Source organism: Ranitomeya imitator, chromosome 3 (assembly GCF_032444005.1).
Source record: "Ranitomeya imitator isolate aRanImi1 chromosome 3, aRanImi1.pri, whole genome shotgun sequence".
Classification (NCBI taxonomy): Eukaryota; Metazoa; Chordata; class Amphibia; order Anura; family Dendrobatidae; genus Ranitomeya; species Ranitomeya imitator.
In genome coordinates this window covers 361,172,260-361,244,348 of record NC_091284.1, presented here as the reverse complement: position 1 = coordinate 361,244,348, position 72,089 = coordinate 361,172,260, and positions in this window count along the sequence as shown.

Sequence of the window (72,089 nt, the reverse complement as noted above, 5' to 3'; positions counted from 1 at the left end):
GGCTGTGTGGAGAAAGGGGTTTGTTAATGAGGGGCAGTGTGGAGAATTGAGTGAGTGATAAAAAGCCTCATGATGCTGCGGTGAATTCACTGGGAGAAATTTCTTCAAGTGAACTGCAGTGGACTCTCTGAGCTCAGCGCTGCACCTTAAGACTTTCTCACTGTGCTAGCGGGGATCTGAGGTCACTGCAGAACATCCCAGTGGGGAACGTATTCTCAGTGACTGGTGGTAATCTCATTGACTTGTTGACGTCACTGCTAGTTATTGATGCTGTGCTCCCACCAGCTCATTCTCCCAGTGGTTCTCAGCCTGGATGGTCGCATCTTGGCACTGTCCAGGTTGAAAACTGTTTATTCCCAGACATGGATTATGGCGTAGAGCAGAATAACTCGTTGCTTTGTCGGACATTATTTTCAACCAAATCAGAATATTTGAGGCAGGCTTCAACATGCAGTTGACGGCTTCTTTGAATCTGCCTTATATAGGCTTACATGAATGAAAATTATATCTAAAAGTGCACACAGTGACTTCATTTGCATCATTAAAGTCAGTTAACCGTTCAGCACATACACATGAATCCAGCTTTCAAGGATTTTGAATGTAAGCCCTGACTGAGCCATTTACAAGAGGGAAAAGAATATATATGGGGATGGTGGTGCTAAAATGGCCTATTATTGTTAATGGTGCGGGAATGTCGGACTTGGAATGTAGGCATTGAAGCGCAACACCAGACAGTATCAGTGGTATACCAAAGAACTTTGAAAGATAAAAACAAAAGGTTATGTTGCTTCACTGCCAACGACATTAGCAAGGATGGGGTAATTAAAATCAAATACCTTTTATTTAGGATTCAAATCACAAACTGGCTCTCGGCTCTGAAGCTGATGAGGACTCCGGTTCAGAGCCAAAAGCCGGTTTGTGATTTGAATCCTAAATAACAGGTATTTCATTTTAATTAACACATCCTCGTTAGCTTCATTGGCAGCGCACCAACATAACCTTTTGTTTTTATTTATGTGAGGGAAAAACAATGAGTGAACCCAGCCTTAGAAGGTGTAACCTATCCAAGGCAATGATCTGGTCAGATTTCACAGCAACTTGCATTTGCTTCAACGTTTACAATTGTCCACTTACTTGCGAAAAATCTATTTTCACGGGAGAGAGGTCACTGCTCATGTTCTCACCAACTAAAAGCAAAATCCGTCCAGTTCACCCCCTCCATTTGGCTTCTTGGTTTTCGCTTTCCATTCTTTCCATATAATCGATTCCTCTGCCCTGTATAATGTACTCGCTCTAACTATATATTTCTTGTCATTAATTTACTGTTGCCCTCTAAAGATCACATCTAGCGAGCTGTATGTTGTATTTGTTGTGATTAATGAACTCTAACCTCTAATATCAATGAGGAGGACAAGTTGAGGACAGATGAGTTGCTTGATTAATAGCAGTGAAATCCATTCGGATAGCACATTGAGTGTCAAATATCATTGGTCATTAAGTGAGGATCAATGTAGCCATTAATATAGATGGGAAGGCAATTATATACAATAGCAAACACTTCACAGTCTACTTAAACCAGTCATACATATCTTATGGTGGCAGCCTATTCACCTTCAAATTACTGTCAGATCTATCCAAATGTACGCTTAGTGCAATTGTGCCTTTTATTGTGAAAATAAATTGTGTTTTCCATTATAAAAAGACTGTTGAAGGTCTATTTTTATTTTGCTTCGGGCTGGCATTTCCATTTGCTGGAGAACCAATCCGAAATCACTGGGATTCTAAAGGAGAGGGCTTTGTATGAAGGATTTTGATTGGGTCTTCTAAACCCAAATCCCCCAACCATGAAAAAAGCAATTATTGTAGGACTGATAGTTTCATAAGAATATTGGTTTCTGGTACCCATGGGCACTTTATAAAGTAGACGTATGAAAAGTAATATAAAGGTAATTGTTAGTGACTTACTGTATATAATTTTCTATAAAGAAGTTAATGTGTTCTTACAATTTCATCAATATTTTGCCTTTTCGTTTAACTTTACACATCATCATGAGTGAATCATATGCGTTTTATTTAATCCTTTGTTACTGAGAATTAACTTTGTGATAATTTCTTAATTAATTCAACATTAATAATTTGCATTAGCTGATTCTTTTCCTGTGGGTTTTATCTAATTTGGCACTTGCATAATGAACTTTATTAACTCAGTTGTAAATATATTTAATAAAAGAAACTGTGTAATTTACAAATTGAGATGATTCACTGCACAAATGCAAACTACAAGTTTAGAACTACGCAATACATTTTCCTTATGTGTTTTTTTAAAGATTTAAATGGACCCTAGGTTTCTCTTGGAAGCAGAAGATTGTTCCTCCTGGCATTCCTAAAATTAGGTTTCTACATTTAAAGGTTCATGCAATACTATACAGGATACAGACATTTTCTGAAACCAGAAAGCCCTTTTCTTATCAATTAACCTGTGGAGCATTTCAGGCTATAAGTCATTGCATGGACAGCACTGGTTCTAGTGACTCCTTAAAAGAAATTCAGGAATTGCTGGTTTTTGTTCATTCTGCCTCCCAAAAATCTGCTCGAAAATGGTACCAATAAAAACGTCAACTCATCCTGCAAAAAAAAGACCTCACATGACTCTGTGGGCCAAAATATGGATAAATTATAGCTCTCAAAATGTGGTGATGCAAAAAACTATTTTTTGCAATAAAAAGCGTCTCTTAGCGTGTGACAGCTGCCCCCCCAAAAAAAAACCACTATAAAAACCCACTATAAATAGTAAATCAAACCCCACTTTATCACCCCCCTAGTTAGGGAAAAATAACAGAATTAAAAAAATGTATTTAATTCCATTTTCCCATTAGGGCTAGGGTTAGGGATTGGGCTAAAGTTAGGGTTAGAGCTGGGGCTAAAGTTAGGGTTAGGGTTGGGGCTAAAGTTAGGGTTAGGGTTGGGGCTAAAGTTAGGGTTAGGGTTGGGGCAAAAGTTAGGTTTGGAGCTAAAGTTAGGGTTAGGATTGTGGCTAAAGTTAGGATTAGGGCTGGAGCTAAAGCTAGGGTTAGGGTTGGGGCTAAAGTTAGGTTTAGGGTTGGGGCTAAAGTTAGGGTTTGGATTTTGTTTACGGTTGGGGTTAGGGTTGGGATTAGGGTTAGGGGTCTGTCAGGGTTAGGGGTGTGGTTAGAGTTATGGTTGAGGTTAGGGTTGGTGTTAGGGGTGTGTTGGGGTTAGGGGTGTGGTCAGGGTTATGGTTAGGGTTGGGATTAGGGTTAGTGGCGTGTTTGGGTTAGGGGTTTGGTTAGGGTTATTGTTGGGATTAGGGTTAGGGGTGCATTGGGTTTAGAGTTGGAGTTAGAATTGGGGGGGTTCCACTGTTTAGACACATCAGGGGCTCTCCAAACGTGACATGGCATCCGATGTCAATTCCATCCAATTCTGCATTGAAAAAGTAAAGCAGTGCTCCTTCCCTTCCGAGCTCTCCAAAACAGGGGTTTACCCCAACATATGGGGTATCAGCGTACTCAGGACAAGTTGGACAACATCTTTTGGGGTCCAATTTCTCCTGTTACCCTTGGGAAAATACAAAAACTGGGGGCTAAAATATAAGTTTTGTGGAAAAAAAGATTTTATATTTTCACTGCTCTGTATTATAAACTGTAGTGAAACACTTGGGGGTTCAAAGTTCTCACAACACATCTAGATAAGTTCCTTGGGGGTCTAGTTTCCAAAATGGGGTCACTTGCGGGGGGTTTCTACTGTTTAGGTACATCAGGGGCTCTGCAAATGCAACGTGATGCCTGCAGACCAATCCATCTAAGTCTGCATTCCAAATGGTGCTCCTTCCCTTCCAAGCTCTGCCGTGCGCCCAAACAGTGGTTCCCCACATATTTGGGGTATCAGCGTACTCAGGACAAATTGGACAACAACTTTTGGGGTCCAATTTCTCCTGTTACCCTTGGGAAAATAAAAATTTGGGGCTAAAATAATAATAATAATAATAATAATTTTTTTTTATTTTCATGGCTCTACATTCTAAACTTTAGTGAAACAATTGGGGGTTCAAAGTGCTCACCACACATCTAGATAAGTTCCGTATGGGGTCTTCTTTCAAAAGTGGGGTCACTTGTGGGAGGTTTCCACTGTTTAGGCACATCAGGGGCTCTCCAAACACGATATGGGTTCCGATCTAAATTCCAGCCAATTTTGCACTGAAAAGTCAAACGGCGCTCCTTCACTTCCGAGCTCTGCCATGCGCCCAAACAGTGGTTTACCTCCACATATGGGATATCGGCGTACTCAGGACCAATTGTACAATGACTTTTGTGGTCCAATTTCTTCTGTTACCCTTGGTAAAATAAAACAAATTGGATCTGAAGTAAAAATTTTGTGAAAAAAGATAAATTTTAATTTTTTTAAACATTCCAAAAATTCCTGTGAAGCACCTGAAGGGTTAATAAACTTTTTGAATGTGGCTTTTAGTACCTTAAGGGGTGCAGTTTTTAGAATGGTGTCCCTTTTGGGCATTTTCTGTCATATAGGCCCCTCAAAGTCACTTCAAGTGTAAGGTGGTCCCTAAAAAAAATGGTTTTGAAAATTCTGTGAGAAATCGCTGGTCAACTTTTAACCCTTACAACTTCCTAACAAAAAAAATTATGTTTCCAAAATTGTGCTAATGTAAAGCAGACATGTGGGTAATGTTATTTATTAACTATTTTGTATGATATGACTCTCTAATTTAAGGGTATGAAAACTAAAAGTTTAAAAATTGCAACATTTCAATTTCCATTTTTTTCACAAATAAATGCAGGTCAAATCGAAGAAATGTTACCACTATCATAAAGTACAATATGTCACGAGAAAACATTTTCAGAATGACCAGGATCCGTTGAAGCGTTTCAGAGTTATGACCTCATAAATTGACAGTGGTCAGAATTGAAAAAATGGCCTGGTCAGGAAGTTCAAAACAGGCTTCGGGTGAAATGGTTAAAGCAGAGGCGTAGCTAGGGTTTCAACTTAGGGGGGCGAAACATCTGAGTGGGCCCCTACCCAGCTAACCCTGATTACAGCTACGGTTGCGCACCCTAATTGTGAATATAGTGGAACCTCAGAATATGACCGCACTGTTATTGAAAATAAATCTATATACAAAAACGAACATTGACTTTACCGCCATATTGTGACCATATGCAACTTTGATGGTCACAATACTCTGAGTGCCCCTACAACAATGATGCTTAAGTGCCCACGTAACATTTAATAATGTCCCCTAAGTTCCCCCATGTACTGCTCCATTATACACAGTATGGTGAGCTTAAAGCTTCCTGCTGTGAATTCTGCTTTTGGGCTCCCTCCGGTGGTTGTAGGTGGTAATGCAGTTGTCCCTGGGCTGCAGTCTTGGACAGGTGTATCTGCTGATTGCAATTCTGACTGGGGTATTTAGGTTTGCAGGACTCATTAGTCCTTGCCAGTTGTCAATGTTTCTTGGGAAGTGTTGGATCACTTTCTGGCTTCTCCTGCTTAGCTGCCAATTCACCAAAGATAAGTGTCTGTTTCTTTTTCTATGGCACACAAGCTGTGTGCTTGTTTTTTGATTGTATCCCTGCTCTGTGAGTAGGAGTCTCTGGAGTTGCAGATATACGTTCCACGTCTTTAGTTAGATGGTGGAATTTTTTGTATAATCTGCTGTGGTTATTTTTGGAAGGGTTTTAATACTGACCGCACAGAACTCTGTCCTATCCTTTCCTATTTTAGCTAGAGTGGCCTCTTGTGCTAAATCCTGTTTTCTGCCTGTGTATGTCTTTCCTCTCCTACTCACAGCCAATATTTGTGGGGGGCTGCCTATCCTTTGGGGTTCTGCTCTGAGGCAAGGTAGTATTCCTATTTCCATCTATAGGGGTATTTAGTCCTCCGGCTGTGACGAGGTGTCTAGGATTTGTTAGGTACACCCCATGGCTACTTCTAGTTGCGGTGTTAAGATCAGGATTTGCGGTCAGAATAGTTACCACCTACTCCAGAGAAAGTTTTCATGCTGCTCCAAGGTCACCGGATCATAAAAGTACAACTGGCCAATAATGAGATAAATGCATCTCAGAAGAAGGGAAGAAGGGTGTTGAGCCATTTTTTTTTCTTCAGTCTGCTTTATCTTCTCTTCCCTCTTTATCTCTGGGTGGCTGAGGAGCCTTGTGCTAGCATGAATGTTCAGGAATTAGCTTCTCGTGTGGACCAGCTTGCTGCTAGGGTGCAGGGTATTTCTGATTATATTGTTCAGACTCCTGTTTTAGAGCTGAAGATTCCTACTCCTGATTTGTTTTTTGGTGACAGGTCCAAATTTTTGAGTTTTAAAAACAACTGTAAACTGTTTTTTGCTTTGAGACCTCAATCCTCCAGTGTTTCCATTCAGCAGGTTAAAATCGTCATCTCCCTGCTGCGTGGCGACCCGCAGGATTGGGCGTTTTCCCTGGAATCTGGGAATCCGGCTTTGCTTAATGTAGACTCCTTTTTTCAGGCTTTAGGATTATTATATGATGAACCCAATTCTGTGGATCAAGCTGTGAAGACCTTGTTGGCCCTGTCTCAGGGTCAAGAGGCGGCAGAATTTTATTGTCAGAAATTCAGAAAATGGTCTGTGTTGACTAAATGGAATAATGATGCTTTGGCGGCCGTTAAAGATGTTATGGTGGGGTTTCCCACGCCTTTCGGTCTGAGTGATTCTATGTCTCTGGCCATTCAGATTGACCGGCGCTTGCGGGAGCGCAAAACTGTGCGCGCTGTGGCGTTGTCCTCAGAGCAGATTCCTGAGCCAATGCAGTGTGATAGGATTCTGTCTAGAACGGAACGACAAGGATTCAGACCTCAGAATAGGTTGTGTTACTATTGTGGCGACGCTTCTCATGTCATTTCAGTCTGCCCTAAGCGGACAAAGAGGATCGCTAGTTCATTTACCATCAGCACTGTACAACCTAAATTCCTGTTATCTGTGTCCTTGATCTGCTCATTGTCATCATTTTCTGTCATGGCGTTTGTGGATTCAGGCGCCGCCTTGAACGTAATGGACTTTGAGTTTGCCAGGCGTTGTGGTTTTCCCTTGCAGCCTTTGCAGAACGCTATTCCTTTAAGGGGCATTGATGCTACACCCTTGGCTAAAAATAAGCCCCAGTTTTTTACACAGGTGACCATGCGCATGGCGCCAGCCCATCAGGAAGATTGTCGATTTCTAGTGTTGCATAATTTGCATGATGCTATCGTGCTGGGTTTTCCGTGGTTGCAGGTACATAATCCTGTGTTGGATTGAAAGTCCATGTCTGTGACTAGTTGGGGTTGTCAGGGGGTTCATAATGATGTTCCTTTGATGTCAATCTCCTCTTCTTCCTCTTCTGAAATTCCAGAGTTTTTGTCTGATTTTCAGGATGTATTCGATGAGCCCAAGTCCTGATTCCTTCCACCGCACAGGGACTGCGATTGTGCTATTAACTTGATTCCAGGCTGTAAGTTTCCTAAGGGTCGACTTTTCAACCTGTCTGTGCCTGAACATACCGCCATGCGGAGCTATATTAAGGAGTCTTTGGAGAAAGGGCATATTCGGCCATCTTCTTCACCGTTGGGAGCGGGGTACTTTTTTGTTGCTAAAAAAGATGGTTCCTTGAGACAATGTATTGATTATCGCCTCTTGAATAAAATCACGGTCAAGTTTCAATACCCTTTACCTTTGCTTACCGATTTGTTAGCTAGGATTAAGGGAGCTAGTTGGTTTACGAAGATTGACCTTCGGGGGGCATATAATCTTGTTCGTATTAAGCATGGTGATGAATGGAAAACTGCATTTAACATGCCCGAAGGCAATTTTGAATACCTTGTGATGCCATTCGGGCTCACTAATGCTCCATCTGTTTTTCAGTCCTTCATGCATGATATTTTCCGGACTTATATTGATAAGTTCTTAATTGTATATTTGGATGATATTTTGATTTTTTCCGATGATTGGGAGTCTCATGTGGAACAGGTTAGGATGGTATTTCAGATCCTTCGTGATAATGCCCTGTTTGTGAAAGGGTCTAAGTGTCTCTTTGGGGTGCAGAAGGTTTCTTTTTTGGGGTTTATTTTTTCTCCCTCGTCTATAGAGATGGATCCGGTTAAGGTTCAGGCCATTCATGATTGGATTCAGCCCACATCCGTGAAGAGCCTTCAGAAATTTTTAGGTTTTGCAAATTTTTATCGCCATTTCATTGCTAATTTTTCCAGCGTGGTTAAACCCTTGACCGATTTGACGAAGAAAGGCGCTGATGTGGTGAATTGGTCCTCTGCGGCTGTCTCTGCCTTTCAGTATCATAAACGTCGATTTACTTCTGCTCCGGTGTTGCGCCAACCGGATGTTTCTCTTCCGTTTCAAGTTGAGGTTGACGCTTCTGAGATTGGGGCAGGGGCCGTTTTGTCTCAGAGGGATCCTGTTGGTTCCGTAATGAAACCGTGTGCCTTCTTTTCCCGTAAGTTTTCGCCTGCTGAACGCAATTATGATGTCGGCAATCGGGAGTTGTTGGCTATGAAGTGGGCGTTTGAGGAGTGGCGACATTGGCTTGAGGGAGCTAAGCACCGTATTGTGGTCTTGACCGATCATAAGAATTTGATTTACCTCGAGTCTGCCAAACGGCTGAATCCTAGACAGGCTCGATGGTCTTTGTTTTTTTCCCGTTTTGATTTCGTGGTATCGTACCTTCCGGGTTCTAAGAACATTAAGGCTGATGCCCTCTCTAGGAGTTTTTTGCCTGATTCTCCTGAGGTCTTAGAACCGGTCGGTATTCTGAAAGAAGGGGTGGTCCTTTCTGCCATTTCCCCTGATTTACGACGGGTTCTTCAAGAATTTCAGGCTGACAAACCTGACCGCTGTCCTGTGGGGAAACTGTATGTTCCTGACAGATGGACTAGTAGAGTTATTTCTGAGGTTCACTGTTCCATGTTGGCTGGTCATCCTGGCATTTTTGGTACCAGAGACTTGGTTGGTAGGTCCTTTTGGTGGCCTTCTTTGTCGCGTGATGTGCGTTCTTTTGTGCAGTCCTGTGGGACTTGTGCGCGGGCCAAGCCTTGTTGTTTCCGTGCTAGTGGGTTGCTTTTGCCATTGCCGGTCCCTGAGAGGCCCTGGACGCATATTTCTATGTATTTTATTTCCGATCTTCCGGTTTCCCAGAGGATGTCGGTTATCTGGGTTGTTTGTGACCGGTTCTCTAAGATGGTTCATTTGGTGCCTTTGCCTAAATTGCCTTCCTCTTCGGATTTGGTTCCGTTGTTTTTTCAGCATGTGGTCCGTTTGCATGGTATTCTGGAGAATATTGTGTCCGACTGAGGTTCCCAGTTTGTTTCTAGGTTTTAGAAATAGCAAAGGCGTGCACTCTGGTCAATGTAGATGGGTGCAGGCTGAACCAGAGTAACTTCACAAATAAGTAAAAAACAGCCGCACTCGAGTTTTTGTTTTTTTCATAAGCAAAGGAGTAATTTATTATATTCACCACAGTGATATTGCGAAGCTGGGGCAACCACAATAGTATAAAGGTACTGAGGTAACGTTTCGGCCCTGCTGTGGGCCTTTGTCAAACCTCACTTGTTGTAGACGAAAAGAAGTGTGGAAGATACCCCGAAATTGCGAGACAGATAGTAGCATAAGGTAGGCTCCAGGGAAAACGTTTGGCGTATATGCATAGAAAATGTAGGTCAGGGAAGGGGAAAAAAAACTCCCAGTATGTGCTGCGGGTCCGGTGTGCTGGCGTCCCTGCGGTGATGTGTGCGGTGTGGCACTGCTGCAGTGCCGCTGCTCAAACTTATGAGCGCCGCTTCTGACTGGCCAGAAGTTAGAAGCTATGTCACAAGCGCTCAATGTAAGACTATGAGGCTATGTGCACTTGTTGAATTACCGTGGATTTCCTGTGTTTTTTGTGCAGATTTCACATGCATTTTTACACCTGCGGATTTCTATACAGGAGCAGGTGTAAATCCGCAAAAAGAATTGACATGCTACGGAAAATACGACGCAGCGTTTCCGCGTGGTATTTTCCGCACCATGGGCACAGCGGATTTGGTTTTCCATAGGTTTACATGGCACTGTAAACAAGATGGAAAACTGCTGCGAATCCGCAGTGGCTAATCCGCAACGTGTGCACATAGCCTGAGAGTGAGAAAGAGGCCATAACGAGGCTCCCACAGACTTACAGTACATTGATTAGTGACCTCTGCGCTGCTCCATGAAACACTGGAGCTGCGGACAGGCCACAAACTGCTGGAGACGGAGCTGAGCGGAGACAAAAACAGATGAAAATGCCAGAAGCTGAGTATCAGACAGAGGGCAGGGTACGTGGATTTTCAACACCGATCCAGCAATGAAATAAAAAATAATGCTGGAGTGGTGCTCTAAATGTGATGCAGCTCTTGGTTACTGTAGGCGGGCTTCTTATACTTAGGGTATGTTTCCATGTTCAGGAAACGCTGCGTGTATGACGTTGCGTTGAGCCGCAGCGTCATACACGCAGCGTCCAGATGTGACAGCATAGTGGAGGGGATTTCATGAAATCCCGTCTCCACTATGCATTAAAAGATACATGCGGCATACCCGCGGAAACGGACATGCGGTGCGTCTTTTAAGAATGCAGCATGTCCTTACATTGCAGAAACAACGCAAGGACAGCGCAGGTGACCTGCCAGTGACCTCAGGTGCAGATTTGGTCAGGATTTTACCTGCATAAAATCCTGACCAAATCCTGATGCAATCCAGAACGTGGACACATACCCTAATACTCATAAAAGACCCAGGTGGTATGTTTCAATAGCCCCCTAACCCACCCACCCCCAATCTCCAGCCTCCCCAGACAGCAAATATTACATGTGATGGAGTACATATAATATCATAACAAAACATTATAATAATCAGCCCCCAGTGTCCTGTCCCCCTCCCCCACTTCAGCCCCAATGCCCCCATCATCTCACATCCACCCCTCAGTGCCCTGTCCCACCTCACCCACTTTCTGCCCTCACAACCCCCAAATGGTCTCACATTCACTCCCCAGTACCTTGTCCCCCCTCACTCACTTTCAGCCCCCACAATACCCCAATGGTCTCACAGTGACATACCTGAATTTAATAAACCTAATAAGTTCCTTCCCCACTTACTGATAAAGTTTGCACTGCAGGCAGGACTAGGAAGTAAGTGAAATGAGGAGTGGGCACTAGGACCCAGCGTGCCTGAGACAATCCCAGCGTGCACAGACTGAAGAAAAACTGCAGCCAGGAAAAGCTTCATCATCAGGTCAGACAGGTGAAACCATTCACTGCAGGAGGGAGACTGCAGCCGGCCACTGTGCTAGTAGTGTGTGTCTCCGTTAGACCGGAGCAGACATTATACTGATCTGCTCCTATGCTGTGTTCTGGCTCGTCACAGAAGTGGCCCTGCCCTGGCTCCCGGTGGGCCCCTTCATATGATAGGGCCTGGGGCGACGGCCCCCTCTGCCCCCCCAGTAGGTACGCTACTAGGTTAAAGATGAGCTAGTTGGAATTTTTCACGTTGAAGATGGACTCAAAATCAATTCCCAAACCTACTGCCAGATATTAGAAGATACTTTCTTCAAGTAGTGATATAGGAAAAAAGTCTGCATTTTTCTAGAAAAACATGACTCTTATGTAGGACAATGTTCCATCGCATGCATTGACATCTCCACTGCTTGACTAGCCATAAAAGGCCTTAAAGATAAAAAAAATTGACATGGCCCATGTCCTCACCTGACCTAAACCATATTGAGTACTAGTGGGCCCTTCTTAAATGGGAAATTTACAGTGATGGAAAACAGTCACCCTCTGAACAGTGTCTGGGAGGCTATGGTTGGTGGTGCCCAAAATGTTGATCATCAACAGATTAAGAAACTGACTGACTGGATGGATGGAAGGGTTATGACTGTTATTAAAAAGAAGTGTGGTTATTTGTATATGTATTTTTTTATTTTGTATTTTTTAAAATTTCAAAAAAATGTTTTTGAACATTTGGAGTGGTTTGGTAAATAGTCTCACTTTAACAGATGAAAATAAATATTTACATTTTTCATTTAGTTGCCTAATAATATAATATTCTGCACACTAAAAGCTCACCTGTTTTGAATAGATGATATATATTTTCTCTTGGAGAATAGCTAAATGATTATAATTGATATATTTGGTGTCTAATGATTCTCCAGTTTAGTACAATTAGGCCAGCGTCACACTGGCGTTTTAAACGGCCGAGTGCAATGCTGTAAAAAATCGCATTGCACTCGGACCAATGTTAAGCTATGGGGCAGCTCCCACCAGCTGACTTTTTGTCGGCCGGATTGTTTCAGACCGAGGAAAACTCCTATGGGTGCAAGTGAGACAGCGCACACCACTTGGATAACATCCGAGTGATGTGCGCTATAAGCGGACCCCAGCAATGGAGGAGATGGAGAAATTCATTTCTCCGCCTCCTCCGCAGCTGTGCTCCGGTCCTCCCTGTGCGAGAGAATCGTAGCACAGACGCATGACACTCGGCTCCTGCTCTGCTGCGAGCAGGAGCCGAGTGTCATTAGCATATAATACGCCAGTGTGATGCCGGCCTTACAGTGCTACCCATCTTGTATAGATTAAAGTGGTGCAAAAAAAAAATCACAAATTAGTAATAGTAATAATTTGAATTTTTTTTTTTTTTTGCTTCTCTCGTCATTATCAGAGACTTAAAGATTTCACTTTTTCATCCATGGAGCTATTTGTGGGCATGATTTTTGCATGATGAGCAGAGGTTTCTATTGATGTTATTTTGAGGTAGAAATGACTTTTCATTTTCTATTGCAATTTTTTGCAGTTGTAATTCTTGTTTTGATATTTTTTTCTCATTTTGGCATTTACTGACCTGGTTAATTATTTTTGTATTTTGATAGACTAGACTAGGGCTGTGAGGTACTTGGAACCGAGTCGCGCAGCTCTTAACCCCTTTCTGACATCGGACGTACTATCCCGTCCATGTGGGGTGGGCCCCTATGACCATGGACGGGATAGTACGTCCAGCGCGATCGGCGGCGCTCACGGGGGGAGCGCCGCCGATCGCGGCCGGGTGTCAGCTGCCTATCGCAGCTGACATCCGGCACTATGTGCCAGGAGCGGTCACGGACCGCCCCCGGCACATTAACCCCCGGCACACCGCGATCAAAGATGATCGCGATGTGCCGGCGGTACAGGGAAGCTTCCCGCAGGGAGGGGGCTCCCTGCGGGCTTCCCTGAGCCCCCCGCAGCAACGCGATGTGATCGCGTTGCTGCGAGGGTCTCACCTCCCTCCCTGCTCCCTCCAGCCCCGGATCCAAGATGGCCGCGGATCCGGGTCCTGCAGGGAGGGAGGTGGATTCACAGAGCCTGCTTAGAGCAGGCACTGTGAAGGCTGCAGCGCTGCATGTCAGATCAGTGATCTGACAGAGTGCTGTGCAAACTGTCAGTTCACTGATCCGTGATGTCCCCCCCTGGGACAAAGTAAAAAAGTAAAAAAAAAAATTTTCAAATGTGTAAAAAAAAATAAAAAAAAATATTCCAAAATAATGAAAAAAAAATAAAAATATTATTCCCATAAATAAATTTCTTTATCTAAATAAAAAAAAAAAAAACAATAAAAGTACACATATTTAGTATCGCCGCGTCCGTAACGGCCCGACCTATAAAACTGGCCCACTAGTTAACCCCTTCAGTAAACACCGTAAGAAAAAAAAAAAAAAAACGAGGCAAAAAACAACGCTTTATTATCATACCGCCGAACAAAAAGTGGAATAACACGCGATCAAAAAGACAGATATAAATAACCGTGGTACCTCTGAAAACGTCATCTTGTCCCGCAAAAAACGAGCCACCATACAGCATCATCAGCAAAAAAATAAAAAAGTTATAGTCCTGAGTATAAAGCGATGCCAAAATAATTATTTTTTCTATAAAAGAGTTTTTATCGTATAAAAGCGCTAAAACATAAAAAAATGATATAAATGAGGTGTCGATGTAATCGTACTGACCCGAAGAATAAAACTGCTTTATCAATTTTACCAAACACGGAACGGTATAAACGCCTCCCCCAAAAGAAATTCATGAATAGCTGGTTTTTGGTCATTCTGCCTCACAAAAATCGGAATAAAAAGCGATCAAAAAATGTCACGTGCCCGAAAATGATACCAATAAAAACGTCAACTCGTCCCGCAAAAAACAAGACCTCACATGACTCTGTGGACCAAAATATAGAAAAATTATAGCTCTCAAAATGTGGTAACGCAAAAAATATTTTTTGCAATAAAAAGCGTCTTTCAGTGTGTGACGGCTGCCAATCATAAAAATCCGCTAAAAAACCCGCTATAAATGTAAATCAAACCCCCCTTCATCACCCCCTTAGTTAGGGAAAAATTAAAAAAATTTATTTATTTCCATTTTCCCATTAGGGCTAGTGTTAGAGTTAGGGCTAGGGTTAGGGTTAGGGCTAGGGCTAGGGTTAGGGTTAGGGTTAGGGCTAGGGTTAGGGTTAGGGTTAGGGCTAGGGTTAGGGCTAGGGTTAGGGTTAGGGCTAGGGTTAGGGTTAGGGCTAGGGCTAGGGTTAGGGCTAGGGCTAGGGTTAGGGCTAGGGTTAGGTTTAGGGCTAGGGTTAGGGCTAGGGCTAGGGTTAGGGCTAGGGTTAGGGCTAGGGTTAGGGCTAGGGTTAGGGCTAGGGTTAGGATTAGGATTAGGGTTAGGGCTAGGGTTAGGGCTAGGGCTACAGTTTGGGTTGGGGCTAAAGTTACAGTTAGGGTTTAGATTACATTTACGGTTGGGAATAGGGTTGGGATTAGGGTTAGGGGTGTGTCAGGGTTAGAGGTGTGGTTAGGGTTACTGTTGGGATTAGGGTTAGGGATGTGTTTGGATTAGGGTTTCAGTTATAATTGTGGGGTTTCCACTGTTTAGGCACATCAGGGGCTCTCCAAACGCGACATGGCGTCCGATCTCAATTCCAGCCAATTCTGCGTTGAAAAAGTAAAACAGTGCTACTTCCCTTCCGAGCTCTCCCGTGTGCCCAAACAGGGGTTTACCCCAACATATGGGGTATCAGCGTACTCAGGACAAATAGGACAACAACTTTTGGGGTCCAATTCCTCCTGTTACCCTTGGGAAATTACAAAACTCGGGGCTAAAACATATTTTTTGTGGGAAAAAAAAAGATTTTTTATTTTCACGGCTCTGCATTATAAACTGTAGTGAAACACTTGGGGGTTCAAAGTTCTCACAACACATCTAGATTAGTTCCCTGGGGGGTCTAGTTTCCAATATGGGGTCACTTGTGGGGGGTTTCTACTGTTTAGGTACATTAGGGGTTCTGCAAACGCAATGTGACGTCTGCAGACCATTCCATCTAAGTCTGCATTCCAAATGGCGCTCCTTCCCTTCCGAGCTCTGCCATGCGCTCAAACGGTGGTTTCCCCCAACATACGGGGTATCAGCGTACTCAGGACAAATTGGACAACAACTTTTGGGGTCGAATTTCTCCTCTTACCCTCGGGAAAATACAAAACTGGGGGCTAAAAAATAATTTTGGGGGGAAAGATTTTTTTTTTTAATTTTCACGGCTCTGCGTTACAAACTGTAGTGAAACACTTGGGGGTTCAAAGCTATCACAACACATCTAGATGAGTTCCTTAGGGGGTCTAGTTTCCAAAATGGTGTCACTTGTGGGAGGTTTCTACTGTTTAGGTACATTAGGGGCTCTGCAAATGCAATGTGACACCTGCAGACCATTCCATCTAAGTCCTCATTCCAAATGGAGCTCCTTCCTTTCCGAGCCCTGCCATGCGCCCAAACAGTGGTTCCCCCCCACATATGGGGTATCAGCGCACTCAGGACAAATTGGACAACAAATTGTGCGGTCGAATTTCTCCTGTTACCCTCGGGAAAATACAAAACTGGGGGCTAAAAAATAATTTTTGTGGGAAAAAATTTTTGTTTTATTTTTACGGCTCTCCATTATAAACTTCTGTGAAGCCCTTGGTGGGTCAAAGCGCTCAGCACACATCTAGATAAGTTCCTAAGGGGGTCTACTTTCCAAAATGGTGTCACTTGTGGGGGGTTTCTACTGTTTAGGTACATTAGGGGCTCTGCAAACGCAATGTGACACCTGCAGACCATTCCATCTAAGTCTGCATTCAAATGGCACTCCTTCCCTTCTGAGCCCTCCCATGTGCCCAAACAGTGGTTCCCCCCACATATGGTGTATCATCGCACTCAGGACAAATTGGGCAACAAATTTTGGGGTCCAATTTCTCCTGTTACCCTCAGGAAAATACAAAACTGGGGGCTAAAAAAAAAATTTTTGTGGGAAAAAAATTTTGTTTTATTTTTACGGCTCTGCATAATAAACTTCTGTGAAGCACTTGGTGGGTCAAAGTGCTCACCACACCTCTAGATAAGTTCCTTAGGGGGTCTACTTTCCAAAATGGTGTCATTTGTGGGGGGTTTCAATGTTTAGGCACATCAGTGGCTCTTCAAACGCAACATGGCGTCCCATCTCAATTCCTGTCAATTTTGCTTTGAAAAGTCAAACGGCGCTCCTTCCCTTCCGAGCTCTCCCATCCGCCCAAACAGTGGTTTACCCCCACATATGGGGTATCAGCGTACTCAGGACAAATTGTACAACAACTTTTGGGGTCCAATTTCTTCTCTTACCCTTGGGAAAATAAAAAATGGGGGGCAAAAAGATAATTTTTGTGAAAAAATATGATTTTTTATTTTTACGGTTCTACATTATAAACTTCTGTGAAGCACTTGGTGGGTCAAAGTGCTCACCACACCTCTAGATAAGTTCCTTAGGGGGTCTACTTTCCAAAATGGTGTCACTTGTGGGGGGTTTCAATGTTTAGGCACATCAGTGGCTCTTCAAACGCAACATGACGTCCCATCTCAATTCCTGTCAATTTTGCATTGCAAAGTCAAACGGCGCTCCTTCCCTTCCGAGCTCTCCCATCCGCCCAAACAGTGGTTTACCCCCACATATGGGCTATCAGCGTACTCAGGACAAATTGTACAACAACTTTTGGGGTCCAATTTCTTCTCTTACCCTTGGGAAAATAAAAAATTGGGGACGAAAAGATAATTTTTGTGAAAAAATATGATTTTTTATTTTTACGGTTCTACATTATAAACTTCTGTGAAGCACTTGGTGGGTCAAAGTGCTCACCACACCTCTAGATAAGTTCCTTAGGGGGTCTACTTTCCAAAATGGTGTCACTTGTGGGGGGTTTCAATGTTTAGCCACATCAGGGGCTCTCCAAACGAAACATGGCGTCCCATCTCAATTCCAGTCAATTTTGCATTGAAAAGTCAAATGGCACTCCTTCGCTTCCGAGCTCTGCCATGCGCCCAAACAGTGGTTTACCCCCACATGTTGGGTATTGGCATACTCAGGACAAAATGTACAACAATGCTTGGGGTCCATTTTCTCCTGTTACCCTTGGTAAAATAAAACAAATTGGAGCTGAATTAAATTTTTTGTGAAAAAAAGTTAAATGTTAATTTTTATTTAAACATTCAAAAAATTCCTGTGAAGCACCAGAAGGGTTAATAAACTTCTTGAATATGGTTTTGAGCACCTTGAGGGGTGTAGTTTTTAGAATGGTGTCACACTTGGGTATTTTCTATCATATAGACCCCTCAAAATGACTTCAAATGAGATGTGGTCCCTAAAATAAAATGGTGTTGTAGAAATGAGAAATTGCTGGTCAACTTTTAACCCTTATAACTCCCTAACAAAAAAAAATTTTGGTTCCAAAATTGTGCTGATGTAAAGTAGACATGTGGGAAATGTTACTTATTAAGTATTTTGTGTGACATATCTCTGTGATTTAATTGCATAAAAATTCAAAGTTGGAAAATTGCGAAATTTTCATAATTTTTGCCAAATTTCCGTTTTTTTCACAAATAAATGCAGGTACTATCAAATAATTTTTACCATTGTCATGAAGTACAATATGTCACGAGAAAACAATGTCAGAATCACCAGGATCCATTGAAGCGTTCCAGAGTTATAACCTCATAAAGGGACAGTGGTCAGAATTGTAAAAATTGGCCCGGTCATTAACGTGCAAACCACCCTTGGGGGTAAAGGGGTTAAAGGGGTTGTCACGGCAGCTGTGACCTGATCCTTGGCCCTGGGCGCGCAATAAAAATAAGAAAGGGGAAGTTCAAAAGGGATCGCACGTGACGCCACCTGTGGTGTTTGGCTATAAATGTCCGATGCTGCTTAAGGAGACCGCTGGGGCCGATGGTGATGCAGCTGGGATGGTTCTGCTCCCCACAGGTGGTTCGGGACCCCAGGGCTACCAGTGCAGTTTTGTAAGGGACTTGTGGACGTTGGGATGCAGGATTGAAGGTCCAGGTCTGAGGGTTCGGGAATAACTAGAGGACACAAGGGTTGCAATTTTCTTTACCTTTAATCCCAGGTTGAAGGTGCAGTCCGGGGCACAAGTCACAGCTTGTGCTGGAGATCCGGGCAACCTGAAAGCAATTCAGAGTCCACAAAGCCAGGTGGGGTTGGAGGCCTTCCTACTAGGCTGTTCTCTGGCAGCTTGGTGCTTTTAGTTCTCCTCAAGTCCCTCTCTCAGTCTGTCCACTAAGTGAAACACTACCTGCATGGCAGGCAGCTTGAGCCTGTTCAAGGTGTCACTCCCTCATGGTGACTCCAGGCTCTAGTATGCTGCTGTGCGTCCAGGTGTCAGCTGGGGCCAGGAGACTTGCAATCTCCTGCCCTCTGGTTTTAGTTGCTGGGCCTGCAGTTCCCATACAACCACAGACTTTGGTGTCTGCTCTTTGGCGCTTAGTCCTGGGGTGAGCTCAGTTGCAGCTCCTCTCTCTCCTCCCTTCTTGACTCTTCCTCCTTCACTGTCTGCTTGCTCACTGAAACTGACTAACTCTTCCTCCAGACAAGAACTTATAGGGAAGTTCCCCTGAAATCAGGTGTTAGAGCTCCTCCTTCTGGTCTGGAGTCAGGAAAGGTGTTTGATGGGGACATCAGCTGGTAAGGGGACCCCTCTTAGCTTCCAGGCATGGCATCACCCCCCTGGGGAAGGCAATGCCACTGTGGCAACCGGACTCCTGGGTTGCCACATAGGCATGGCAGCACCAAATACTTTATCTTTAAAGCTTTACTTTTTTTTAATGCTGGAAAAGAAAGGTGATTCAATGTTTTTCCTAACATTTTTTCTTATTGTTTACTTTATTTTTTAGTCACTTTAAAGGAATTGAAACTGAGATTGTGCCACAGTGTTGCAGTACACAGGGAAATTCAAAGTTTCTTATGAAAACCAACCACAGGCCCCTCTTCATAGTAGCACAATTTTGAAGTGGGCTTCAGCAGGCTTGTAGTTTCCAGGACATTCCAAGGCACCTTGCACTCATGGTGCTGGGGGCTGATAGGTCTCAAGGAATTCAGGTCAAGCACATTACATGACCCTGTCAGAGATTAACAGGATTGAACAGAATTTAACTCTGCTCTAGAGTTGAGCGACCTTGACCTTTTTAGAGTCGAGCCGGGTTTTGCGAAACCCGACTATGTCCAAAGTCGGGTCGAGTGAAATCGGCCGATTATGACGTAAAGTCGGGATCGACCGAAACACGAAACCCAATGCAAGTCAATGGGGCAGCATAGTCGGCAGTGAGTGGGAGCCAGGAAAACACCTAGAGTACACATTTTAATGTCAATACCATCCATTCTTCTTAATGAAGCTTGTCAAGCGTAATTTACCTTATAATAATTGGAAGGCATTTGAAATTGGGGGTCATTTGGCTAAAGTTGTGGGGGGTAGGGCTGGTTCAAGTAATTAGTGGGCCCAGGAAATCTGGACCACGTCACGGCAGTGGAGCAGGGAGAGGTAAGTATTTCAACTTTGCAAGTGCTGTGAACCTGAGCAAGCAGGGGGGGCCCACTCGTTGGCATTGGCACTGGCACAGGGCCCCTCAAAGTACAGCGGTGTGTTTGCACGGCGGGGGCGCCTCCCACCGGCAGCAACACTTTTGCGTACTATGAGAGGCCCTGTGCCAGTGACGTCGCCAACTAGTATTCCTCCCCCCACCTGATGAAGGAACCTGCACTTTCATCTGCACCTTCCTCTTTGTCCCCGTGTAAGGTGGTATGGTATGCGGGAAGAGCAACCTGACTTTCAGCAGGGTCACAATGTTGTTGTGTAGCGTGCACGGGGAATGTTGCGTTATGGGTCAATGTACCAGCAGACTCATCTATCACTGGCTGGGCAATGGGCACGATGAAGTGGAAACACAGATATAGGCCCAAAGAAGAAAGTGGGCTAAATGCAGTTCAAAATTGGTAACACAGGAATAACCAGGGGGCATTGCAGTGGAGGACAACTGGAATGAGAGGCTGATACAGAGAGTAGGGCCAAATCAGTAAGTAGTCGAAATGCAGTTCAAAATTGGCAACCGTAGTAAACAGGCGGCACAGCTTTGTTCAGTGGAGGAGAACAGCAAGGAGTGGCAGACACCGATAGTAGGCCCCAACCCAACTAGTAGGCCAAATGCAGTCTAACATTAACAACTACTTAACGAGAGCCTGAAAATGGAATTTCAGGACAGGAAACCAGGAGAACAGCAAGGAGTGGCAGACACCGATAGTAGGCCCCAAACCAACTAGTACGCCAAATGCAGTTGTTCCATTTAACCACAATTTAATGAGAGCCTGAAGATAGAAGCTCAGGAAAGGCAACCTGGGGAACACCTTGGAGTGTAACACACCATCTCTCTCCACCCCATACCCAATTTGTAGGCCTAATGCAGCCTACTTTCCGACACCTACTAAACGAGAGCATGAAGATCGAAGCTCAGGAAAGGCAACCTGGGGAACACCTTGGAGTGTAACACACCATCTCTCTCCACCCCATACCCATTTTTTAGGCCTAATGCAGTGTACTTTTCTACAACTACTAAACGAGAGTCGGAAGACCGAAGCAATGGCAAGGAAACCTGGGGAACACCTTGGAGTGTAACACACCATCTCTCTCCACCCCATTCCCCATTTTTTAGGCCTAATGCAGCCTACTTTCCGACACCTACTAAACGAGAGCATGAAGATCGAAGCTCAGGAAAGGCAACCTGGGGAACACCTTGGAGTGTAACACACCATCTCTCTCCACCCCATACCCATTTTGTAGGCCTAATGCAGCGTACTTTTCTACAACTACTAAACGAGAGCATGAAGATCGAAGCTCAGGAAAGGCAACCTGGTGAAAACCTTGGAGTGTAACACAACCTGTCTCTACACCCCATACCAAATTTGTAGGCCTAATGCAGCGTAGTTTCCACCAACTACTAAACGAGAGCCGGAAGATCGAAGCTCATGAAAGGCAACCCGGGGAACACCTTAGTGTAACACAACCTCTCTCTACACCACGAAAGGGCTGATTCTTAGGAAGGAAGGCTGTTGTAAATAAGCATTGCGCGTCCGAGGGTGATTATATTCTTATTCGGTATCTACTCACCCTCGGACGCGCCATGCTTCTTGATTTGTAATTAATGTTTATTTGCAATGTGCTTTTGACTTACTCAATTAATTTTTTAATTATTGATTTTATTAAATTAGTAGTTTAACATCTTATTGGAAATAATTTAAAGGAGACGCGACAGGACAACACTCGGTGGATGCCATATCTGTGTTAACAACTCCAAAAAACTTTCAGTTAACTTCTTGCAGGAGAAAGAAATTGTAGCTGTTGGACCTTTGTAGTACAGTTCCAGATATTTGTTGTGTGTTTGTTTTGATTGTTAAAATGTCTGCATTTGAGATCTCAACACGATCTTATTTTTTATAATCAAATTAATTTTTAAAATATTTTATTAGGTTGGTTCAAGGGGTACACGGGCCGCAGTAGACAGGTCAGTGGAGGCCTAGTGGAAGGAGGGACCGCAGATGCGCCACTGTTTCACCCATACACAATTAGTAGGCCTAATGCAGCGTAGTTTCCAACAGCTACTAAACGAGAGCCGGAAGATCGAAGCTCAGGAAAGGCAACCTGGGGAACACCTTGGAGTGTAACACAACCTCTCTCTACACCACGGAAGGGCTGATTCATAGGAAGGAAGGCTGTTTTAAATAAGCATTGCGCGTCCGAGGGTGATTATATTCTTATTCGGTATCTACTCACCCTTGGACGCGCCATGCTTCTTGATTTGTAATTAATGTTTATTTGCAATGTGCTTTTGACTTACTCAATTAATTTTTTAATTATTGATTTTATTAAATTAATAGTTTAACATCTTATTGGAAATAATTTAAAGGAGACGCGACAGGACAACACTCGGTGGATGCCATATCTGTGTTAACAACTCCAAAAAACTTTCAGTTAACTTCTTGCAGGAGAAAGAAATTGTAGCTGTTGGACCTTTGTAGTACAGTTCCAGATATTTGTTGTGTGTTTGTTTTGATTGTTAAAATGTCTGCATTTGAGATCTCAACACGATTTTATTTTTTATAATCAAATTAATTTTTAAAATATTTTATTAGGTTGGTTCAAGGGGTACACGGGCCGCAGTAGACAGGTTAGTGGAGGCCTAGTGGAAGGAGGGACCGCAGATGCGCCACTGTTTCACCCATACACAATTAGTAGGCCTAATGCAGCGTAGTTTCCAACAGCTACTAAACGAGAGCCGGAAGATCGAAGCTCAGGAAAGGCAACCTGGGGAACACCTTGGAGTGTAACACAACCTCTCTCTACACCACGGAAGGGCTGATTCTTAGGAAGGAAGGCTGTTTTAAATAAGCATTGCGCGTCCGAGGGTGATTATATTCTTATTCGGTATCTACTCACCCTCGGACGCGCCATGCTTCTTGATTTGTAATTAATGTTTATTTGCAATGTGCTTTTGACTTACTCAATTAATTTTTTAATTATTGATTTTATTAAATTAATAGTTTAACATCTTATTGGAAATAATTTAAAGGAGACGCGACAGGACAACACTCGGTGGATGCCATATCTGTGTTAACAACTCCAAAAAACTTTCAGTTAACTTCTTGCAGGAGAAAGAAATTGTAGCTGTTGGACCTTTGTAGTACAGTTCCAGATATTTGATGTGTGTTTGTTTTGATTGTTAAAATGTCTGCATTTGAGATCTCAACACGATCTTATTTTTTATAATCAAATTAATTTTTAAAATATTTTATTAGGTTGGTTCAAGGGGTACACGGGCCGCAGTAGACAGGTCAGAGGAGGCCTAGTGGAAGGAGGGACCGCAGATGCGCCACTGTTTCACCCATACACAATTAGTAGGCCTAATGCAGCGTAGTTTCCAACAGCTACTAAACGAGAGCCGGAAGATCGAAGCTCAGGAAAGGCAACCTGGGGAACACCTTGGAGTGTAACACAACCTCTCTCTACACCACGGAAGGGCTGATTCATAGGAAGGAAGGCTGTTTTAAATAAGCATTGCGCGTCCGAGGGTGATTATATTCTTATTCGGTATCTACTCACCCTCGGACGCGCCATGCTTCTTGATTTGTAATTAATGTTTATTTGCAATGTGCTTTTGACTTACTCAATTAATTTTTTAATTATTGATTTTATTAAATTAATAGTTTAACATCTTATTGGAAATAATTTAAAGGAGACGCGACAGGACAACACTCGGTGGATGCCATATCTGTGTTAACAACTCCAAAAAACTTTCAGTTAACTTCTTGCAGGAGAAAGAAATTGTAGCTGTTGGACCTTTGTAGTACAGTTCCAGATATTTGTTGTGTGTTTGTTTTGATTGTTAAAATGTCTGCATTTGAGATCTCAACACGATCTTATTTTTTATAATCAAATTAATTTTTAAAATATTTTATTAGGTTGGTTCAAGGGGTACACGGGCAGCAATAGACAGGTCAGTGGAGGCCTAGTGGAAGGAGTGACGGCAGACAGGCATCAAAGGCCTAACATTGGGCTGGCTGTAGGCAAGTTAAAATTGGTTCCAGGGGAACACGGCCATCAGTGGCCTGGTCAGTGTAGTTGTAGTTGAAAGAACGGGACGCAGACAGGCTTCGAAGGCCTAACATAACAAACTTGGGCTGGCTGTAGGCACTTTTAAATTTGTTCCAGGGGTACATGGGCAGCAGTGTATGGTCAGTGGAAGTCTAGTGGAAGGAGTGACCGCAGACAGGCTTCCAAGGCCTAACATAACAAACTTGGGCTGGCTGTAGGCACTTTTAAATTGGTTCCAGGGGTACATGGGCAGCAGTGGTCTGGTCAGTGGAAGTCTAGTGGAAGGAGTGACCGCAGACAGGCTTCCAAGGCCTAACATAACAAACTTGGGCTGGCTGTAGGCACTTTTAAATTGGTTCCAGGGGTACACGGGCAGCAGTGGTCTGGTCAGTGGAAGTCTAGTGGAAGGAGTGACCGCAGACAGGCTTCCAAGGCCTAACATAACAAACTTGGGCTGGCTGTAGGCACTTTTAAATTGGTTCCAGGGGTACACGGGCAGCAGTGGTCTGGTCAGTGGAAGTCTAGTGGAAGGAGTGACCGCAGACAGGCTTCCAAGGCCTAACATAACAAACTTGGGCTGGCTGTAGGCACTTTTAAATTGGTTCCAGGGGTACATGGGCAGCAGTGGTCTGGTCAGTGGAAGTCTAGTGGAAGGAGTGACCGCAGACAGGCTTCCAAGGCCTAACATAACAAACTTGGGCTGGCTGTAGGCACTTTTAAATTGGTTCCAGGGGTACATGGGCAGCAGTGGTCTGGTCAGTGGAAGTCTAGTGGAAGGAGTGACCGCAGACAGGCTTCCAAGGCCTAACATAACAAACTTGGGCTGGCTGTAGGCACTTTTAAATTGGTTCCAGGGGTACACGGGCAGCAGTGGTCTGGTCAGTGGAAGTCTAGTGGAAGGAGTGACCGCAGACAGGCTTCCAAGGCCTAACATAACAAACTTGGGCTGGCTGTAGGCACTTTTAAATTGGTTCCAGGGGTACACGGGCAGCAGTGGTCTGGTCAGTGGAAGTCTAGTGGAAGGAGTGACCGCAGACAGGCTTCCAAGGCCTAACATAACAAACTTGGGCTGGCTGTAGGCACTTTTAAATTGGTTCCAGGGGTACATGGGCAGCAGTGGTCTGGTCAGTGGAAGTCTAGTGGAAGGAGTGACCGCAGACAGGCTTCCAAGGCCTAACATAACAAACTTGTGCTGGCTGTAGGCACTTTTAAATTGGTTCCAGGGGAACACGGCCATCAGTGGCCTGGTCAGTGTAGTTGTAGTTGAAAGAACGGGACGCAGACAGGCTTCGAAGGCCTAACATAATAACATAGGGCTGGCTGTAGGCAAGTTAAAATTGGTTCCAGGGGAACACGGCCATCAGTGGCCTGGTCAGTGTAGTTGTAGTTGAAAGAACGGGACGCAGACAGGCTTCGAAGGCCTAACATAACAAACTTGGGCTGGCTGTAGGAACTTTTAAATTTGTTCCAGGGGTACATGGGCAGCAGTGTATGGTCAGTGGAAGTCTAGTGGAAGGAGTGACCGCAGACAGGCTTCCAAGGCCTAACATAACAAACTTGGGCTGGCTGTAGGCACTTTTAAATTGGTTCCAGGGGTACATGGGCAGCAGTGGTCTGGTCAGTGGAAGTCTAGTGGAAGGAGTGACCGCAGACAGGCTTCCAAGGCCTAACATAACAAACTTGGGCTGGCTGTAGGCACTTTTAAATTGGTTCCAGGGGTACACGGGCAGCAGTGGTCTGGTCAGTGGAAGTCTAGTGGAAGGAGTGACCGCAGACAGGCTTCCAAGGCCTAACATAACAAACTTGGGCTGGCTGTAGGCACTTTTAAATTGGTTCCAGGGGTACACGGGCAGCAGTGGTCTGGTCAGTGGAAGTCTAGTGGAAGGAGTGACCGCAGACAGGCTTCCAAGGCCTAACATAACAAAATTGGGCTGACTGTAGGCACTTTTAAATTGGTTCCAGGGTAACACGGCCAGCAGTGGCCTGGTCAGTGTAGTAGTTGTAGAAAGAAGGGACCGCAGACAGGCTTCGAAGGCCTAACATAACAAAAATGTCAAAACAATGGTATTGTCAGTGCCAGGCATTGAAGGATGTCAGCGCCTAGACTACACATTGGTGAAGCTGTGAGAGATAATTTTGCTAGTGGTAGAGCACTGTTTGAGCTGGGGGGGGGAACTGTCTTGTGGCCGGCGGTACAGGCACAGGGCCCCTCATATTACAACGGTGTGTCTGACGTTGGGTGCGCACCACCACCGCCAGAGACACTTTATTGTACTATGAGGGACCCAGTGGCAGTGCCGTCGACCAAAAGCGGCCACACCCACCTCTTCAGACAAACAGCACTCTCAAGGGTCCAAGCGCAAAGTGTCGATAGCACGGCCCCGTGTGGGGAGTTTGGCCATTTCGTGAGGTGGAAACATGTCGTATGCTGGACAATCAGGTGAAGAAAATTACGAGATTGGAAAAGTCATTCAGAATAGTCCACAGGCAAGACCTTTTCATAGGAAAGCTAGGTGTCAGCCGGGCAGGGTGGGGCAAAAGATTTTGAAATCCAGTTGTGGTTCATTTTAATGAAGGTTAGATCATCTACATTTTGGGTAGCCAGACGAGTCCTTTTTTCTGTTAGTATTGAACCTGCAGCACTGAATACTCTTTCTGATAGGACACTAGCTGCCGGGCAAGCAAGCTCCTGCAATGCATATTCTGCCAATTCTGGCCAGGTGTCTGATTTGGATGCCCAGTAATCAAATGGGAATGACGGTTGAGGGAGAACGTCGATAAGGGATGAAAAATAGTTTGTAACCATACTGGACAAATGTTGTCTCCTGTCACTTTGAATTGATGCTGCAGTACCTGTCCTGTCTGCGGTCATAGAAAAATCACTCCACAACCTGGTCAGAAAACCCCTCTGGCCAACGCCACTTCTGATTTCTGCCCCTCTAACACCTCTGGTCTGCTGGCCCCTGGAGCTCGTGTGAGAACGATCACGGGCGCTGTGTGCAGGGAATGCCAGAAGCAAACGGTCAACAAGAGTTGATTGTTTTGTTGCTAATATTAGTTCCAAGTTCTCATGTGGCATAATATTTTGCAATTTGCCTTTATAGCGAGGATCAAGGAGGCAGGCCAACCAGTAATCGTCATCGTTCATCATTTTTGTAATGCGTGTGTCCCTTTTGAGGATACGCAAGGCATAATCCGCCATGTGGGCCAAAGTTCCCGTTGTCAAATCTGCGGTTGTGCTTGGTTGAGGGGCAGTTGCAGGCAAATCTACGTCACTTGTGTCCCTCAAAAAACCAGAACCCGGCCTTGCCACGCCACCAATTTCCCGTGCCCCCGGGAAAGCTTCCTCATTAAAAATATACTCATCCCCATCATCCTCCTCATCCTCCACCTCCTCTTCGCCCGGTACCTCGTCATGTACACTGCCCTGACCAGACAATCGCTGACTGTCATCAAGGCTTTCCTCTTCCTCTGGTGCAGACGCCTGATCCTTTATGTGCGTCAAACTTTGCATCAGCAGACGCATTAGGGGGATGCTCATGCTTATTATGGCGTTGTCTGCACTAACCAGCCGTGTGCATTCCTCAAAACACTGAAGGACTTGACACATGTCTTGAATCTTCGACCACTGCACACCTGACAACTCCATGTCTGCCATCCTACTGCCTGCCCGTGTATGTGTATCCTCCCACAAAAACATTACAGCCCGCCTCTGTTCGCACAGTCTCTGAAGCATGTGCAGTGTTGAGTTCCACCTTGTTGCAACGTCTATGATTAGGCGATGCTGGGGAAGGTTCAAAGAACGCTGATAGGTCTGCATACGGCTGGAGTGTACAGGCGAACGGCGGATATGTGCGCAAAGTCCACGCACTTTGAGGAGCAGGTCGGATAACCCCGGATAACTTTTCAGGAAGCACTGCACCACCAGGTTTAAGGTGTGAGCCAGGCAAGGAATGTGTTTCAGTTGGGAAAGGGAGATGGCAGCCATGAAATTCCTTCCGTTATCACTCACTACCTTGCCTGCCTCAAGATCTACAGTGCCCAGCCACGACTGCGTTTCTTGCTGCAAGAACTCGGACAGAACTTCCGCGGTGTGTCTATTGTCGCCCAAACACTTCATAGCCAATACAGCCTGCTGACGTATGCCAGTAGCTGCCCCATAATGGGAGACCTGGTGTGCAACTGTGGCAGGTGCGGATGGAGTGTTTGTGCGACTGCGGTCTGTGGACGAGCTCTTGCTTCTGCAGGAGGACGAGGAGGAGGAGGAGGAGGAGGGGGTGCGAACGGCTACAGACAACTGTTTACTAGACCGTGGGCTAGGCAGAACTGTCCCAAACTTGCTGTCCCCTGTGGACCCTGAATCCACCACATTTACCCAGTGTGCCGTGATGGACACGTAACGTCCCTGGCCATGCCTACTGGTCCATGCATCTGTTGTCAGGTGCACCTTTGTGCTCACAGATTGCCTGAGTGCATGGACGATGCGCTCTTTAACATGCTGGTGGAGGGCTGGGATGGCTTTTCTGGAAAAAAAGTGTCGACTGGGTAGCTCGTAGCGTGGTACAGCGTAGTCCATCAGGTCTTTGAAAGCTTCGCTTTCAACTAACCGGTAGGGCATCATCTCTAACGAGATTAGTCTAGCTATGTGGGCGTTCAAACCCTGTGTACGCGGATGCGAGGCTAAGTATTTCCTTTTTCTAACCATAGTCTCATGTAGGGTGAGCTGGACTGGAGAGCTGGAGATCATGGAACTAGCGGGGGTGCCGGTGGACATGGCAGACTGAGAGACGGTGGCAGATGGTATTGTTGCCGCCGGTGCCCTAGATGCAGTGTTTCCTACTACGAAACTGGTGATTCCCTGACCCTGACTGCTTTGGCCTGGCAAAGATACCTGCACAGATACAGCAGGTGGTGCGCTAAATGGTGGTCCTACACTGCCGGAAGGGATGTTGCGTTGATGACTAGCTTCATTGGCCGAGGGTGCAACAACCTTAAGGGACGTTTGGTAGTTAGTCCAAGCTTTCAAATGCATGGTGGTTAAATGTCTATGCATGCAACTAGTATTGAGACTTTTCAGATTCTGACCTCTGCTTAAGGAAGTAGAACATTTTTGACAGATGACTTTGCGCTGATCAATTGGATGTTCTTTAAAAAAATGCCAGACTGCACTCTTTCTAGCATCGGATACCTTTTCAGGCATTGCAGACTGAGCTTTAACCGGATGGCCACGCTGTCCTCCACCAGGTTTTGGCTTTGCCACGCGTTTTGGGCAAGATACGGGCCCGGCAGATGGAACCTGTGGCGATGTTGATGCCTGCTGCGGCCCCTCCTCCTCCTCTGCTTCAGAACTGCTGCTGCCTGCACCCTGTTCCCCCAATGGCTGCCAATCGGGGTCAAGAACTGGGTCATCTAATAACTCTTCTTGTACCTCCTGCGCAACTTCGTCTGTGTCACCGTGTCGTTCGGTGGTATAGCGTTCGTGATGGGGCAACATAGTCTCATCAGGGTCTGATTCTTGATCAGCACCCTGCGAGGGCAATGTTGTGGTCTGAGTCAAAGGACCAGCATAGTAGTCTGGCTGTGGCTGTGCGTCAGTGCACTCCATGTCAGATTCAATTTGTAATGGGCATGGACTGTTAACTGCTTCACTTTCTAAGCCAGGGACGGTATGTGTAAAGAGCTCCATGGAGTAACCCGTTGTGTCGCCTGCTGCATTCTTCTCTGTTGTTGTTTTTGCTGAAGAGGACAAGGAAGTGACTTGTCCCTGACCGTGAACATCCACTAACGACGCGCTGCTTTTACTTTTACCAGTTTCACGAGAGGAGGCAAAAGAGCTAGAGGCTGAGTCAGCAAGATAAGCCAAAACTTGCTCTTGCTGCTCCGGCTTTAAAAGCGGTTTTCCTAATCCCAGAAAAGGGAGCGTTCGAGGCCTTGTGTAGCCGGACGACGAACCTGGCTCCACAGCTCCAGACTTAGGTGCAATATTTTTTTCCCCACGACCACCTGATGCTCCACCACTACCACTACCCTCATTACCAGCTGACAATGAACGCCCCCGGCCACGACCTCTTCCACTAGACTTCCTCATTGTTTTAAAAACGTAACCAAACTAACGTTATTTGTTGCAGTCACACAACTTACACGGTGAGCTATAACTTCAGTATGATTTAGCTACCCCTTTACAGGTTGGTGAGACCACAGCGAAAATCAGGGCCAATGTTACACACTCTTTTTTTTTACGCAGGACTGTCACTGAAGCACAAATGTTAATATTAATGTCACACTATTATTTTTTTTTTATTTTTATTTTTTTCAGGAACACTTTAGAAACCGCAAAAAAAAAAAAAAATAGATTTTTGCAGGGAGAATTTAGAAAACAAATGTAACAAACTATATGCTTTCTATGGGCCACTGAGTGAGAGATGACGCACACAGGAATCAGGAGTGGCACACAAGCCCAGAGGCCAATATTTTTCTACCAATGATTGATGGAGTTATTTTCTCTGGTAGATTTTTGAACCCAAATCAAGGAAAAAAAATATAGGCTTTCTATGGACCACAATTGGAGAGAGAGAGAGAGAGAGAGAGAGAGATGGCACACCCAGGAGTCAAGACTGGCACACAAGCAGAAAGGCCAATATTAATCTCCCAATTTTTTTTTGGGTTTGTTTTTTTTTTTTTTTTTTCAGGGAGACTTTAGAAAAAAAAATAATAAAAAAAATATGATTTTATCAGGAAGAATTTAGAAACCAAATAAAATAAAATGATTTTTTCAGGGAGAATTTATAAAACAAATAAAAACAAAAATAGGCGTTCTATGGCCCACTGACTGAGAGATGACGCACACAGGAGTCAGGAGTGGCACACAAGCCCAGAGGCCAATATTTTTCTACCAATGATTGATGTAGTTATTTTCTCTGGTAGATTTTTGAACCCAAATCAAGGAAAAAAAATATAGGCTTTCTATGGACCACAATTGGAGAGAGAGAGAGAGAGAGAGAGAGAGAGAGAGAGATGGCACACCCAGGAGTCAAGACTGGCACACAAGCAGAAAGGCCAATATTAATCTCCCAATTTTTTTTGGGTTTGTTTTTTTTTTTTTTTTTTCAGGGAGACTTTAGAAAAAAAAATAATAAAAAAAATATGATTTTATCAGGAAGAATTTAGAAACCAAATAAAATAAAATGATTTTTTCAGGGAGAATTTATAAAACAAATAAAAACAAAAATAGGCGTTCTATGGCCCACTGACTGAGAGATGACGCACACAGGAGTCAGGAGTGGCACACAAGCCCAGAGGCCAATATTTTTCTACCAATGATTGATGTAGTTATTTTCTCTGGTAGATTTTTGAACCCAAATCAAGGAAAAAAAATATAGGCTTTCTATGGACCACAATTGGAGAGAGAGAGAGAGAGAGAGAGAGAGACAGATGGCACACCCAGGAGTCAAGACTGGCACACAAGCAGAAAGGCCAATATTAATCTCCCACTGTTTTTTTTGGTTGTTTTTTTTTTTTTTTTTTCAGGGAGACTTTAGAAAAAAAAATAATAAAAAAAATATGATTTTATCAGGAAGAATTTAGAAACCAAATAAAATAAAATGATTTTTTCAGGGAGAATTTAGAAAACAAATAAAACCAAAAATAGGCGTTCTATGGCCCACTGACTGAGAGAGAGAGAGAGATGGAACGCTTAGTACTGGCACACAAGCCCAAAGGGCAATATTAATCTCCCTTTTTTTTTCAGGGAGAATTTCTAAAACCCCAAAAAAAAAAAAAATAGGCTTTCTATGGCCCACTATTTGTGAGAGAGATGGGACGCTCAGGACTGGCACAGATGGCACGCTCAGGACTGGCACAGAAGCCCAGAGGCCAATATTAATCTCCATTTTTTTCTGGGAGAATTTATAAAACCAAAAAAATATTTAAATAGGCTTTCTATGGCCCACTATTTGTGAGAGAGATGGCACGCTCAGGACTGGCACAGATGGCACGCTCACAACTGGCACACAAGCCCAGAGGCCAATATTAATCTCCCTTTTTTCAGGGAAAATTTATAAAACCAAAAAAAAAATTAAATAGGCTTTCTATGGCCCACTATTTGTGAGAGAGATGGCACGCTCAGGACTGGCACAGATGGCACGCTCACAACTGGCACACAAGCCCAGAGGCCAATATTAATCTCCCATTTTTCAGGGAAAATTTATAAAACCAAAAAAAAAATTAAATAGGCTTTCTATGGCCCACTATTTGTGAGAGAGATGGCACGCTCAGGACTGGCACAGATGGCACGCTCACAACTGGCACACAACCCCAGAGGCCAATATTAATCTCCCTTTTTTTCAGGGAGAATTTATAAAACCAAAAAAAAAAATTAAATAGGCTTTCTATGGCCCACTATTTGTGAGAGAGATGGCACGCTCAGGGCTGGCACAGATGGCACGCTCACAACTGGCACACAAGCCCAGAGGCCAATATTAATCTCCCTTTTTTCAGGGAAAATTTATAAAACCCAAAAAAAAATTAAATAGGCTTTCTATGGCCCACTATTTGTGAGAGAGATGGCACGCTCACAACTGGCACACAAGCCCAGAGGCCAATATTAATCTCCCTTTTTTCAGGGAGAATTTATAAAACCCAAAAAAAAATAAAATAGGCTTTCTATGGCCCACTATTTGTGAGAGAGATGGCACACTCAGGACTGGCACACAAGCCCAAAGGCCAATATTAATCTCCCACTGTATTTTTATCAGGGAGAATTTATACACCCCACAAAAAAAAATACAGAAAAATGAAAAGGCTTTCTATGGCCCACTATGTGAGAGAGATGGCACACACAGGGATGGCACTCTAGCAGAAATGCCAAATTGCCAATCTTAATCTCCCACCAAAAAAAAAAAAAAAAAAAAAACAGGGAATGTCCTACAATTACTATCTCCCTGCCTGCAGTAATCTCAGCCAGGTATGGCAGGCAGCTACTATCTCCCTGCCTGCAGTAATCTCAGCCAGGTATGGCAGGCAGCAATAAGGAGTGGACTGATGCACAAATGAAATAAAAAGTGTGGACAAACAAAAAAGATAGCTGTGCAGAAAGGAAGGAACAAGAGGATTTGTGCTTTGAAAAAAGCAGTTGGTTTGCACAGCGGCGTACACACAGCAATGCAGCTATCAGGGAGCCTTCTAGGGCAGCCCAATGAGCTACAGCGCTGAGGGGAAAAAAAAAAAAAAAAACTTCCACTGTCCCTGCACACCGAGGGTGGTGTTGGACAGTGCAAATCGCTGCAGCACAAGCGGTTTTGTGGTTAATGGACCCTGCCTAACGCTATCCCTGCTTCTGACAAAGCGGCAGCAACCTCTCCCTAAGCTCAGATCAGCAGCAGTAAGATGGCGGTCGGCGGGAACGCCTCTTTATAGCCCCTGTGACGTCGCAGACAGCAAGCCAATCACTGCAATGCCCTTCTCTAAGATGGTGGGGACCAGGACCTATGTCATCACGCTGCCCACACTCTGCGTTTACCTTCATTGGCTGAGAAATGGCGCTTTTCGCGTCATTGAAACGCGACTTTGGCGCGAAAGTCGCGTACCGCATGGCCGACCCCGCACAGGGGTCGGATCGGGTTTCATGAAACTCCGACTTAGCCAAAAGTCGGCGACTTTTGAAAATGTTCGACCCGTTTCGCTCAACCCTACTCTGCTCAATGCTGTTTGAGGCATGTGATGACTGTGCAATACAGGCTTGACCCCTGACTCTGCATCAAAGAAGGGTATCCAACAAACAATGTACTGTCAGGAAGATGTTATAGCAGAAAGAGCAATGTTAGTGTACAAAATTTGGCTTTGGATAATTGTTAGTTCCTGTTAGTTGTATTACTTGACTACTTTCACTGCGCTATACTCTACAACACAGTATAGAGCTCTTTCTACCCTAAACACCAAGATATTGCAAATTATTTTGTGATCTTATTATTTAAATCAGAAAGGTAAAGAGAAAATGAGAACTCCAATTTTCTTTAATAGTCAACTGTTAGATGAGTGGACAGATCAGCAGAGGATACAAGTTGAATTACCGTACCACAAATTCAAAGGTCCCATCAAAACTCAAATACTCTCCAACTTGATTTCCAAGGATTTCAATAAAAAAATTCCCAGTGTCATTTCACAAACTAGTGAAGACTTAGATTGGGCTATTTAAATAGGACACTGTAGCAGAGTCTGCAGAATAATTCCCTGCAGCGATCACATCACTTGGTGTACTGCTGCCAACCAAGGTTATCACAGCCAGTAAAATAGATAAAGGCTGGCTATGCAGCATCATTTTAGGCCTTTACTGTGTAGGGATAGAAGGTCAAAGTGCACACCTCATTACACACAAGGATAGAAAAAAATCTAAAATGGACTGTGGCAATCTGAGTCTGTGAATTATAAACCAAAGATTCCAGTGATGTAGGGAAGTGCTGCACCTGCATATTCAATCAGTGTGACTATGAATTGATTAACCTGAGATATGCTGCATTAACATCACCTTAACCTCTTAGTGACAGAGTCAATTTGGTACTTAATGACCTAGCCAATTTTTACAATTCTGACCACTGTCAATTTATGAGGTCATAACTATGGAACGCTTCAACAGATCCCGCTGATTCAGAGAATGTTTTTTCATGGCATATTGTGCCTTATGTTAGTGGTAACAATTTTTCGATATTACTTGCGATTATTTATGAAAAAAATGGAAATATGGTGAAAATTTTTAAAATTTTGCAATTTTCAAACTTTGTATTTTTATGTCCTTAAATCAGAGAGATATGTCACAAAAATAGTTAATAAATAACATTTCCCACATGTCTACTTTAAATCAGCACAATTTTGGAAGCAAAATTTTTTTTTATTAGGGAGTTATAAGGGTTTAAAGTTGACCAGCAATTTCTCATTTTTACAACACCATTTTTTTTCAGGGACCACATCACATTTGAAGTCATTTTGAGGGGTCTATATGATAGAAAATAACCAAGTGTGACACCATTCTAAAAACTGCACCCCTCAAGGTGCCCAAAACCACATTCAAGAAGTTTATTAACCCTTTATGTGCTTCACAGGAACTGAAACAATGTGGAAGGAAAAAATGAACATTTTACTTTTTTTTGCAAACATTTTACTTCAGAACCATTTTTTTATTTTCACAAGTGTAAAACAGAAATTTAACCAAAAATTTTGTTGTGCAATTTCTCATGAATACGCCGATTCCCCATATGTGGGGGTAAGCCCCTGTTTGGGTGCACTGCAGAGCTTGGAAGAGACTTTTTCAATGCAGAATTGGCTGGAATTGAGATCAGATGCCATGTCACGTTTAGAGAGCCCCTGATGTGCCTAAACAGTGGAAACGCTCAACAAGTGACACTATTTTGGAAACTAGACCCCTTAAGGAACTTATCTAGATGTGTGGTGAGCACTTTGAACCCCCAAGTGCTTCACAGAAGTTGATAACATAGAGCCGTGAAAAAAAAAATCGCATTTGTTTACACAAAAATGATTTTTGCCCCCAAATTTTTATTTTCACAAGGGTAACAGGAGAAATTAGACCACAATTATTGTTGTGCAATTTCTCCTGAGTACGTCAATACCCATATGTGGGGGTAAACCACTGTTTGGGTGCACTGCAGAGCTTGGAAGAGAAGTTGTGCCGTTTTACGTTTTCAATGTAGAATTGGCTGGAATTGAGATCGGATGTCGTGTTTGGAGAGCCCCTGATGTGCCTAAATAGTGGAAACCCCCCACAAATGACACCATTTTGGAAACTAGACCCCTTAAGGAACTTATCTAGATGTGTGGTGAGCACTTTAAACCCCCAAGTGCTTCACAGAAATTTATAAAGTGGAGCCGTGAAAATAAAAAATCCTTTTTTTTCCTCAAAAATGATTTTTTAGCCTGCAATTTTTTATTTTCTCAAGGGTAACAGGAGACATTGGACCCCAAAATCTGTTGACCAGTTTGTCCTGAGTATGCTGATACCCCATATGTGGGGGGGACACTGTTTGGGCACCCATCGGGGCTCGGAAGGGAAGGAGCGCCGCTCGGAATGCAGACTTTGATGGGATGGTCTGCGGGCGTCATGTTGCATTTGCAGAGCTCCTGATGTACCCAAACAGTAGAAACCCCCTACAAGTGACCCCATTTTGGAAACTAGACCCCCCAAAGAGCATATCTTGATGTGTGGTGAGCACTATGAACCCCCAACTGGTTCATAGAAGTTTATAATGTAGAGCCATGAAAATAAAAAAATCATATTTTTCCCCAAAAATGATCTTTTCACCCCCAAATTTTTACTTTCACAAGGGTAACAGGAGAAATTGGACCCCAAAATTTATTGTGCAATTGATGCTGAGTAGGCTGTTACCCCATAGGTGGAGGGGACCACTGTTTGGGCGCATGGCAGAGCTCGGAAGGGAAGGAGCGTCGTTTTGTAATGCAGACTTTGATAGAATGGTCTGCGGGCGTTATGTTACGTTTGCAGAGCCCCTGATGTACCTAAACAATAGTAACCCCCCACAAGTGACCCCATTTTGGAAATTAGACCCCCCAAGGAACCTATCTAGATGTATGGTGAGAACTTTGAATGCCCAAGTGCTTCACAGAAGTTTATAATGCAGAGTTGTAAAAATAAAAAATAAAAATTTTTCCACAAAAAAGATTTTTTAGCCCCCAAGTTTTTATGTTCACAAGGATAAGAGGAGAAATTGGACCACAAATGTTGTTGTCCAATTTATCCCGAGTACACTGATGCTTCATATTTGGGGGTAAACCACTGTTTGGGTGCACGGCAGAGCTCAGAAGTGAGGGAGCACCATTTGACTTTTTGAGCACAAAATTGGCTGTCGTGTTTGGAGACCCCCTGATGTGCCTAAACAGTGGAAACCCCCCAATTCTACCTCCAACCCTAACCCCAACACACCCTTAACCCTAATCCGAACCCAATCCATAATCCTAATCACAACCCTAACGATAATCACAGCAATAACCCCAAAACAACCCTAATCTCAACCCTAACCATAACCCTAATCAAAATCCTAAATCCAACATAACCCTAATCCCAATACACCCCTAACCCTAATCCCAAACCTAACCTTAATACCAAGCGTAACCCTAATGCCAACCCTAACCCTAATACCAACCCTAATCCAAACCCCAACCCTAATCCCAAATCTAACCCTAACTTTAGCCGCAACCCTAGCCCTAACTTTAGCCCTAACCCTAGCCCTAACCCTAGCCCTAATGCTACTTTCACACTTGCGTCGTGTGGCATCCGTCGCAATCCGTCGTTTTGGACAAAAAACGGATCTTGGAAATGTGCCCGCAGGATGCGTTTTTTTGCCCATAGACTTGTATTGTCGACGGATAGCAAAGGATGGCCACACATCGCGTCCGTCGTGCACTGGATCCGTTATGTTTTGGCGGACCGTTGTCACAAAAAAACGTTCAATGTAACGTTTTTTTTTGTATGCCACGCTCGCCATTTCTGACCGCACAGGTGTGGCCGTAACTCCGCCCCCTCCTCCCCAGGACATAGACTGGGCAGCAGATGTGTTGAAAAACTGCATCCGCTGCCCACGTTGTGCACAATTTTCACGTGCGTCGGTGCGTCGGGCCGACACATTGCGACGGCCCCATACCGACGCAAGTGTGAAAGAAGCCTAACCCTAGCCCCAACCCTAAATGTAGCCCCAATCCTGACCCTAACCCTAAATTTAGCCCCAACCCTAACCCTATCCCTAAATTTAGCCCCAACCCTAACCCTAAATTTAGCCCCAACCCTAACCCTAACTTTAGCCCCAACCCTAACCCTAACTTTAGCCCCAACCCTAACCCTAACCCTAAATTTAGCCCCAACTCCTCTAGCTGCCCGCTGGCAGATCATGGCGGGCACACTGCGCATGCACCCGCCATTTTCTTACTGGATGAAGAAGCCGGCAGGCAGAAGGGGATGCAGGAGGACCCAGGGACACCAGTAAGTATAGCAGGGTCCCCGAATCCCCCTATTTCTCTGTCCTCTGATGTGCAATCACATCAGAGGACAGAGAATGACACAGAGCTTTTTTTTTGCGGCCACCGGTAAACAGTTAATTACCAGTGATCGCAAAACCGACCCGGATCATGTTCTTTGGGGTCTCGGCTAACCCTCACAGTCGAGACCCCAACGATTTTCCGGGTGCCGGCCGGCGGGCACACTGCGCATGTGCCCACCATTTTTTGGCCGGAACAAGATGGCAGCGCCCATCGGGTGCCACAAGGAGCAACGGGGAAGACAGGTGAGGATCGGGGGGGCTATCGGGGACTCCATTTCTCTGTCCTCTGATGTGCGATCACATCGGAGGACACAGAAATTAAATGGGAAATCGTGATTTTTTTTTTGTGACCGTCGGTAAATGGTTGATTACCGGTGATTGCAACCTGGGGTCGGTAAAAAACTCCCGAATCATGTTCTCTGGGGTCTCGGCTACCCCCGGCAACCGAGACCCCAGAGAAAATCCGACTCTGGGAGCGCTAGTCACTTTTTCCACAGCTGTGGTTTAAGTACCCTTTACTTCCGCTGTTAAAAGGAATATCGGCGGTCGTTAAGGGGTTAAAACAGTCTGTTTTTATGCTTCACACTCTCTAAACAAGGAGGGACAGCATTTAACCCCTCAGTGATATTTTTCAACTGAAATAAAATCCTGAATCCAAGGATGTGTCACAGAAAGTGTGCTTCTTGCATTGGGCAATCCATTTTTTTAAATCCCCAAAAATCATCTCAATAATCTAGAAATTCAAACACATCTGTCTACCCCACAGTGTGTGCATTGTATAAAAATGTTTTTCTTTGCTTTCTTTATTGTTGTAATGGTCCAATATACAATGGGAATGGAAAATATTCATACTCCTTTACATTTTTTACTCTTTGTTTCATTGCAGCCATTTGGTAAATTCAAAAAAGTTCATTTTTTTCTCAATAATGTACTCTCTGCACCCCACTTTGACTGAAAAAAAAACAGAAATGTAGTAATTTTTTGCTAATTTATTAAAAAAGGAAAACTGAAATATCACATGGTCATAAGTATTCAGACACTTTACTCAGTATTGTGTAGAAGCACCATTTTGAGCTAGTGCAGCCATGAGTCTTCTTGGGAATGATGCAACAAGTTTTTCACACCTGGATTTGGGGATCCTCTGCCATTCTTCCTTGCAGATCCTCTCCAGTTCCGTCAGGTTGGATGGTGAACGTTGGTGGACAGCCATTTTCAGGTCTCTCCAGAGATGCTCAATTGGGTTTAGGTCAGGGCTCTGGCTGGTCCAGTCAAGAATGGTCATAGATTTGTTCTCAAGCCACACCTTTGTTATTTTAGCTGTGTGCTTAGGGTCATTGTCTTGTTGGAAGGTGAACCTTCGGCCAAGTATGAGGTCCAGAGCACTCTGGAATAGGTTTTCATCCAGGATATTTCTTTACTTGGCCACATTCATATTTCCTTCAATGACAACCAGTCGTCCTCTCCCTGCAGTTGAAAAACACCCCCATAATAGCATGATGCTGCCACCACCATGTTTCACTTTTGAGATTGTGTTGGGCAAGTGATGAGCAGTGCCCTTTTTTCTCCACACATACCGCTTAGAATTATCACCAAAAAGGTCTATATTCGGCTCATCTGACAAGAGAATCTTATTTCTCAAAGTCTGGGAGTCCTTCATGTGTTTTTTTTAGCAAACTCTATGTAGGCTTTCATATGTTTTTCACTGAGGAGGGGCTTCCGTCGGGCCATTCTGCCATAAAGTCCCAACTGGTGAAGGTGTATTGACGAGGCTGAACGTTCCCTGCTATCCAACCCCAAATGGTATCCGCAGTCGAAGGAATTATGACACACACCAGTCTCGGGGATAACAATTGCTTTTACTTAAGCAGGAACGTGAATTATAACTTGGAACAAATAAGGAACAGTTTCTCATGGGTAGTCCACGGCAATTACAGTTCATACTTAGATGCTGAGATGTGATTGGGGTCTGGAGCTTTAAGAGCACTGGACAGTGTCTTTTGGTAGTTTACAGAAGGACGTAAATGCAGCAATTAGAGGTTACAGACCTGTACTTGGGGTTAACTCCACAGTGTGTCAGGGCACGTGCTCAAGTATTTATAGGTGAATGTTAAAACTGATGTGATTCCAGTCAGAAAGACTTTAGAATGATGTCACTTATAGCTGAATGTAAAAACTGAGGTGATTCCAGTCAGAAAGACTTTATAATGATGTCACTTATAGGTGAATGTAAAAACTGACGTAATTCCAGTCAGAAAGACTTTAGAATGATGTCTGTACAGGTTAGAGAGTGAACCCAGGCTCTAAGGCCTAAGGGAGATCTTGAGGTAAAAACAGCCTCCACGTGTTGTTAGGGCTAACGGAATGCACCAAATAATATAAAGGAAGATATGAGGTGCGTTCACAGCCCGGAGTCCACCGTGCAGAGATGGAACCTGCTGCTGAGTAATGGCAGATGAACGCTTGCTCACACGTGGGTTAGACCTCACCCAGTGTGAATGGAAGCAAACCCTGTTGCTTCACAGCGTCGCCAAATAAATGCTGCGCCCTGCTAGCAGTCACAGGGTGCAGCTGAAAGACGCTGGTGGAATCCCTATAATTCACCCCCACTAAACTGGTGATTGGACTCGTTCTGACCCTCGGTGGCCTTTGAGCCCGCGCCTGAGGACGCCCTGAGTCAGATGCTGAGTCCAAGCGGGAATTCCCACCCTACACTAACTGGTAGTTAGGACAGAACTAACTGAACATTTACCGCACAGAGTTCATACAGCGCCGCTCTGGCGGACGCCACTATCCTCCCTAACTAGGGTCAGGAAAGCGCCATGGTTGCGCACGATGCTGCTCTGGTGGTCACTGCAAAAAAACACTGTAAGCTTGCGCCTTGTGCTGGATGGCACAGACTGGCACTAGGTAGCTCAATCATCCAGTAACAGTCAACAACACTAGGAATGGGTATGATTAAGGAGCTTTCACCAGAAACAGTCATACATCCACACACACACACACACACACACACAATTTTCAGTTTTATACTAGTGCATGGCCGAGCAGCTATGCGAGCCTTTTATAGATGTAGCCTTCCGAGACCTTCCTAGTGGTCCAATCAGAGTTGCTAAAGGACTTGAGCATGTGACCTCCAATCTACAATGAGGTCATCCCACGGGCATGCTCAGTAGATGAAAAACAGGACTTAGTCCATGGAACTTCTGCTTGCAGCTGATCAATGCAGGTTGCAAAGGCTGAACCTGGCGTGGCAGCTGTAACCAGACGCACAGTATCAGCTTGAGCCAGACACTGGGACTGATGTCTCTGCTGAGCAGACTCCACTGCGGCTGGGGAAGAATGGGAGACCACAGAGGACATGGTTCGAGATTACCACTGTGCAGCGGCGGAAACTCGACACCTGAAGCGTGTGTTCTGCTCTCCCTGAAGGCATACCTCAGACTAAGGCCGGGTACACACACAATGTATATAAAAACGGACCGTTTTTGATGGACGAGAATTGCACAAATGTTACCAAAACATTGATCCGTGTGTAGTGCGAGGATGCGATTTTCTCGCATCAAATGATCCGTGTGGCATCCGTACTGCGTGTTTTTATCACAGGCTTGCAAAACCGACATACGGCAATACAAGGGATCCATATGACCAAAAAAAAAACATATATACTGTCTATATATATATATATGTCAGTAGACACATATATGTTTATATATTAATATTTCTTCCAGCGCTAGACAGCTTTAAAGCCGGTAATTCAATTACCGGCTTCTGCTTTCTCCTTCCTAAAACCCGACATGATATGAGACCTGGTTTACATACAGTAAACCATCTCATATCCCCATTTTGTTTGCATAATCCACATTACTAATGTCAGTAGTATGTCTAGGCAAAATTTGGCCGTTCTAGCTAATAAATTAAGGGGTTAAATGGCAGAAAAAATTGGCGTGGGCTCCCGCACAATTTTCTCCGCCAGAGTAGTAAAGCCAGTGACTGAGGGCAGATATTGATAGCCTGGAGAGGGTCCACGGTTATTGGCCCCCCCTGGCTAAAAACATCTGCCCCCAGCCACCCCAGAAAAGGCACATCTGGAAGATGCGCCTATTCTGGCACTTGGCCACTCTCTTTCCATTCCCTTTTAGCGGTGGGATATGGGGTAATGAAGGGTTAATGCCACCTTGCTATTGTAAGGTGACATTAAGCCAAATTAATAATGGAGAGGCGTCAATTATGACACCTATCCATTATTAATCCAATACTAGTAAAGGGTTAAAAAAATACACAAACACATTATTAAAAATTAATTTAATGAAATAAACACAAAGGTTGTTGTATTAATTTATTCTACTCTCAATCCCCTCACTGAAGACCCTCGATCTGTAAATCAAAAAAACATAATAAACCAACAATATACATACCTTCCGAGGATCTGGCACGTCCAACGATGTAGATCCATCTGAAGGGGTTAAAATATTTTGCAAACACGAGCTCCGCTAATGCAGGATGCTCATTTCTGCAAAATCCCGGCGAATGAAGCTAAATATAGGTCAATGATCTATATTTAGCTTCATTTGCGGTGAGGCGCCCTCTGCTGGCTGTTCCTAGATCGTGGGAACTTTACTAGAAAGCTCCCTGGCTCGAGATCATATGAGGACAACCAGCAGAGGGCGCCGTGGGTTGCCTGAGTGGTGGCTCCAAGGTAGGAATTGGTGTGTGGACTGGCATGACTCATGGAGGAGGTGAGGAAATCACCAGTAGATCTACTTTGTTACATAACTTCATGTGGTTTCTGTGCACCATCAGTGGGTTTCTTCACTTTATATACATCGGTCTCCGGATATATGATAGCTGTAATTGTATAATACTCTGCTTCCCAGAGTGAATCAAGTTTCGCTGTACAGTGGCTCTTCTTTAGCCATACTTTTTCTTCAAGGTGAAGCGGGGAAGAATTAACTCTTTGATTGTAGCTCTCTTCCTGTCTACGGTGAGATTCGCCCATGCGGTGATCGACGATCTGCTGGACTTCATGTATTCTTTGCTGATGTTCTGAGACCCAATCAGTTTTAGTTAGGGGATTGATCACATCAGGAACCTGGATTCCCAAAGCACGATATTTTGGAAGTTGACCTTGTCTTCCAAACATCAAGTAATATAGCGAGTTGCCAGTGGAACAGTGGACAGTATTGTTTTAGGTTTCCACTAACTCAAGTAGTTGAGGCCATTCAGCTTGTTTGGTAACAGATGCTGTTCGCAGCATATTGATGAAAGTCTGGTTGACTTTCGCACAAAGGCCATTCCCTTGTGGATGATAGGCAGTGGTTCTTAACTTCTTGCACCCATGGAATTGACAGGGTTCTTGAAATAGTTGGGACTCCAAGGCAGGTCCACGGTCTGTGAGGACTGCTTCAGGGCAACCATAATGCATCACATATTCGTGGTAGAATGTGATAGTTGTAAGGGCTTTCACCGGTATAACGGCAACCCACTTAGTATAGTGGTCCACCATGGTAAGGGCATACATGTAGCCTGAACAAGTTGGAGCTAGCTTCACATGATCAAGAGCAACTAGTTCGTTCGGTTTATGAGAATGCATTGGATGAAGAGGAGCTCTGGCATCTTTTGACCAGCTTTAGTGAGATTGCAAGCTGAACATGTGCTACACAAATTCTCTGTCTGAACGCATTCCAATCTCATAGAAGCATTGGCGTATGGAGGCTTCAGTTTTATGCATGCCGAAGTGCCCAGACAGGTCATGGTAGGCAATGAGAGCAATTCTGGCATCTCGCCATGGGATTAGAATCTGATGTAATCTTTCACCTGAAACAGGGTCCAGAGAATTGCGCAAGATCAAGCCCTTTTGAATGAAGAGTCTTTTGCACTGTCTCCATAGATGATTAAGCTCAACATCAGGACTTCGTCTGCGTCGTTCTGCAGATATTCTCCTAATAGCCAGGTATTCATAGATCTCTCCTAGGACACGAGACTCATTTTGAAGGGTTTACCATCTCAATGGATCTTGGGACAAATCTGGTTTCAGCTGATAGACTTTATCAGTTTGTGTAGCAGCAATAGCGTTCTGTGTAGGCATCTCAACATCCTCCCACAGATCTTCCTCAGGAGACTCTTCTCCTACAGGCAAACAAAATAACCCATCTGCATTGATGTTGATCTTGCCATGGCGATATTTAATGTCAAAGCAGAAATTCGCCAATTTTGAAGTCCATATCTGTTCCAGAGCACCTAGCCATGCAGTATTAAGTTGAGCATTACATTCTGAACTTGTAATAGTACTCCCCGAGGCCTTGATAGCTGGCATCCGTGTAAAGCCTGAAAGGGTGGCAGTAGTCAGTATACGCCTGAATTGGAGGGGAAGTTAGTAAGCTTTTCAGCATCTGAAAGGCAGTTTCTTGTCGCTGAGTCCAATCAATTGGAAGCCTTCTTTCGTAGTGTTCGCTAGGGCAACGTCGTAGCAGTTCTGTAAGGGGTTCTGCTATTTGTGCAAAATGAGGGATGAAGCGGCGGTAGTAGCCTTCAAAACCTAGGAAACTCTTGACTTCTTTCACGGTTCTTGGAGTATCTCAGTCATTCACAGCTGAGATTTTGTCAGGATCAGGCCGGATACCTTCGGCACTTACAACATGACCCAGGTATTTGACCTTTGGCTTGAGCAGATGGCACTTTGATGGTTTTATTTTCAGGCCAAGTTCAATGAGTACCTGGAATACTTCTGCAAGATGGCGCAAGTGCTCTTCATAAGTATGGCAATACATGATCACATCATCGAGATATAACAGAAAGCTCTGGAAATTGAGGTGGCCATGACATCTCTCCATGAGACGCTGAAATGTAGCAGGGGCAGTGCTTAACCCAAACGGCATACCATCGAACTCGTAGAGACTCATCGGGGTGGTGAATGCTGTCTTCTCTCTATCTTCAGGAGCCATGGGTACCTGCCAATAGCCACTGGTCAAGTTAAGAGTGGAGAAATATGCAGCTGAGCCAAGAGCCATGATGGATTCTTCAATCCGTGGAAGAGGATAGGCATATTTATGCGTAACATTGTTCAGTTTTCTGTAGTTGACACAAAACCTGATGTTACCATACTTCTTCTTCACCAGGATGATTGGTGCAGCCCACAGACTTTGACTTTCTCGAATGACTTTGGAATCTTTCATCTCCTTTAACAGTGTCTTTAGATAACAGGAGGTACTGGACTTTGTCTTTCCGTGATAGGAGGATGATCACCTGTTTTGATTCTGTGTTGTACCCAGGAAGTCCTGTAGAGTCAAATGGGTGCTTGCTGAAAGCTTGGCTGTGTCATTTAGCAACTTTTGTGACACACTGGATGTGTTCGATGGGAGTGTTGGTATCTCCGACATTAAGTTAATTCCACCAGATGGTAGTGAAGGTATTAGTGCCTTTGAGAGCGGCTTTCTTCGACTTTTGATGAGGGAGTGTCTCGTCATCTAGGATGTCTTCAGGATCAAGGCTGTACAGTTGAGCGACTGAATTAAACTTGCATAGCTCGATGGGTGCATCACTCAGATTGATTAGCGGTACTGGTACTCTACCGTTTGAGACAGTAGCAATACTTCTGTCAGCTTTTACCAGGGGTTGTCTTTCAATTGGCATGGAGTCAAGAAGTGTTTCATAGACTTCATTGTTAGTTCCTGGTTGGGCTCTGCACCAGACGAAAGTCTCGTTGTTGGCCATCAGGGCAACTGGCCACGCATCGGTGATACGCACATGGCAGATCTCACCATTACAGTTGCCAAACTTCTGTTGGGTGCAGAGCACTTTGATGGTCCAATGAACAGCTTTCCTGTAAGGGGAAGAAGCAGAAGGGAGAGAAGCATGCAAGGCAGCGAGAAATTCAGGAAATACATGTCTCATAACATTCATGCCTAGCACGACTGCTGTTGTATCTCCCTTAGCCTCAGTAAGAATTACACCTTGACCTGGTAACTTACAATCCTCAATTTGGATGATGAGTTCCCAGTAGCCTAGCTGGGGAACAGATTGACCATTACTTGCAATCACACATTACTCCACTTTGCCCACTGGATTCAGAATAGTCCCAATTCTTTTCAAAAGTTCGGCAGTCAATGGTGGTTTCTTGTGAGCCAGTGTCTAATAAAGCTTCTAAGGGCACACCATCAATCCATATGGTTATATACGGGCATTTGGAGACGAACCGAGAGACCCATTGTGATGGTCCCTCTGGCTTTTTGGATTCACCTCCCGAGGGGCTGCCCTTGGCCTCAGGTGTGGCCTGTTTAACTTATAGCATTGATACTTATAGTGCCCAGGATGCTCACAATAAGTACAGTAGACACAATCTCCAGATGGAAGCCCTTCAGCACCAGGGTGACTAGAAAGTGGTTCTGGGGACGCTGCCTGACTTACGGATGACTCGCATTCTGCAGGTAATTGGCTTTTTAGTTCCTTCAAGGCATGGCATACAGATCGAGAGTAGGGCTGGCACAGACTATGTGGCCTGCATAAGTGGAGCATGTGAAAGTGGAGATACAGTGGATATTCCGGGAGCCAGGTCTAGAGAACAAGTCATTATCCACTACCTGCAAGGCTAGAGCTTTAAAGTCTAAAGGTACCGTCACACTAGACGATATCGCTAGCGATCCGTGACGTTGCAGCGTCCTCGCTAGCGATATCCTCCAGTGTGACAGGCAGCAGCGATCAGGCCCCTGCTGTGCTGTCGCTGGTCGGGGAAGAAAGTCCAGAACTTTATTTGGTCGCTGGACTCCCCGCAGACATCGCTGAATCGGCGTGTGTGACACCGATTCAGCGATGTCTTCACTGGTAACCAGGGTAAACATCGGGTAACTAAGCACAGGGCCGCACTTAGTAACCCGATGTTTACCCTGGTTACCATCCTAAAAGTAAAAAAAACAAACACTACATACTTACCTACAGCCGTCTGTCCTCCAGCGCTGTGCTCTGCACTCCTCCTGTACTGGCTGTGAGCGTCGGTCAGCCGGAAAGCAGAGCGGTGACGTCACCGCTCTGCTTTCCGGCCGCTGTGCTCACAGCCAGTACAGGAGGAGTGCAGAGCACAGCGCTGGAGGACAGACGGCTGTAGGTAAGTATGTAGTGTTTGTTTTTTTTACTTTTAGGATGGTAACCAGGGTAAACATCGGGTTACTAAGCGCGGCCCTGCGCTTAGTTACCCGATGTTTACCCTGGTTACCGGCATCGTTGGTCGCTGGAGAGCGGTCTGTGTGACAGCTCTCCAGCGACCAAACAGCGACGCTGCAGCGATCCGGATCGTTGTCGGTATCGCTGCAGCGGCGCTAAGTGTGACGGTACCTTAAGAAAGTGATGTTGGTATTTTGTGTTGTTGGTATGCGGAGTAGACTTTGTACAAGTCTGGAATCCTCACCTTCTATGAATCTGTCAGTGATGATGTTTTCTGTAGCAGCAGGATCTAGATTGTCTATTTGCTGTGAAGCTCTGTATGCAGACTAAGGCCGGCGTCACACACAGCGTAAAACAATACGGTCCGTATATTACGGCCGTAATACGCTGAAAAGTCCCGAAAAAAGTGGTCCGTAGCTCCTCCGTAGGCAGGGTGTGTCAGCGTTTTTTGCGCATGGCATCCTCCGTATGTAATCCGTATGGCATCCGTACTGCGTGGTTTTCTCGCAGGCTAGCAAAACCAACATACCGCTATAGAAGTGATCCATGTGTCCCAAAAAGAAAAGAAAATATATATATACTGTCTATATATATATATATATATATATATATATATATGTCAGTAGACACATATATTAGAGAGAAAAGCCGGTAATTCAGTGCGGTGTACAGTAAAATCACACTGACAGCTTACAGTAGAATAGGTAGAATAAATGTGTACACATAGAATAGGTATATATATATATATATATATATGTCAGTGAGACACATATATGTATATATATTAATATTTATTCCAGCGCTAGACAGCTTGAAAGCCGGTAATTCAATTACCGGCTTTTTCCTTCTCCTTCCTAAAACCCGACATGATTTGAGACATGGTTTACATACAGTAAACCATGTCTTCTCTCCATTTTTTTTGCAGATTCCACACTACTAATGTCAGTAGTGTGTATCTGCAAAATTTGGCCGTTCTAGCTCTTAAAATAAAGGGTTAAATGGCGGAAAAAATTGGCGTGGGCTCCCGCGCAATTTTCTCCGCCAGAGTAGTAAAGCCAGTGACTGAGGGCAGATATTAATAGCCTGGAGAGGGTCCACAGTTATTGGCCCCCCCCTGGCTAAAAATATCTGCCCCCAGCCACCCCAGAACAGGCACATCTGGAAGATGCGCCTATTCTGGCACTTGGCCACTCTCTTCCCATTCCCGTGTAGCGGTGGGATATGGGGTAATGAAGGGTTAATGCCACCTTGCTATTGTAAGGTGACATTAAGCCAGATTAATAATGGAGAGGCGTCAATTATGACACCTATCCATTATTAATCCAATTGTAGTGAAGGGTTAAATAAAACACAAACACATTATTTAAAATTATTTTAATGAAATAAAAACAATGGTTGTTGCAGTATTTTATTCAACGCCCAATCCAGTCACTGAAGACCCTCGTTCTGTGAGTAAAAAAACATAATAAACCAACAATATACTTACCCTCCGCAGATCTGTAACGTCCAACGATGTAAATCCTTCTGAAGGGGTTAAAACATTTTGCAGCAAGGAGCTGTGCTAATGCAGGCTGCTCCTCGCTGCAAAACCCCAGGGAATGAGGCTAAAAATAGATCAATGATCTATATTTAGCTTTATTTGCGGTGAGGCGCCCTCTGCTGGCTGTTCATAGATCGTGGGAAATTACCTAGAAAGCTCCCTGGCTTTCTAGGTAATTTCCCACGATCTATGAACAGCCAGCAGAGGGCGCCTCACCGCAAATAAAGCTAAATATAGATCATTGATCTATTTTTAGCCTCATTCCCTGGGGTTTTGTAGCGAGGAGCAGCCTGCATTAGCACAGCTCCTTGCTGCAAAATGTTTTAACCCCTTCAGAAGGATTTACATCGTTGGACGTTACAGATCTGCGGAGGGTAAGTATATTGTTGGTTTATTATGTTTTTTTACTCACAGAACGAGGGTCTTCAGTGACTGGATTGGGCGTTGAATAAAATACTGCAACAACCATTGTTTTTATTTCATTAAAATAATTTTAAATAATGTGTTTGTGTTTTATTTAACCCTTCACTACAATTGGATTAATAATGGATAGGTGTCATAATTGACGCCTCTCCATTATTAATCTGGCTTAATGTCACCTTACAATAGCAAGGTGGCATTAACCCTTCATTACCCCATATCCCACCGCTACACGGGAATGGGAAGAGAGTGACCAAGTGCCAGAATAGGCGCATCTTCCAGATGTGCCTGTTCTGGGGTGGCTGGGGGCAGATATTTTTAGCCAGGGGGGGGGCAATAACCGTGGACCCTCTCCAGGCTATTAATATCTGCCCTCAGTCACTGGCTTTACTACTCTGGCGGAGAAAATTGCGCGGGAGCCCACGCCAATTTTTTCCGCCATTTAACCCTTTATTTTAAGAGCTAGAACGGCCAAATTTTGCAGATACACACTACTGACATTAGTAGTGTGGAATCTGCAAAAAAAATGGAGAGAAGACATGGTTTACTGTATGTAAACCATGTCTCAAATCATGTCGGGTTTTAGGAAGGAGAAAGAAAAAGCCGGTATTGGAATTACCGGCTTTCAAGCTGTATAGCGCTGGAATAAATATTAATATATATACATATATGTGTCTCACTGACATATATATATATATATACCTATTCTATGTGTACACATTTATTCTACCTATTGGACTGTAAGCTGTCAGTGTGATTTTACTGTACACCGCACTGAATTGCCGGCTTTTCTCTCTAACAGCGCTGCGTATTTCTCGCAAGTCACACTGCTTGTCCGTGTGTAATCCGTATTTTTCACACTTCCATAGACTTTCATTGGCGTATTTCTTGCGCAGTACGGTGACAAACGCAGCATGCTGCGATTTTGTACGGCCGTAGAAAGCCGTATAATACTGATCAGTAAAATACGGCAAATAGGAGCAGGGGCATAGAGAATAATTGTGCCGTATTTTTTGCGAGTTTTACGGACGTAGATTCTGCGCTCTTACGTCCGTAAAACTCGCAAGTGTGACGCCGGCCTAAAGGTCTGATGCATAGTCCCGGAGGGTCTCACCTGGTTCCTGACGTCGGTTGTAAAATTTTAGACGAACCTCGGTAGGCGACAGGCGCTCTGATTCTTTTCTCAGGTGGTGAGGATCTGTTCTACGCTGGTCTTTTCAGTAGATGGCCAGGAACGCACGTCTTCAGCCGCTGGACCTTCAAGCTGGGCCAGGAGAAGTTGTACCCGCCAATGGGGAGTAAGTGAGAAGAGTTCAAGGGTGTACATTAGCTTTTCTTTGAACCCAGCAATTGTATTGGGATCTCCTCTGTAGATTGGGAGACTAGAGGTTCCTATGAAGAATGGCATGCCAGTGGCTATAACAGGGGCTGGAACCAGGTTATCGGCATTAGCCTGTGAAACTGGAACACTATTTGATGACGATGATGGTGCAGAGTTAGTGGACTCTGCCTGGTCATTATGAAGAGGGTCAGACATTTTGATGTTATACGGGTACTGTCTCTTTAAGAATAAGGAGACACTGTAGCTTTAAGAAATGCACAATTATACAGCAACACAGTTTGTGAAAAGGAAGACTCCCCCTCTTAAATGTAGCACTGCTGGAAATGAGAATTTGTACTTATCTGTATAACTTGGGAGGCAGCAGAGGAGAGCAGCTGTTACAGAAGTCAGTCGCAGTGTGTGCAAAAAAGGCAGGCACCATCCAGCCATAAGAAACACAGGGAGCACAGTTCTTGGCTCCACGCACAAATACAAGCAGCTGCAGCAAGCAGTATTCACTAGTATGATAGAGGTTGATGAGCAGTGCTGGTACTTGCAGTGCAGTAACTGTAAATAGGCAAAGAGGAATATATCCTGTTCATGACGCCATTTTTCAGCCTTGTAATGACCAGGCCGAACGTTCCCTGCTCTCCACCCCACACGGTGTCTGCAGCCGAAGGAATTATGACACACATCGGTCTTGGGTATAACAGTTGCTTTTACTTCAGCAGGAACGGGAATTATAACTTGGAACAAATAAGGAACAGTCTCTCATGGGTAGTCCACGGCAATTACAGTTCATACTTAGATGCTGAGATGTGATTGGGGTCTGGAGCTTTAAGAGCACTGGACAGTGTCTTTTGGTAGCTTACAGAAGGTGGTAGATGCAGCAATGAGAGGTTACAGACCTGTACTTGGAGTTAACTCCACAGTGTGTCAGGGCACGTGCACAAGTTTGTATAGGTGAATGTAAAAACTGAGGTGATTCCAGTCAGAAAGACTTTAGAATGATATCACTTATAGGTGAATGTAAAAACTGAGGTGATTGCAGTCAGAAAGACTTTACCATGATGCACTTATAGGTGAATGTTAAAAGTGATGTAATTCCAGTCAGAAAGACTTTAGTATGATGTCTTTACAGGTTAGAGAGCGAACCCAGGCTCTTAGGTCTGCAGGCAATCTTGAGGTAAAAACAGCCTCCACATGTGTTCTGCTCTCCCTGAAGGCATCCCTCAGACTAAAGAACATTCTAGACTTGCCTTGAAAACAGCCCCTCCTATTGACCATGCGACTAGGAGCTGACCAATAGGACACCAAATTCACATCTCAGATCCTTAGACTTGTACACGTTCACCATTAGATGGTGACAGAACACAGCAAATGAGAAAAGCATTGCATCTAAAATGGAGGTGACTAGAAATAGAAAATAACAGCTCACAAATGCAGGGGAAAATGTAGAGGGGCAGTTAGAGAGTGAGCTGTAGTGTACAGAAGCTACTCATAATCCAGGATTACTTAAAGGGAAGGACACACTCAGGACTGGCTCACTACAGAGAACTTCAGTGATAGTTGACTTTGTGGAACTTTCTCCCATCTCCCTACTGCATCTCTGGAGCTCAGCCACAGTGATCTTGGGGTTCTTTAACTCTCTCATGAATGCTTTTCTCCCCCGATTGCTCAGTTTGACTGGACGGCCAGGTTTGGAAGATTTCTGGTGGTCCCAAACTTCTTCCATTTAAGGATTGTGGAGGCCACTGTGCTCTTATGAACATTGAGTACTGCAGAAATTCTGTTTTAAACTTGGCCAGATCTGTGCCTTGCCACAATTCTATCTCTGAGCTCCTTGGCCAGTTCCTTTGACCTCTTGATTCTCACATTTGGTCTGACATGCACTGTGAGCTGTGATGTCTTATATAGACAGGTGTGTGCCTTTCCAAATCAAGTCCTTTCAGTTTAATTAAACACAGCTGGACTCCAATGAAGGAGTAAAACCATCTCAAGGAGGATCACAAGGAAATGGACAGCATGTCACTTAAATAAGAGTGTCTGAGCAAAGGGTCTAAATACTTATGACCATGTGATATTTTAGTTTTTCTTTTTTATTAAATTTGCAAAAATGTCTTCTTTTCTGTTTTTTTTCAGTCAAGATGGGGTGCAGAGTGTACATTAACCCCTTAATCCCATTGGATGTACTGTACTATCCCATCGAGGTGACCTGGGACTAAATTCCCAGGGACGGGATAGTATGTCATAGGCGATCGGCTGCGCTCACTGTGGGAGTGCGGCCGATCACTGCCGGGTGTCAGACGATTATTACAGCTGACATCCGACACTATGTGCAAGGAGCAGTCACGGACCGCTCCCGGCACATTAACCCCGGAACACTGCGATCAAACATGATTGCAGCGTTCCGGCGGCATAGGGAAGCATCGGCAAGCCTCCCTGCAGTGCCTGTGTACATGTGTACATGTGTAAAAAAAAACAAAAATTCCTAAATAAAGAAATAAAAATATTGTTCCACTAAATACATTTCTTTATCTAAATAAAAAAAACAATAAAAGTACACATATTTAGTACTGCCGCATCCGTAATGACCCGTCCTATAAAAGTGTCCCAATAGTTAACCCCTTCAGTGAACTCCATAAAAAAAAAAAACGAGGCAAAAAATGCTTTATTATCATACCACCAAACAAAAAGTTGAATAACACGCAATCAAAAAGACTGATACAAATAACCATAGTACCGCTGAAAATGTAATCTTTTCCCGCAAAAAACGAGCCACCACACAGCATCATCAGCGAAAAAATTAAAAAGTTATAGTCCTCAGATTAAAGCGATGCAAAAATAATTATTTTTTATATAAAATAGTTTCCATCGTATAAAAGCGCCAAAACATAAAAAAATATAAATGAGATATCGCTGTCATCGTACTGTCCCGAAGAAAAAAACTGCTTTATCAATTTTACCAAACGTGGAATGGTATAAACGCCCCCCAAAAGAAATTCATGAATAGCTGGTTTTTGGTCATTCTGCCTCACAAAAGCAGGCGCTTGCAAGCATCTCTGCAGTACCTGTCAGATCGCTGATCTGACACAGTGCTCTGCAAGGTGTCAGTTCAGCGATCTGACCCTATAACATGATGCCCCCCCCTCCCGTGAAAATGTTATAAAGTAAAAAAAATATATCACATATCTAAAAGAAAAAAAAATCCTAAATAAAGAAAAAATCCGTAACAACCCGACCTATAAAACTGTCCCACTAGTTAACCCCTTCAGTGAACACCGTTAAAAAAAAAAAAAACGAGGCAAAAAACAATGCTTTTTTATCATACCACCGAACAAAAAGTGGAAAAACATGTGATCAAAAATACGGATATAAATAACCATGGGACCACTGAAAACGTCTTCTTGTCCCGCAAAAAACGACCTGCGATAGAGCATCATCAGCAAAAAAATAAAAAAGTTATAGTCCTCAGAATAAAGGGATGCAAAAATAATTATTTTTTCTATAAAATAGTTTTTATCGTATAAAAGCGCCAAAACATAAAAAAAATAAATGAGGTATCACTGTAATCGTACTATCCCGAAAAATAAAACTGCTTTTTCAATTTTATCAAACGTGGAACGGTATTAACACCCCCCAAAAGAAATTCATGAATAGCTGGTTTTTGGTCATTGTGCCTCACAAAAATCAGAATAAAAAGTGATCAAAATATGTCAAATGCCCGAAAATGGTACTAATAAAAACATCAACTCGTCCCGCAAAAAACATGACCTCACATGACTCTGTGGACTAAAATATGAAAAAATTATAGCTCTTAGAATGTGGTAACACAAAAAATATTTTTTGCAATAAAAAGCGTCTTTTAGTGAGTGACAGCTGCCAAACATAAAAATCCGCTATAAAAAGTAAATCAAACCCCCCATTATCACCGCCTTAGTTAAGGAAAAATAATAAAATAAAAAAATATTTTAATTTCCATTTTCCATTAGGCTTAGGGTTAGGGTTGGGGCTAAAGTTAGGGTTAGGGCTACAGTTAGGGTTTGGGCTAAAGTTAGGGTTAGGGTTGGGGCTAAAGTTAGGCTTAGGGTTGTGTCTAAAGTTAGGGTTGGGTCTAAAGTTAGGGTTAGGGCTACAGTTAGGGTTGGGGCTACAGTTAGGGTCAGGGCTACAGTTAGGGTTAGGGTTGGGGCTAAAGTTACGGTTAGGGTTGGGGCTATTGTTAGGGTTAGGGTTGGAGCTAAAGTTAGGGTTAGGGTCGGGGCTAAAGTTAGGGTTAGGGTTGGGGCTAAAATTTTTTAGCAGGATCCTGTTTTCTCAAAAAACGACGTATCTCGAAGGGACTACAAAGACGGAAGTGTGAAAGAGGCCTTAATTGTCAACCATCATTCATTATACCGTGATATTGTCTACAACTTTACTATATATACTGCCACCCATAGCTTTCTGCCACATATTTGCACTCTAACTGCTCCTTGCACTCCGCACTTTACAGGTACTACTAGCAACCATTTTTCATTTGTGAACTTTCACCCTTTCATGCTAATTTATCGGTTCATATATATGGTAACGCCAGTATATAGTCTTAATTAATATTGTCACAATTTTTTGGGCTTAACAATTTGAGGCTGTGTGTTCATTTCAATTTGATTTTCCATTTTAATAATGTTTTATATCTTTGTGTGTGTCACCTGTGCCACCACTTGCCCTTATACTATTTAAGAAAGGCTATTTTAGTCACAATACTATTTTGTTGTCCTTATAATTTGAACTCACTTTTTATCCAGACTTTTTCAGACATCTCAGGGCAGAGGGTGCACTGACATCACTACAGCTCGCCTCTGCGCTGAGCAGTGCAGAGAGCCAGAATAGGCCGAAGACACCGGTGCTAAGGAGACAGAAGCTGCAGGCAGTGGGGATGAGAAGAGGTATTACTTGATTATTTTTTATATATGGAGCCCATTGTGTATAGGGCATTATATTGGGCCCATTATTCTGTATGGAGCATTATATGGGGTCCATTATTCTGTATACAGCATTATATGGGGTCTATTGTTCTGTATGGAGCATTTTATGGGGCCCATTATTCTGTGCGGAGCATTGTATGAGTCCATTATTCTGTATAGAGCATTATATGTGGCGCATTATTCTGTATGGAGCATTATATGGGGCCCATTATTCTGTATGCAGCATTATATGGGGCCCAATATTCTGAATGGACCATTATATGGGGCTCATTATTCTGTATGGGGCACTATGTGTTGCCCATTATTCTATTTAGAGCATTGTACGAGGCCCATTATTCTGTACAGAGCTATATATGGGGTCCATTATTTTGTGTGGAGCATTATATATGGCCTATTATTCTGGAAACAGGAACACATGGGCTACTCGCACAGTGAACAAGTCTGTAGGAACATGCTCACACACCACCAAGAAACTTGAAGACACAAAAGAGTATAGTAGAACCAAAAACACTCAGTTTCAAAAAATCACAGTAATCCGCAAGTGCTAGTAAAAAGATGTAAAAAAACAGGGTATTTGGTTGATACGTTTTTTGGAAAAAAATGTATACTAAGCTGCTCCACCAAACGTCAAGGTATACCCATATCAGAGCAGTCCTAACTGATGTATGCAATCCCTATCTGATGTATTTAAAAACCTGATCATCTGTATATTACCTGTGTGAACAGGGTTCAGAGAGGAAAAGTGTTGTGAATTCTGTTGTCGAACTCCCTCCTGTGGTCGTGAATGGTACTTTGGCGAGTTCTGTCCATGGACTCCCTCTGGTGGCTGTGAGTGAAGCTGCTGCTTCTGAGGTTCATTACACAGGTGATGTGGTTTATCCTTTGGTTGGCTTCTCTATTTAGCTCCACTCAGATCGTTACTCCATGCCAGCTGTCAATGTTTCTGCATTGGTTCAGTTCGCTCTTGGATCTTTCTGGTGACCTGTCTACTCCAGCAGAAGCTAAGTTCCTGATAGTATCTAATTCGTTCATTGTTTTCTTGTCCAGCTGGATATCATGATTTTGTCTTGCTAGCTGGAAGCTCTGGGATGCAGAGTGGCATCTCCGCACCGTTAGTCGGTGCGGAGGTCTTTTTTGCACACTCTGCGTGGTCTTTTGTAGTTTTTTGTGCTGATGGCAAAGCTACCTTTCCTATCCTCTGTCTATTTAGTAAGTCTGGCCTCCCTTTGCTGAAACCTGTTTCATTTCTGCGTTTGTGACTTTCATCTTTACTCACAGTCAATATATGTGGGGGGCTGCCTTTTCCTTTGGGGAATTTCTCTGAGGCAAGGTAGGCTTTATTTTTTATCTCTAGGGCTAGCTAGCTCTTAGGCTGTGACGAGGCGCCTAGGGAGCGTCAGGAGCGCTCCACGGCTATTTCTAGTGTGTGTGATAGGATTAGGGATTGCGGTCAGCAGAGCTCCCACATCCCTGAGCTTGTCCTGTGTGAGTTTTAACTATCAGGTCATTCCGGGTGCTCCTAACCACCAGGTCATAACAGTACAGCTGGCCCAAAGTATTAATGCATCTCAATAGAGGCATAAGAGAAGTTCTGAGACCATTTTTTTTTTCTTTGCACTGTGTTTTGTCTTTCTTTTCCCCTAAACCTTTGGGTGGTTCAGGACACAGGTGTAGATATGGACATTCAAGGTCTGTCCTTTTGTGTGGATCATCTCACTGCAAGGGTACAAAACATTCAAGATTTTGTGGTTCAGAATCTGATGTTAGAGCCTAGAATTCCTATTCCTGATTTATTTTCTGGGAATAGATCTAAGTTTCTGAATTTCAAAAATAATTGTAAACTGTTTCTGGATTTGAAACCCCGCTTCTCTGGTGACCCTGCTCAACAAGTAAAAATCATTATTTCATTGTTGCGTGGTGACCCTCAAGACTGGGCATTTTCCCTTGCGCCAGGAGATCCTGCATTGCGTGATGTTGATGCGTGTTTTCTGGCGCTTGGATTGCTTTATGATGAGCCAAATTCAGTGGATCAGGCAGAGAAAATCTTGCTGGCTTTGTGTCAGGGTCAGGATGAAGCGGAGGTGTACTGTCAGAAGTTTAGAAAGTGGTCTGTGCTTACTCAGTGGAATGAATGTGCCCTGGCGGCAATTTTCAGAAAGGGTCTTTCTGAAGCCCTTAAGGATGTCATGGTGGGATTTCCCACGCCTGCTGGTCTGAATGAGTCTATGTTCTTGGCCATTCAGATCGATCGGCGCTTGCGTGAGCGCAAAGCTGTGCACCATTTGGCGGTGTTCTCTGAGAATAGGCCTGAGCCTATACAGTGTGATAGGACTTTGACCAGAGCTGAACGACAAGAACACAGACGTCGGAATGGACTGTGTTTTTACTGTGGTGAATCCACTCATGCTATCTCCGATTGTCCTAAGCGCACTAAGCGGTTCGCTAGGTCTGCCACCATTGGTACGTTACAGTCTACATTTCTTTTGTCCGTTACTCTGATTTGCTCTCTGTCGTCCTATTCTGTTATGGCATTTGTGGATTCAGGCGCTGCCCTGAATTTGATGGACTTGGAGTTTGCCAGGCGCTGTGGTTTTTCCTTGGAGCCCTTGCAGTATCCTATTCCATTGAGAGGAATTGATGCTATGCCTTTGGCCAAGAATAAACCTCAGTACTGGACGCAATTGACCATGTGCATGGCTCCTGCACATCAGGAGGATATTCGCTTTTTGGTGTTGCATAATCTGCATCATGTGGTCGTTTTGGGGTTGCCATGGCTACAGGTCCATAATCCAGTATTGGATTGGAAATCTATGTCTGTGTCCGGCTGGGGTTGTCAAGGGGTTCACGGTGATGTTCCATTGCTGTCAATTTTGCCTTCCACTCCTTCTGAAGTCCCTGAGTTTTTATCAGATTACCGGGATGTATTTGAGGAGCCCAAATCCGGTGCCCTACCTCCTCATAGGGATTGCGATTGTGCTATTAATTTGATTCCTGGTAGTAAGTTTCCTAAGGGCCGTCTGTTTAATTTATCTGTGCCAGAGCACGCTGCTATGCGGAGTTATGTAAAGGAATCCTTGGAGAAGGGTCATATTCGTCCGTCGTCGTCACCATTGGGAGCAGGGTTCTTTTTTGTGGCCAAGAAGGATGGCTCTTTAAGACCTTGTATTGATTACCGCCTTCTTAATAAGATCACAGTCAAATTTCAGTATCCTTTGCCGCTGCTGTCTGATTTGTTTGCTCGGATTAAGGGGACTAGTTGGTTCACCAAGATAGATCTTCGAGGGGCGTATAATCTTGTGCGAATTAAACAGGGCGATGAATGGAAAACAGCATTTAATACACACGAGGGTCATTTTGAGTACCTGGTTATGCCATTCGGGCTTTCTAATGCTCCATCTGTGTTTCAGTCCTTTATGCATGACATCTTCCGAGAGTACCTGGATAGATTCATGATTGTATATTTGGATGACATTTTGGTCTTTTCGGATGATTGGGAGTCTCATATGAAGCAGGTCAGAATGGTGTTCCAGGTCCTTCGTGCGAATTCCCTGTTTGTGAAGGGGTCAAAGTGTCTCTTTGGAGTTCAGAAGGTTTCATTTTTGGGTTTCATTTTTTCCCCTTCTACTATCGAGATGGACCTTGTTAAAGTTCAGGCTATTTTTGATTGGACTCAGCTGACATCTGTGAAGAGCCTACAGGAGTTCCTGGGCTTTGCTAATTTTTACCATCGCTTCATCGCTAATTTTTCTAGTATTGCTAAACCGTTGACTGATTTGACCAAGAAAGGTGCTGATGTGGTCAATTGGTCCTCTGCGGCTGTAGAGGCTTTTCAGGAGTTGAAGCGTCGTTTTTCTTCTGCCCCTGTGCTGTGCCAGCCAGATGTTTCGCTCCCGTTTCAGGTCGAGGTTAATGCTTCTGAGATTGGTGCAGGGGCTGTTTTGTCGCAAAGAAGTTCTGATGGCTCGGTGATGAAACCATGTGCCTTCTTTTATAGAAAATTCTCGCCTGCTGAGCGTAATTATGATGTTGGCAATCGAGAGTTGTTGGCCATGAAATGGGCATTCGAGGAGTGGCGACATTGGCTTGAAGGAGCTAAATATCGCGTGTTGGTCTTGACGGATCACAAGAATTTGACTTATCTCGCGTCTGCTAAACGGTTGAATCCTAGACAGGCTCGATGGTCGCTCTTTTTCTCCCGTTTTGATTTTGTGGTTTCATACCTTCCGGGATCTAAGAATGTGAAGGCTGATGCCCTGTCAAGGAGTTTTGTGCCTGACTCTCCGGGTGTTCCGGAGCCGGCGGGTATTCTTAAAGAGGGGGTAATTTTGTCTGCCATCTCCCCTGATTTGTGGCGCATGCTGCAGAAGTTTCAGGCTGATTGACCTGACCGTTGTCCAACGGAGAAACTGTTTGTCCCTGATAGATGGACTAGTAGAATTATCTCTGAGGTTCATTGTTCGGTGTTGGCTGGTCATCCTGGAATCTTTGGTACCAGAGATTTGGTGGCTAGATCCTTTTGGTGGCCTTCTTTGTCACGGGATGTGCGTTCTTTTGTGCAGTCCTGTGGGACTTGTGCTCGGGCTAAGCCCTGCTGTTCTCGTGCCAGTGGGTAGCTTTTGCCCTTGCCGGTCCCAAAGAGGCCCTGGACGCATATTTCCATGGATTTTATTTCTGATCTCCCTGTTTCTCAAAGGATGTCGGTCATTTGGGTGGTTTGTGATCGCTTCTCTAAGATGGTCCATTTGGTACCCTTGTCTAAATTGCCTTCCTCCTCTGATTTGGTGCCATTGTTTTTCCAGCATGTGGTTCGTTTGCATGGTATTCCGGAGAACATCGTCTCGGACAGAGGTTCCCAGTTTGTTTCAAGGTTTTGACGCTCCTTTTGCGCTAAGATGGGCATTGATTTGTCTTTTTCTTCGGCTTACCACCCTCAGACTAATGGCCAAACTGAACGAACTAATCAGACTTTGGAAACATATCTGAGATGCTTTGTTTCTGCTGATCAGGATGATTGGGTGTCCTTCTTGCCTTTGGCTGAGTTCGCCCTTAATAATCGGGCCAGCTCGGCTACTTTGGTTTCTCCTTTTTTCTGCAATTCTGGTTTCCATCCTCGTTTCTCTTCAGGGCAGGTTGAGCCTTCGGACTGTCCTGGTGTGGATACTGTGGTGGACAGGTTGCAGCAGATTTGGACTCATGTGGTGGACAATTTGACATTGTCCCAGGAGAAGGCTCAACGTTTCGCTAACCGCCGGCGCTGTGTTGGTCCCCGACTTCGTGTTGGGGATTTGGTTTGGTTGTCATCTCGTCTCGTTCCTATGAAGGTTTCCTCTCCTAAGTTTAAGCCTCATTTCATTGGGCCATATAAGTTTTCTGAAGTTCTTAATCCTGTGTCATTTCGTTTGGACCTTCCAGCTTCTTTTGCCATCCATAATGTGTTCCATAGGTCGTTGTTGCGGAGATACGTGGCGCCTATGGTTCCCTCCGTTGATCCTCCTGCCCCGGTGTTGGTCGAGGGGGAGTTGGAGTATGTGGTGGAGAAGATTTTGGATTCTCGTGTTTCGAGACGGAAACTCCAGTACCTGGTCAAGTGGAACGGTTATGGTCAGGAAGATAATTCCTGGGTTTTTGCCTCTGATGTTCATGCTGCCGATCTACAGGTCCTTCTCAAAAAATTAGCATATAGTGTTAAATTTCATTATTTACCATAATGTAATGATTACAATTAAACTTTCATATATTATAGATTCATTATCCACCAACTGAAATTTGTCAGGTCTTTTATTGTTTTAATACTGATGATTTTGGCATACAACTCCTGATAACCCAAAAAACCTGTCTCAATAAATTAGCATATTTCACCCATCCAATCAAATAAAAGTGTTTTTTAATAACAAACAAAAAAACCAACAAATAATAATGTTCAGTTATGCACTCAATACTTGGTCGGGAATCCTTTGGCAGAAATGACTGCTTCAATGCGGCGTGGCATGGAGGCAATCAGCCTGTGACACTGCTGAGATGTTATGGAGGCCCAGGATGCTTCAATAGCGGCCTTAAGCTCATCCAGAGTGTTGGGTCTTGCGTCTCTCAACTTTCTCTTCACAATATCCCACAGATTCTCTATGGGGTTCAGGTCAGGAGAGTTGGCAGGCCAATTGAGCACAGTAATACCATGGTCAGTAAACCATTTACCAGTGGTTTTGGCACTGTGAGCAGGTGCCAGGTCGTGCTGAAAAATAAAATCTTCATCTCCATAAAGCATTTTAGCCGATGGAAGCATGAAGTGCTCCAAAATCTCCTGATAGCTAGCTGCATTGACCCTGCCCTTGATGAAACACAGTGGACCAACACCAGCAGCTGACATGGCACCCCACACCATCACTGACTGTGGGTACTTGACACTGGACTTCAGGCATTTTGGCATTTCCTTCTCCCCAGTCTTCCTCCAGACTCTGGCACCTTGATTTCCGAATGACATGCAAAATTTGCTTTCATCAGAAAAAAGTACTTGGGACCACTTAGCAACAGTCCAGTGCTGCTTCTCTGTAGCTCAAAAGTGGCTTTACCTGGGGAATGCGGCACCTGTAGCCCATTTCCTGCACACGCCTGTGCACGGTGGCTCTGGATGTTTCCACACCAGACTCAGTCCACTGCTTCCTCAGGTTCCCCAAGGTCTGGAATCGGTCCTTCTCCACAATCTTCCTCAGGGTCCGGTCTCCTCTTCTCGTTGTACAGCGTTTTCTGCCACATTGTTTCCTTCCAACAGACTTACCATTGAGGTGCCTTGATACAGCACTCTGGGAACAGCCTATTTGTTGAGAAATTTCTTTCTGGGTCTTACCCTCTTGCTTGAGGGTGTCAATGATGGCCTTCTTGACATCTGTCAGGTCGCTAGTCTTACCCATGATGGGGGTTTTGAGTAATGAACCAGGCAGGGAGTTTATAAAAGCCTCAGGTATCTTTTGCATGTGTTTAGAGTTAATTAGTTGATTCAGAAGATTAGGGTAATAGGTCGTTTAGAGAACCTTTTCTTGATATGCTAATTTATTGAGACAGGTTTTTTGGGTTATCAGGAGTTGTATGCCAAAATCATCAGTATTAAAACAATAAAAGACCTGACAAATTTCAGTTGGTGGATAATGAATCTATAATATATGAAAGTTTAATTGTAATCATTACATTATGGTAAATAATGAAATTTAACACTATATGCTAATTTTTTGAGAAGGACCTGTAGTTTGTGCCTTTCATTTGGCTCATCCTGATCGGCCTGGGGGCTCTGGTGAGGGTTCGATGACCCCTCCTCAAGGGGGACGTACTGTTGTGAATTCTGTTGTCGAACTCCCTCCTGTGGTCGTGAATGGTACTTCGGCGAGTTCTGTCCATGGACTCCCTCTGGTGGCTGTGAGTGAAGCTGCTGCTTCTGAGGTTCCTTACACAGGTGATGTGGTTTATCCTTTGGTTGGCTGCTCTATTTAACTCCACTCAGATCGTTACTCCATGCCAGCTGTCAATGTTTCTGCATTGGTTCAGTTCGCTTTTGGATCTTTCTGGTGACATGTCTACTCCAGCAGAAGCTAAGTTACTGATAGTATCTAATTCGTTCATTGTTTTCTTGTCCAGCTGGATATCATGATTTTGTCTTGCTAGCTGGAAGCTCTGGGATGCAGAGTGGCATCTCCGCACCATTAGTCGGTGCGGAGTTCTTTTTTGCACACTCTGTGTGGTCTTTTGTAGTTTTTTGTGCTGACCGCAAAGCTACCTTTCCTATCCTCTGTCTATTTAGTAAGTCTGGCCTCCCTTTGCTGAAACCTGTTTCATTTCTGCGTTTGTGACTTTCATCTTTACTCACAGTCAATATATGTGGAGGGCTGCCTTTTCCTTTGGGGAATTTCTCTGAGGCAAGGTAGGCTTTATTTTCTATCTCTAGGGCTAGCTAGCTCTTAGGCTGTGACGAGGCGCCTAGGGAGCGTCAGGAGCGCTCCACGGCTATTTCTAGTGTGTGTGATAGGATTAGGGATTGCGGTCAGCAGAGCTCCCACATCCCAGAGCTTGTCCTGTGTGAGTTTTAACTATCAGGTCATTCCGGGTGCTCCTAACCACCAGGTCATAACAGAAAAGTCCATGTGGACATGCTGAGTGGAACAGCTTTTGTGCAGATAGCCCAAGAGGAGTGGTGGGTAACTCCCCAGTCTTGTAGACACAAGAGAACAATTATGGAAACAGGAACACATGGACTACTCGCACAGTGAACAAGTCTGTAGGAACATGCTCACACACCACCAAGAAACTTGAAGACACAAAAGAGTATAGTAGAACCAAAAACACTCAGTTTCAAAAAATCACAGTAACCCGCAAGTGCTAGTAAAAAGATGTAAAAAAACAGGGTATTTGGTTGATACGTTTTTTGCAAAAAATGTATACTAAGCTGCTCCACCAAACGTCAAGGTATACCCATATCAGAGCAGTCCTAACTGATGTATGCAATCCCTATCTGATGTATTTAAAAACCTGATCATCTGTATATTACCTGTGTGAACAGGGTTCAGAGAGGAAAAGTCCATGTGGACATGCTGAGTGGAACAGCTTTTGTGCAGATAGCCCAAGAGGAGTGGTGGGTAACTCCCCAGTCTTGTAGACACAAGAGAACAATTATGGAACAGGAACACATGGGCCACTTGCACAGTGAACAAGTCTGTAGGAACATGCTCACACACCACCAAGAAACTTGAAGACACAAAAGAGTATAGTAGAACCAAAAACATTAAGTTTCAAAAAATCACAGTAATCCGCAAGTGCTAGTAAAAAGATGTAAAAAAACAGGGCATTTGGTTGATAAGTTTTTTGCAAAAAATGTATAGTAAGCTGCTCCACCAAACGTCAAGGTATACCCATATCAGAGCAGTCCTAACTGATGTATGCAATCCCTATCTGATGTATTTAAAAACCTGATCATCTGTATATTACCTGTGTGAACATTATTCTGCATGGAGCATTGCATATGGTCCATTCTGTATGCAGCCCATTCAGTATGGAGCATTATATGGGGCCTATTATTCTGTATTCAACATTACATGAGGTCCATTATTCTGTATGCAGCATTACATAGGGTCTGTTCTATCTGGCTCATTATATGGGGTCCATTATTCTGTATGGAGCATTATATAGGGCTCATTCAGTATGGAGCATTACATGAGGCTTCTTTTTCTATATGAAGAATTATATGGAGTCCAATATTCACTATTGAGCATTATGTTGGGTCCATTATTCTGTGTGGAGGATTACATGGTGTCTATTATTCTGTATGGAGCATTATATGTGGTCCATTATTCTGTATGGAGAATTTGTGGGGCCCAATTTTCTGTATAGACCATTATATGGGGCTCATTATTCTGTATAGAGCGCTATGTGGAGCCCATTTTTCTGCCCAGAACATTATTTGTGGCCCAATAATCTGCATGGGGCTATATGTGGGGTCCATTATTTTGTGTGGAGCATTATATGTAGCACAATATGCTTTATGGAGCATTGCATAGGGTCCTTTCTGTATGGAACATTACATTAGGCCCTTTATTTTGCATGCAGAATTATATGGGGCTCAGTATTCTGTATGCAGCTTTATATTGAGCCCTTTCGGTATGGAGCATTGTATGCGGTCCATTATTCTGTATGCAGCATTATATAGGGTCGGTCTGTATGGAGCATCATACGGGGTCCATTATTCTGTATAGTGCATCATATGGGTTCCATTATTCTGTATGGAGCATTATATATGGGCCATTCAGCCTGGAGCATTATGTGGGGTCCATTCTGTATGGAGCATTATATGGGGCTCATTATTCTGTATGGCGCATTTTATGGGGCTCATTATTCTGTATGGAGCATTAAATGGAGCCCAATATTCTGTATGGAGCATTATATGTGGTCCATTATTTTGTATGGAGCATGTTATGGGGTCCATTATTATGTATTGAGAATTATATGGGGTCTATGATTCCGTATGGAGCATTATATGGGGCCCAATATTCTGTATGGAGCGCTATATGGGGCTCATTTTTCTTTATGAAGCATTATATGAGGCCCATTGTTCTTTTCGGAGCAATATATGACATCCATTATTTTGTATGTAGCAATATATGGGGTTCATTATTCTGTATGGAGCATTATATGATGCCCATTATTCTGTATGGAGCATTATATGGGATCCATTATTCTGTATGGAGCATTATATGGTGTCCATTATTCTGTTTGGAGCAATATATGGGGTCCAATTTTCTGTATGGAGCATTATATGGGGTCCATTATTCTGTATGGAGCATTATATGAGATCCATTATTCTGTATGGAGCATTATATGAGGCTATCATTCTATATAGAGCATTATAAGGGGTCAATTATTCTGTATGCAGCATTATATAGAGTATATTCTGTATGAAGCATTATATGAGGTCATTATTCTGTATAGTGCATTATATGGGATTGATTATCCTGTATGGAACAGTATATAGGACCCATTGTTCTGTATACAGCATTATACATTTGTGCTCAAAAGTTTACATACCCCAGCAGATTTTTTGCTTTCTTGGCCTTTTTTCAGAAAATATGAATGATAACACAAAACTTTTTCTCCACTCATGGTTAGTGGTTGGGTGAAGCCATTTATTGTCAATCTACTATGTTTCTCTCTTTTTAAATCATAATGACAACTCAAAACATCCAAATTACCCAAATCAAAAGTTTACAAACCCCATTTGTTAACACCGTGTATTGCTCCTTCTAACATCAATGACAGTTTGAAGTCTTTAGTGGTATTTGTGAATGGGGTTCTTTATTTTTTCAGATAGTAAAGCTGCCCACTCTTCTTGGCAAAAAGACTCCAGTTCTTTTAAATTCCTAGGCTGTCTAGCATGAACTGCATGCTTGAGATCTCCTCAGAGTGGCTCAATGATATTGAGGTCAGGAGACAGAGATGCCCACTCCAGAACCTTCACTTTGTTCTGCTGTAGCCAATGACAGGTCGACTTTGCCTTGTGTTTTGGATCATTGTCATGTTGAAATGTCTAAGTACGTCCCATGCACAGCTTCCGGGCTGCTGAGTGCAAATTTTCCTCCAGTATTTGCTGCTAACGTGCTGCATTCATCTTTCCTTCAACTTTAACCAAGTTTCCTGTGCCTTTTTAGCTCACACATCCCCGAAAAATCAGCGATCCACCTCCTTGCTTTACAGTAGGAATGGTGTTCCTTTCATGATAGGGCTTGTTGACCTCTGTTATGACCTGGAGGTTAGGAGCACCCGACCTGATAGTTAAACTCATACAGGACAAGCTCTGGGATGTGGGAGCTCTGCTGACCGCAAGCCCTAATCCTATCACACACACAAAAAATAGCCGTGGAGAGCTCCTGACGCTCCCTAGGCGCCTCGTGACAGCCTCAGAGCTAGCTAGCCCTAGAGATAGAAAATAAAGCCTACCTTGCCTCAGAGAAATTCCCCAAAGGAATAGGCAGCCCCCCACATATAATGACTGTGAGAAAAGATGAAAGTCACAAACGCAGAAATGAAATAGGTTTCAGCAAAGAGAGGCCAGACTTACTAAATAGACAGAGGATAGGAAAGGAATCTTTGCGGTCAGCACAAAAACCTACAAAAGACCACGCAGAGTGTACAAAAAAGACCTCCGCACCGACTCACGGTGCAGGGGGGGCCACTCTGCATCCCAGAGCTTCCAGCTAGCAAGACAAAATCAGGATAACCAGCTGGACAAAGAAACAATGAGCAGAAATAACAATAAGGAACTTAGCTTCTGCAGGAGAAGACAAGTCACAAGGCAGATCCAGGAGCGAACTGAACCAATGCTAAAACATTGACAGCTGGCATGGAGTAACGATCTGAGTGGAGTTAAATAGAGAAGCCAACCAAAGGATAAACCACGTCACCTGTGTAAGGAACCTCAGAAGCAGCAGCTTCACTCATAGCCACCAGAGGGAGCCCATAGACAGAACTCGCCGAAGTACCATTCACGACCACAGGAGGGAGTTCGACAACAGAATTCACAACAGTACCTCCCCCTTGAGGAGGGGTCACTGAACCCTCACCAGAGCCCCCAGGCCGACCAGGATGAGCCAAATGAAAGGCACGAACAAGATCGGCAGCATGAACATCAGAGGCAAAAACCCAGGAATTATCTTCTTGACCATAACCATTCCACTTGACCAGGTACTGGAGTTTCCGTCTCGAAACACGAGAATCCAAAATCTTCTCCACCACATACTCCAACTCCCCTCGACCAACACTTACTAAATAGACAGAGGATAGGAAAGGAATCTTTGCGGTCAGCACAAAAACCTACAAAAGATTACGCAGAGTGTACAAAAAAGACCTCCGCACCGACTCACGGTGCAGAGGGGGCCACTCTGCATCCCAGAGCTTCCAGCTAGCAAGAAAAAATCAGGATAACCAGCTGGACAAAGAAACAATGAGCAAAAATAACAATAAGGAACTTAGCTTCTGCAGGAGAAGACAGGTCACCAGGCAGATCCAGGAGCGAACTGAACCAATGCTAAAACATTGACAGCTGGCATGGAGTAACGATCTGAGTGGAGTTAAATAGAGAAGCCAACCAAAGGATAAACCACGTCACCTGTGTAAGGAACCTCAGAAGCAGCAGCTTCACTCATAGCCACCAGAGGGAGCCCATAGACAGAACTCGCCGAAGTACCATTCACGACCAGAGGAGGGAGTTCGACAACAGAATTCACAACAGTACCCCCCCCTTGAGGAGTGGTCACCGAACCCTCACCAGAGCCCCCAGGCCGATCAGGATGAGCCAAATGAAAGGCACGAACAAGATCGGCAGCATGAACATCAGAGGCAAAAACCCAGGAATTATCTTCTTGACCATAACCCTTCCACTTGACCAGGTACTGGAGTTTCCGTCTCGAAACACGAGAATCCAAAATCTTCTCCACCACATACTCCAACTACCCCTCGACCAACACCGGGGCAGGAGGATCAACGGAGGGAACCATAGGCGCCACGTATCTCCGCAACAACGACCTATGGAACACATTATGGATTGCAAAAGAAGCTGGAAGGTCCAAACGAAATGACACAGGATTAAGAACCTCAGAAATCTTATATGGTCCAATGAAATGAGGCTTAAACTTAGGAGAGGAAACCTTCATAGGAACGTGACGAGATGACAACCAAACCAAATCCCCAACACCAAGTCGGGGACCAACACAATGCCGGCGGTTAGCGAAACGTTGAGCCTTCTCCTGGGACAATGTCAATTTGTCCACCACATGAGTCCAAATCTGCTGCAACCTGTCCACCACCGCATCCACACCAGGACAGTCCGAAGGCTCAACCTGCCCTGAAGATAAACGAGGATGGAAACCAGAATTGCAGAAAAAAGGAGAAACTAAAGTAGCCGAGCTGGCCCGATTATTAAGGGCAAACTCAGCCAAAGGCAAGAAGGACACCCAATCATCCTGATCAGCAGAAACAAAGCATCTCAGATATGTCTCCAAAGTCTGATTAGTTCGTTCGGTTTGGCCATTAGTCTGAGGATGGAAAGCCGAAGAAAAAGACAAATCAATGCCCATCTTAGCGCAAAAGGACCGCCAAAACCTCGAAACAAACTGGGAACCTCTGTCCGAAACAGAGAAGCGATCACAAATCACCCAAATGACCAACATCTTTTGAGAAACAGGGAGATCAGAAATAAAATCCATGGAAATATGCGTCCAGGACCTCTTCGGAATCGGCAAGGGCAAAAGCAACCCACTGGCACGAGAACAGCAGGGCTTAGCCCGAGCACAAATCCCACAGGACTGCACAAAAGAACGCACATCCCGTGACAAAGAAGGCCACCAAAAAGATCTAGCCACCAAATCTCTGGTACCAAAGATTCCAGGATGACCAGCCAATACTGAACAATGAATTTCCGAGATAACTCTACCAGTCCATCTATCAGGGACAAACAGTTTCTCCGTAGGACAACGGTCAGGTCTATCAGCCTGAAACTTTTGCAGCACACGCCGCAAATCAGGGGAAATGGCAGACAAAATTACCCCTTCTTTAAGAATACCCGCCGGCTCTGGAACACCCGGAGAGTCAGGCACAAAACTCCTTGACAGGGCGTCAGCCTTCACATTCTTAGATCCCGGAAGGTATGAAACCACAAAATCAAAACGGGAGAAAAAGAGCGACCATCGAGCCTGTCTAGGATTCAACCGTTTGGCAGACTCAAGATAAGTCAAATTCTTGTGATCCGTCAAGACCACCACGCGATGTTTAGCTCCTTCAAGCCAATGTCGCCACTCCTCAAATGCCCACTTCATGGCCAACAACTCCCGATTGCCCACATCATAATTGCGCTTAGCAGGCGAGAATTTTCTAGAAAAGAAGGCACAGGGTTTCATCACCGAGCCATCAGAACTTCTTTGCGACAAAACAGCCCCTGCTCCAATTTCAGAAGCATCAACCTCCACCTGAAAAGGGAGCGAAACATCTGGCTGGCACAACACAGGGGCAGAAGCAAAACGACCCTTCAACTCCTGAAAAGCCGCCACAGCCGCAGAGGACCAATTGACCACATCAGCACCTTTCTTGGTCAAATCAGTCAACGGTTTAGCAATACTGGAAAAGTTAGCGATGAAGCGACGATAAAAATTAGCAAAGCCCAGGAACTTCTGCAAGCTCTTCACAGATGTCGGCTGAGTCCAATCGTAAATGGCCTGAACTTTAACAGGGTCCATCTCGATAGTAGAAGGAGAAAAAATGAAACCCAAAAATGAAGCCTTCTGAACTCCAAAGAGACACTTTGACCCCTTCACAAACAAGGAATTCGCACGAAGGACCTGGAACACCATTCTGACCTGCTTCACATGAGACTCCCAATCATCTGAAAAGACCAAAATGTCATCCAAATATACAATCATAAATCTATCCAGGTACTCTCGGAAGATGTCATGCATAAAGGACTGAAACACAGATGGAGCATTAGAAAGCCCGAATGGCATAACCAGGTCTCAAAATGGCCCTCGGGCGTATTAAATGCTGTTTTCCATTCATCACCCTGTTTAATTCGCACAAGATTATACGCCCCTCGAAGATCTATCTTGGTGAACCAACTAGCCCCCTTAATCCGAGCAAATAAATCAGACAGCAGCGGCAAAGGATACTGAAATTTGACTGTGATCTTATTAAGAAGGCGGTAATCAATACAAGGTCTCAAAGAACCATCCTTCTTGGCCACAAAAAAGAACCCTGCTCCCAATGGTGACGACGACGGACGAATATGACCCTTCTCCAAGGATTCCTTTATATAACTCCGCATAGCGGCGTGCTCTGGCACAGATAAATTAAATAGACGGCCCTTAGGAAACTTACTACCAGGAATCAAATTAATAGCACAGTCGCAATCCCTATGAGGAGGTAGGGCACCAGATTTGGGCTCTTCAAATACATCCCGGTAATCTGATAAAAACTCAGGGACTACAGAAGGATTGGAAGGCGAAATTGACAGCAATGGAACATCATCATGTACCCCCTGACAACCCCAGCTGGACACAGACATAGATTTCCAATCCAATACTGGATTATGGACCTGTAGCCATGGCAACCCCAAAACGACCACATCATGCAGATTATGCAACACCAAAAAGCGAATATCCTCCTGATGTGCAGGAGCCATGCACATGGTCAATTGAGTCCAGTACTGAGGCTTATTCTTGGCCAAAGGCGTAGCATCAATTCCTCTCAATGGAATAGGATACTGCAAGGGCTCCAAGAAAAAACCACAGCGCCTGGCAAACTCCAAGTCCATCAAATTCAGGGTAGCGCCTGAATCCACAAATGCCATTACAGAATAGGACGACAGAGAGCAAATCAGAGTAACGGACAAAAGAAATTTAGACTGTACCGTACCTATGGTGGCAGACCTAGCGAACCGCTTAGTGTGCTTAGGACAATTGAAGATAGCATGAGTGGATTCACCACAGTAAAAACACAGCCCATTCCGACGTCTGTGTTCTTGCCGTTCAGCTCTAGTCAAAGTCCTATCACATTGCATAGGCTCAGGCCTATGCTCAGAGAATACCGCCAGATGGTGCACAGCTTTGCGCTCACGCATGCGCCGATCGATCTGAATGGCCAAGGACATAGACTCATTCAGACCATCAGGCGTGGGAAATCCCACCATGACATCCTTAAGGGCTTCAGAAAGACCCTTTCTGAAAATTGCCGCCAGGGCACATTCATTCCACTGAGTAAGCACAGACCACTTTCTAAACTTCTGACAGTACACCTCCGCTTCATCTTGACCCTGACACAAAGCCAGCAAGATTTTCTCTGACTGATCCACTGAATTTGGTTCATCATAAAGCAATCCAAGCACCAGAAAAAACGCATCTACATCTCGCAATGCAGGATCTCCTGGCGCAAGGGAAAATGCCCAGTCTTGAGGGTCACCACGCAACAAAGAAATTATGATTTTTACTTGTTGAACGGGGTCACCAGACGAGCGGGGTTTCAAAGCTAGAAACAGTTTACAATTATTTTTGAAATTCAAGAATCTAGATCTATCCCCAGAAAATAAATCAAGAATAGGAATTCTAGGCTCTAACA